The sequence below is a fragment of the Rhododendron vialii genome, chromosome 9a, assembly GCF_030253575.1.
Source record: "Rhododendron vialii isolate Sample 1 chromosome 9a, ASM3025357v1".
Classification (NCBI taxonomy): domain Eukaryota; kingdom Viridiplantae; phylum Streptophyta; class Magnoliopsida; order Ericales; family Ericaceae; genus Rhododendron; species Rhododendron vialii.
This window is the reverse complement of record NC_080565.1, coordinates 38776783-38845451: the sequence shown is the minus strand read 5'-3', so window position 1 is coordinate 38845451 and position 68669 is coordinate 38776783. Positions and strand designations below refer to the sequence as shown.

The 68669-nt window shown below is 38.5% G+C and overlaps 9 protein-coding genes, 1 long non-coding RNA gene and 1 other non-coding gene across 11 annotated transcripts in view; 6 read left to right on the top strand and 5 right to left on the bottom strand.

Annotated features, from left to right (window-relative positions):
- LOC131300235 (cytokinin hydroxylase) overlaps positions 1-2966 on the bottom strand; it is a 3818-nt gene extending 852 nt beyond the window's left edge. Inside the window, exons 1-3 of the mRNA XM_058325953.1 lie at positions 2657-2966; positions 2277-2506; positions 1538-2173 (exon numbers count right to left, since the gene is read on the bottom strand). Coding sequence (XP_058181936.1) covers positions 1538-2173; positions 2277-2506; positions 2657-2942 — 1152 coding nt within the window. The 5' untranslated portion in view covers positions 2943-2966. The remainder of the gene's footprint in view (positions 1-1537; positions 2174-2276; positions 2507-2656) is intronic.
- A 10711-nt stretch (positions 2967-13677) lies between these two features.
- LOC131300234 (uncharacterized) lies at positions 13678-20427 on the bottom strand. Its single transcript, XM_058325952.1, has 14 exons — positions 20273-20427; positions 19968-20115; positions 19328-19446; positions 19121-19214; positions 18572-18720; positions 17962-18111; positions 17773-17883; positions 17061-17172; positions 16492-16635; positions 16308-16345; positions 16132-16224; positions 15744-15827; positions 15286-15435; positions 13678-14086 (listed from the first exon to the last, which is right to left on the bottom strand). Exons 1-14 carry the CDS (start codon positions 20339-20341, stop codon positions 13973-13975), a joined length of 1575 nt encoding a protein of 524 aa, XP_058181935.1. The 5' UTR covers positions 20342-20427; the 3' UTR covers positions 13678-13972.
- Positions 20428-20481: 54 nt separating this feature from the next.
- On the top strand, positions 20482-20553 carry TRNAC-GCA (transfer RNA cysteine (anticodon GCA)). The gene has a single exon. It is a non-coding gene; the product is annotated as a tRNA-Cys (tRNA).
- Positions 20554-22550: 1997 nt separating this feature from the next.
- On the top strand, positions 22551-28776 carry LOC131299880 (uncharacterized). The gene is made up of 8 exons (XM_058325453.1): positions 22551-22997; positions 23673-23814; positions 24387-24478; positions 24690-24792; positions 25775-25973; positions 26209-26287; positions 27663-27922; positions 28389-28776. Exons 1-8 carry the CDS (start codon positions 22701-22703, stop codon positions 28537-28539), a joined length of 1323 nt encoding a protein of 440 aa, XP_058181436.1. The 5' UTR covers positions 22551-22700; the 3' UTR covers positions 28540-28776.
- A 2794-nt stretch (positions 28777-31570) lies between these two features.
- On the top strand, positions 31571-32987 carry LOC131300233 (heavy metal-associated isoprenylated plant protein 31). The gene is made up of 3 exons (XM_058325951.1): positions 31571-31798; positions 31920-31998; positions 32449-32987. Exons 1-3 carry the CDS (start codon positions 31793-31795, stop codon positions 32787-32789), a joined length of 426 nt encoding a protein of 141 aa, XP_058181934.1. The 5' UTR covers positions 31571-31792; the 3' UTR covers positions 32790-32987.
- A 2341-nt stretch (positions 32988-35328) lies between these two features.
- Positions 35329-44220, top strand: LOC131300232 (uncharacterized). Its single transcript, XR_009190897.1, has 3 exons — positions 35329-35621; positions 42165-42313; positions 44013-44220. It is a non-coding gene; the product is annotated as an uncharacterized LOC131300232 (long non-coding RNA).
- Positions 37484-42958, bottom strand: LOC131300231 (uncharacterized). The gene is made up of 8 exons (XM_058325950.1): positions 42492-42958; positions 42086-42286; positions 41865-41996; positions 41401-41438; positions 41188-41296; positions 38968-41088; positions 38057-38124; positions 37484-37924 (listed from the first exon to the last, which is right to left on the bottom strand). The coding sequence occupies exons 1-8, from the start codon at positions 42567-42569 to the stop codon at positions 37687-37689; spliced, it is 2985 nt and encodes a 994-aa protein (XP_058181933.1). The 5' UTR covers positions 42570-42958; the 3' UTR covers positions 37484-37686.
- A 3080-nt stretch (positions 44221-47300) lies between the features above and the next one.
- LOC131300230 (25.3 kDa vesicle transport protein SEC22-1) lies at positions 47301-49451 on the top strand. The gene is made up of 5 exons (XM_058325948.1): positions 47301-47813; positions 48369-48529; positions 48805-48948; positions 49053-49129; positions 49236-49451. The coding sequence occupies exons 1-5, from the start codon at positions 47617-47619 to the stop codon at positions 49341-49343; spliced, it is 687 nt and encodes a 228-aa protein (XP_058181931.1). The 5' UTR covers positions 47301-47616; the 3' UTR covers positions 49344-49451.
- A 1528-nt stretch (positions 49452-50979) lies between these two features.
- LOC131300229 (uncharacterized) lies at positions 50980-55723 on the bottom strand. Its single transcript, XM_058325947.1, has 3 exons — positions 55347-55723; positions 53214-53305; positions 50980-52973 (listed from the first exon to the last, which is right to left on the bottom strand). Exons 1-3 carry the CDS (start codon positions 55561-55563, stop codon positions 52953-52955), a joined length of 330 nt encoding a protein of 109 aa, XP_058181930.1. The 5' UTR covers positions 55564-55723; the 3' UTR covers positions 50980-52952.
- On the top strand, positions 50992-51677 carry LOC131300228 (uncharacterized). The gene has a single exon (XM_058325946.1). The coding sequence runs from the start codon at positions 50992-50994 to the stop codon at positions 51565-51567; it is 576 nt and encodes a 191-aa protein (XP_058181929.1). The 3' UTR covers positions 51568-51677.
- A 4985-nt stretch (positions 55724-60708) lies between the features above and the next one.
- Positions 60709-65174, bottom strand: LOC131300226 (leucine-rich repeat receptor protein kinase EMS1). Its single transcript, XM_058325945.1, has one exon. The coding sequence runs from the start codon at positions 64881-64883 to the stop codon at positions 60972-60974; it is 3912 nt and encodes a 1303-aa protein (XP_058181928.1). The 5' UTR covers positions 64884-65174; the 3' UTR covers positions 60709-60971.
- Positions 65175-68669: the final 3495 nt, after the last annotated feature.

Sequence of the window (68669 nt, the reverse complement as noted above, 5' to 3'; positions counted from 1 at the left end):
GATGTGGTAGATAATGACGCACACGATTCACACACTTTGCTTTAGAATTTAGACCAGATAGTAGGGCCACTTTCCTTTTCGGTAAAATGAGAGTTAAAAACGTGGAAATCAATTCACAAAGTAGAGATTTTCTTAATCTTCGTATTACCATTTACTACAAGAATCTCTTGCTATCCATGCGTGATGATGCGTGACCCCATCCACAATAAAAGCACGCACTTCATTTATACATCGTTTCAAATTAAATATTCACCGTTCTATATGCATTTTATTGTTCGGTTATTCACATTTTTTGAAATTAATTTATATATGATACTAATCTTATTTGTAGGATCTTTTTCGAAGTTAGATCATTAATTTGTAAAAATGGACGGTTCGGATCCTTGCATTATACACTAGCACTGTTTGTGGTCCTTCGATTTTGGGCGGAGTAATTGGATTGGGTTGGGTCGGGTTCCGCCACGTGTTGACGGTTTGGTCAATGATTACGATGAGGGATTTGACGGATCAAAAGAACGTTAAGCGGGTCCCATTATCCCCTGACATTCTCTTTCTGCCAGCTATGCATGCACTTGCACTTCCAACGCGTACGTGGAATGGACCTCTCTCCATGTCTTGACCATTCATTCTTTTCTTTTCTTTTCAAAGCTTCAAATCTCATAGGTCATAGTCAAGGAAAATGAGGATCTGGTCTCACTTTGCAAGGGAAAAAATAATGACCTAGAAAGAGACTACTCATCAATAAAATAAGCAACTTTGACTTTGCATGGAGCATGAGAATCTTGGTATTATCTTGCATTTTGGTTGTGTAATGTCATAAAAGCAAAATTTTAATTTAATTATTTTGTATACAATAAAGCAATTTATATACTTTTTTTTTTTTTGGAAACTATTACTCTTATAAGATTTAGAATTTTAAACTGTCAGTCAAAAGAGTAATATTGAGTATACAATTTTATAACACTATTTCAGACGCGCGCAGTTGTGGCCGAAACCTTCCGATGGACCTGGATTCGATGCACTGAACGATTCTGAATACAATTGAATTAGGAATGGTGTCTTGAGATTCGAGGACATGCATATTCTAAATCGTTAGTGCCACCATGACTAGTTTTAAATATTAGACACTTAGGTAATGTGTTTTTTTTTTTTTTTGGTTAAGCTAAAAGAGTATAGAAAGGGGTGACGGGCTACCTCCCTAAGGCGTGATCATAAAGACTCCAAACCGTAGTAGTTTTCATAAACCTACAGCTTCTTAAATTCAAACTATGCAGAAATGAGTTGTGTATGGGATAATCACCGCGTGCTTTATGTTTCTTTTTGTTTTGGCAAATACGTGCCTTATAACCGCATCTACGCATGCCTTATGATTCAAATATGACTAGTCACTCTAATTCTTAGGAACCGCGATATCGTCACAAAAATATGAATAATTGTACTAATGTTAGTAACATAGTAGAAGATATTTATTGTACTACACATATTAGTTAGTCACATAACTTGCATGGAATTGTAATAAAAAGAGACAAAATGTTACCTTCTTTAGACCAGCAAGCATGGTGGCATCAATCTCTCTATTTCCAACCACGTCTTTGATCTCTTCCCTAAGTTGATCTTGCCACTCCCTGTGCTCAGCCAAAAGCAGCATCGTCCACGTCAGCGCCAACGCCGTCGTTTCGTGCCCGGCGAAGAAGAATGTCTTGCACTCGTCCTCCAACTCCCGGGTCGTCAACGCCGTGCCCCGCCGCCCGTCCACCCGGTTTTCCGACAACAGAATCCCCAGCAAATCGCTCTGAGGGAAACCATTCCCCCTCCCGTCGTCGGCTTGGAGGGAATTCGATTTCCTCCGGGCGGTTATGATTTCGGTCAGAAGGGAATCGATTTCCCTCCCGAGTTTTCTGGCGGCTAGGGTTTGTTTGGGGGACATGAACTTGCTGAATGGGACCCCCACGAATCTGTTGGAGTTGAAGAGCATGAGTTGCATTGCTCTGAGTTTGTCGAACACTTTTCGCCCGTTTTCGTAGCCAATACCGAAGCTCGATTTCGCGATGATTTCGCCGGCGGTGCTCGTGATTTCTCTCTCTGCGTCGATTTCCGGTGCGCCGGAGGTGATGAGGGTGGTCCAGCGGTCAAGCATGTTTGTTGTGGATTCCACCATTAAGCTTGACATAGCCTGTTGGTCAAGAAATTGCTATTTAGTGATTTCAGAGAGAGAGAGAGAGAGAGAGAGAGAGAGAGAGAGAGAGAGAGAGAGAGAGAGAGAGAGAGAGAGAGACCTTCAAATTGGCAGGAGTGAATGCAGGAGTGATAACATGCCTATGGCGAACCCATTCTTCTCCTTCAACCATAACCAAACCATTACCAAACATAGGCTCTCTATCATTCTTAAACACAGTGGGCTTTCCCCAGCTCTTTCCCATCACACCTGCAGACATCTTCTTCAGGAACTCAGGGTCCGCAATATACAGAAACGGCTCCGTGCCTAACCAGTATATAAACACCTTCCCTGCACGTAACAGAAACAGCCAAACTATCATCCATTTTTCTGATTCGTAGACACTAATTATGAAAGTAATGCTGAAGTGCTTATCAAAAGTGACAACCAAAAACCATCAAAATCAACATAAAAAAGAAAATACTAGAATGGAAGACTCACCATGAGATTTCTGCCAATTAGCAAAGAAGGGAAACACGGTAGGATGGATATCATGGGAGATTTCTGAAGATGGTGATGAAGTATTTGTGGTTTTTTTCTTAGTCATCATATCTCCAATATTTCCCAGGGGAAAATTTGGGGTTGGACCACCAAACCCATTTCTCCTAAGCTTGTTATATGCCTGATTAGGCAAAATCCAACATGAATACAATACCCTCCACAATACGAAGAGAAGAAACAAGATTGTGGCTATGCCAAGAGCTTGAACCAAGTAAAGGAATCCCATCTCTCTCTCTCTCTCTCTCTCTCTCTCTCTATTTAGAAGTATGGGTGATTGATAGTATTTGGGAGAAGTGATCTGCATGGGTATCCGTATTTATAGAGACCGAGAACATGGGAACCCGATTAATTAATGTCAAAGGTTTGACCAAAGAAGTAGCCCTTCATTTAATATATATTATATATGAACACTTTTTGATGGTGTTTAACAAAGGGTTTTTTTTTTTTCAAGTTAGATTTGTCAATCTGTGTATTAATTCCAGTTTGTGGGGCTCGAACCAGTACACACAACATTGGAAGAATTCTTCACTAGTGTTTTCCGACCAAATATTTGTAGTTAAGTATTACAACACCCATATATATATATATATATGGTCAAACGGTCAAACATCAAATATGAAAGTCAAAGGTGGTCAAAGATCAATTAATTCTGATTTTTTAATTTCCTTTTTTTAAATCAACGAAAGTTAGTATAAACTCTTTTTTCCAGTCACCCAAGTACTGTATCCCTGACGCTGGCTATAGTTGGATTGTTCTTTCGGTGTTTTTGGTTTGCGCGTTTCTTTATTTTGGTTCTTGGTGTTGTTGGTCGGCGTCTTACCTTCCTTGTGCTTTGGATCTTGGGTGACATTTTGCTGATATGCTTTTGGTCTGTTTTCTCTTTGTTTTCTCTTTTTCAAAGATTAATAAATTTTTTTTGGCCGAGAAAAAAAAAGTGTATCCCTGATGCTCTTGGACCAAAGACGACTAACAACCGCCGAATATTTTTTTGGGTAAATTTCTCTCACGTTTATGAAATTGCACTTACCTCCCCTGTCAGTCTTGTCAGATAACTTATGTTAACAGAAAGTGTGAATTTCCATTTCTACCCCTTTATTTACCTCCCTTGAGGTTTATAATAATATTATATACCTCCCCCGAAAAAAAATGGTTATTTATTTATTTATTGTAATTGCTTTGACTTCAATTTTTTCCTTTCTAGTACAAGCCAAAGAAAGTTGATTGAACATTGAACTAACATGTTGTAACACCCCATATTTTCCATAGAACTTATATTAGTTGAGCCGAAAAATTATTTTTATTTTGCGCAATAGATAACAATATTTTAGAATGATTGTGGGACATAGGAATTTAGTAGAATGTTGAGGGGGGACATGATGTGGGTTGTTGGGTGGTATGATGCAATTATTAGGGTAGGTTGTGTTATGTGATTGGAAAATTCAAGGGAAAGGTTGAGCAGAAAAATTGTTTTTATTTTGCGCAATATTTTAGAATGACTGTGGGACATAGGAATTTAGTAGAATGTTGAGGCGGGACATGATGTGGGTTGCTGGGTGGTATGATGCAATTATTAGGGTAGGTTGTGTTATGTGATTGGAAAATTCAAGGGAAAGGAAGTTTAAGTTTAAAAATGCATGCATTGGCTAGTGTCCATGTAATTAGTGGCCTTTTGGCCAAGAAAAATTATGCAGCTCGGTGATGGTTTTTTGTGTGCGTAATATTGTTGCCTTAATCAAACATTGTGATGACATTCGATCAACGTGGAATTAATCTTCCATGAATTAATCATGATGTGCGTAAAGTAATCCAAAACACCCTGAATTTTAAAAAATACGTTGAACTAATATACATAACCTAATTGATAAGTGTAATTTAAAAAACTTGATAGTTAAAGTCATTCATCTATAAAGCATAGTTTTTTTAGCCAATATGCAAAAGAAAAAAAATTTAGCATAGTTTTTTTGGGTTCATTTTTGTTATAAAGTTTTTTTTATCAATGTTAATGTAAAGTGTTGGAAGGTTTATTATTCAATGAATATGTGGCTTAGAAATTCCAAAAGTTCAAGAAAAAAAATTTGATGGGAGAAAAAAGAACTTTTGGCTAAAATGTTAACATGTTTTTTTGGGGGTGTAAAAAAAGGCGTTATAGGGTTGCAAAATAAAATTATTTTAATATGAAGCTATATATTTGAGATTTTTTTATTCATTGCCAAAAAAAAAAATGTGAAGTGTCATAAAATAGGAAAGGGACTCTAATTCCTTTGTGTTTATGCCTCGTATGTATGTGGCTTAATAAAAATTCAAGATTTTTTTGAAGCTTTAAAAAGAATAAAATATTTATACATGCATGTTTAAAACCAAATGTCGACATGTGTTTAATTTAACATACAAATGTATATATGGATATGTCTCTTTTAAGAAGTTGTTATTAGGGACATTAACGTCTTTTAAATTGAGTTGGGAAGGGCATCCATGTCATACGTACCATCATTATAAGGGTAAAATGGGTAGGGAAATAGATTTAGTTGGTGATGTCAGCAATTTTCGTTAATTGGTAATGATCTTCTAATTAACGGAATGGGAGAATCTGCAACCGACAACTAAAGCAGAGGGGAGGTAAGTGCAATTTTAAAAACATGAGTGGAGGTCTCTGTCATTGTCAGAAACCTCAGGGGAGGTAAGTGAAATTTACCTTCTTCTTTTTTTCCCCTTTTCAACGATGTTCTCATTTGTTTACTCTGACTTCACGGTAAAAATCAAAAGCTAATGAAGAATAGAAATGTCGTGCACAGGAATTCAAAAGTTCCACAATTTCATTGGAAAATTTTCTCTCAGAATTTCCCCCTTTTCCTGTGTCTTTCCTTCTTGCTTTTCGCTTTGTGTGTTTTTCCTGTTACTCTTTTGCACGGCACAAGTGTGTACTTTGAATCTTTGTTATGTTTCACAATTGTGACCAACAAAAGTTGGTTAGAAAATGCTGCGCATTATCCATATATTAATCAAAACTTATTTCCAATTTTTTTTTGTATTAAATATCACGTATTTAAAATGGATTTTGGCTCGCCACCGCGGTTAATATGAAGACACCTCCAAAATAGTTATTTTTTTTTTCCATTCATTAAACCTAATCTATTCTATTTTAGAAAAAACTGAGGAGGAGAATGGGTGCTTACGAGAATCGAGCCCTGCCTAATCTAGTCTATACTCATGTTTACGTAGTGTAAACTCTTAAACCCCCTTTCATACTATCGGACGGTAATTACCAAATCACATGGAAGGGTGGTCAAGATTTCACCAAGATCATTCCCGCAAATCATTCTTCGACTGCCATATATACATGGAATCGGTCATGATTCACGAGGCAATGCTAGTAACACAACTTTAAGATAAGAGATCTGACGACATCTATGTTGGAAACATGCAGTTTTTACACACGTGCATCGGAAGGTTTTGAACACATATCTAATTGTGTCCAGAACCTGTGATCTAAATTAAAATTTGTGTCTAGGAAATTTTATTTTGATCAGAAAAGGGTGAGTAAGTTATTTCCACCGACTTTTTAAGTAGGACTTTGTTTTAGAACTAGCGGATGTCCGTGCCTAAAGGTACGTTAAAATGTAGCATAGTATCAGCTCAAATAAATTATCAGTTCTACCCAACGGCTCTAGGATAGTTGTAATCACCACAATGAGGGTAGAGACCTAACGATTGTAGAGATTTCTTTCGTTTATACGCCTAGACATTTTTAACAAAAGCCACTATGTTTTATAATATAGATATAGATAGCCAAAAATGTAAAAATTGACCGATTAGGAGAGTACGCGTACGCTTAGAAATAGATATAGATGGACGAAAGTTGTTACGATAGAACAAGGAAGAAGCTAGCAGGGAATTCATGACCAAAAAAAGTAGGAGTATTATTTTCTGACCAAAAAACTTGGACTTTGATTCTTATATATTTATTTAATTGGTTCAACGAAATCGAGAATCATATTTTTAGGATTTCCAAGTTTGAAAATCGATCCATAGGTCGTGAGTTTCGTTGGGAACGTACGGATCAGACTTCTTCTTCTTTCTGATCAAAGAGTTGAACTTTGGCAATATTACCTTGTGAATGTGCTCCTATGGGAGTGGATTCCTTTGACACTGGTGCTACGTACGTAGTACAAGCCTATACTTTAAAAAAATGTTCCAAAAAATTTACTCTCTACCATGTCATAGTAGCGTGTGGAATCTTATAAGTTACATAAATTCGCGTGTGAGCGCGAGCGTAATGAAAGCATCTTTGAATCATATCTCAAACTACTAAAATTTGCGGGACCAATATTAGGAGAGCACGAGTGTTGGGAGGAGGAGAGTGGTGTATTTTGAAGAATCATGTTATCGGGAGTATAGTGTACGTAGATTTTGTAGTGCCCGCAACATTTCGATCTGTTTATTTACTTGCATTATGCTTGGGATTTTCTTTTACCGTTACAATTGCACGCGTTTAATTACGGACGTCTCGATTCTTAGAATTTATTAAGTTCGTGAGTTTATGTAAGTATTCATCGAGATCGAGAAACAAAAAAAAAAATAATAAGGAAAAGATATGAAAATTACGTAAAAAAATTATTGTATTGCTTCATGATTAATTGTCATCCAATTGCTTCAAATACATCAAAAATATTAAATATGTTTGTTTTAATTATTGTTGGGTGGTTTCCTTGATCCATTGACAGTAGGGGTTCTTCGGGTATATATATGTGGGGGAGTGCTTGATTATGGTAATTAATTTCCTCCTTAATTTCTTGATTACACATTGGTTTTAATTAATTAGTTTAATTTAATTGATTCCATCCAAAAATGATACTGTATATACTAGCAAGCAGTTGACCTAATCGATAATTTATTATTTTTGTAAGAGAGCAATGGATTGGCTCCAAAAGGCTTCCTAGCTCTTTTGGTTCTTTTTTGCTTTGTTGACAAGAATTGATCGATCACTAGCTGTATTATTCTGGTTGTCGATCTAGCTTTCCAGTTTGCGCGCTTTGTTGACAAGAATTCACCAAAAATCATTCACATTCCAAAGGTCAATTCATTGTTTGGTTCTAAGCAATTCATAACAGTGTACTTTTTATAATAATAATTAAAAAAAAAACTTGTATTTATTTTGAGCAAAAATGATTTTTGACAGAATAATTTGGGCAGTAATTTTCACACTCCCTTTCGTTATTACCATTCGCACTCCTTTTTGTGTCCTTGTCCTAATTCATGTGAATTTATTTTATTTATTACCCTTTCAAAATAAGTTCACTTTTTTATTGGGCTCCTTTCCAATAAATTCCTAAAAAATCATTCAATTCTGAAGCACCCAAATAAAATACACAAGTTAAAAAAGACAAATAATGAAAATATTACAGTTTGGACGGAATATATTAGGAGACGACTAAATTACTGCCAAAGCCAAAAAGTGCTTAATTAATTCGTTGACATCCCACCTAATGCATATTGTGTTGACTTAAATGTCTCGTAGATTCATACCTTGTGGTTGGAGTTGTTTCCAGTGAATAACTAGGTAGGTTCTACGTTAACTAGACTACCAAGTGCACGCACACACACACATTGAGAGAGAGAGAGAGAGAGAGAGAGAGAGAGAGAGAGAGAGAGAGAGAGAGAGAGAGAGAGTGTGTGCTTGCAAAAATGGATTAATATTTAATACCAGCAGTGACCACTGAATTGAAAAAGGCTAGGATTGGGTGGCTAAACTCTAGGCTTTGTGTCCGCGTTCGCACTTGAAAGAGTTGAGTTACCGCAATTGACGGGGCGTCCACAACATTTTGTGGGTTTTAAGTGAATTTTATAACCGAGACTCCTTACGCGTACTTTTACGTGAATATATGAAGTAGGAGTAAATTAATTATAAATCAACCTAGAAAGTTAAAAAAAAAAAAACATACAGTCAAGTATATGGCATCCCCCGAAGTAGTGATTATAACAAGAACCTTTATAAGAGTATATATCATTTAAAAGTATTTAGGAGTATTTTTAATTAGTAAGAACCTTTATAAGAGTATATATCATTTAAAATCAATCTTCCATGCAATCTCATTTTAAATACATAGCACTCCTTCAACCATTTTCATGATAAAATACATCCTTACGTTGGTTAAAGATTTTAACTCGGCAAACAACAATTTGCAATTCTCAGTAACGGAGCCAGTAAATTAGGGGTGACGCTGTTTAATGGGAGTCCACCTGAATTGTTAAATATTTGCTATAAAAATATGAAGAGAAAAATTAATTAAAGTGAATATAATAATGATCTTTGTTTGTTGGTAATTAGAACAAATAAAGGCTTGATCAAATTTTCCTGCGGTCCACAAACAAAGCCATAAATCGCTTTTTTTTTTTCTTCTTCTAATGTGAAAAATCAAGTTATTTTGGTACCGATAAGTACGTTATCTATAAGTATGAAATAACACTATTTACGACTCCCCGTCAAATATATTAGCTCCGACCCTGGCAATTCTTATTGAGCAAACCGACCATTGAAAGAGACGACCGGCCGGCCAGTGACTTTAGGCATTAATACATACATATGGTCGGTCTGCATTAAATGTGCATATTAACCTGAAAACAACAGATGCCCTATACAGAATTATGTACGTAGCCGGCCAGTGACTTTGTCATTAATCTCTTAATTAATTCCCACCTTTAATGCCAAAACCCCTGAAAACTCCAAAATTTGGGGATGCTTTCCCACCAGTCATCCAATGCGGACCGAGGGATCCTGCGTGCTATAGGGCGGCGATCTCCATTTCGGCGATGGACGACTCAGATTAATAGGAGTTCGGATTAAATCCGAACCGTCGGCATCGAAATGGGTGACCAGATCGGCCACCCTATAGCCCTTGCAGTGCGGTCTACACTGCAGGTATGCTCTCAAGTCAAGAGGACGACATGGGGTACAATGTATGTCCATGGGGAACTTCGAGATTTTAGTTCAGCCATAGATAAAAATTTATCTGTACTTTTTTTTTTGGTCAAACGGAATTCAAATTTATCTGTGTTTTAATGGCAAAGAATTCTATACAAAATGTAAATCTAACTTAGAGATAAACATTGTTTAATTAGTATTTCGATCTACTAAACCATGCAATGATATATTTTTATACAAAACTTATTAGGTTAGGTTGGCTTTGATTTTGGTGGACCATACCATTTAGTTACTCTTAAACTTGGTATATCTTCTACTAAACCATGCAACCTCCTAACCAATAATCAAAGTTGGGCATTTGAATAATCAAAAGTAACAATGTGAGACTTTACATTGCTAATTTTAGCAACCCTCTAAATTAATAATCAAAACTTGACGTGGCAAGTTTTGATTATTCACTTTTGATTATTACATTGCGGATGCTCTTAGATAAAATTAGAGAAACAATTCTAATTGGAAATTAAGTTTCATTTTGATACTCTTTGGCTTCGGCTTTTACCCCAATCTAAAGTGGAAGAATGGATTGATCCAAAAAGGTGAACGGAGATCTCTAGAAGTTGTATTAACAAGAAAACGTATGGCCGGCTGCTCTTACTTTTTCTTCCTTGTACGTACATAGGCCGATCGATAGGCGTGAATGGGAGTGATCTTGAGCGTGAAACGTGAGGTTGGTTACCGTATTTGACTGGCTTTCGCCATATCTATCACTGAATGCATGCGAAATGTTGGACTTGTACGTCGAGTAACCATTCACGAGAGAAGAAAGAGGCAGTGATTCCGGAATACTGAATAATTTGATATCGTCCGTTCTTGAGGTTGTAGTACGGGTTTTTATTTTTTCTTCTTCGTTCGGTTCTTTTTTTCCCTTTCATCTTGTTTACTGCATGAAATACATGCTTGTTTCATCTCTTTGCATGGATCGACCACAGAGAGAAATAGTTTTTGACTTTGACACTTTCGCAAAAAATGCCAAGAAAGCATGCAACATGATTAACGATTGATTTTGGGCGGCTGAGACGTAGACTACTGTACGGACAGTAGGAGTACTTACGTTTCTTGTTCAAAAAAGGAAACTTAGGAAACTTGCCTGCCAGCCTCAATGGCCTGCACGCGTCGCATGGAGGATTTCGTTTTCAATTTCCCTTTTTCCCAAAACATAGGAAACTTTGCTTGTACAACAATTTTTATTTGATTATTGTGGGTGTAAAACACGTTCTAGTGGGACTGTAGTGACAAGTGTTCAGTGACAACTTTGCAAGAGCACCTCCCAATCGAACATTCCACGTACGCTAAGTATTGAAACCTATATGGTCATGCCCAAGGAAGGTCGTTACATCGGTTAACCCGTCTCACTGGCGACGCCATAGCCAAACTAGTGGGGTCAGCTGAACCCATGCACGAGAAATTAATATGCTACTACTAGTATGCCATTGGTTGGCCAGTATATGAACCTATTAACAATTCATATATTGAAACCTATATGGTCATGCCCAAGGAAGGTCGCTACATCGGTTAACCCATCTCACTGGCGACGCCATAGCCAAACTAGTGGGGTTGGCTGAACCCATGCACGAGAAATTAATATGCTACTACTGGTATGCCATTGGTTGGCCAGTATATGAACCTATTAATAATTCATATGACCCCACCCCAGCGACTAATTTAGGGTATACGCGCACATCGACTAATTCATGGGAACTCAATTTCATCGTCTACTAAGACGGGATCCAATTAAAGCCAAAACAATATCCCCTATGGTCAAACCCATAAGAGTTGATAGTGCCTGTGAACTGTGAAGTTTCGAACATGAGGCCTAACTTTTCAAACTTGAGCCTGATTAAAGCCAGGACAATGCCCGGAGGGTCTAACTAGTTGATATCACATGAGAAGTTTTGAACGTGAGGCCTTAGGAAGGGACAATACACACTTATTTTTTTAGAAAATGAGCAAGAAAATTCCATTGCCTTAAAATTGTTTATGAGATAATTTATAGTACGTTCTTTTGAAAAACATTAAAGATTGAATTGGCCAATAATTGAACAATGTTAGAGGTTGGTTGAATATTGTGGTTCAAACTTAAGAAAATTAATTTCGACCCTATGAACTAATATTCCTAAAGTCGCCACTGCCGTCCTATCCTTTTGTTTCTCTTTTGGCTGCAAACACAAATTATGTCATGGGTGACGTTCACCAAACATGATGTTTGGGCAATGCTTTTTGCAAGAACAAATTAATAGGAGTAGCATTTATCATATGGGAATAGGGACGCAATATTTTACCGGGCTCCTACTTCTACTCTTTGACAAACTTTTTACAAGTCGTAAATGATTTTGGATTTTATTCACATTTTAATTTTTTAAGACAAAATGTTGGATTTTTTTAAGACAACATGTTGGATATAATTGATTTAAAATTTCATTTGAAAACGACCAACAAAACTATTTGCCGGAAGGTTTGGTTTGAAAACGATTGCCTGAAGGTTTGGTTAAACATGCGGTGCCGAGTGGTTGATTTGACCGTTCATTCCGGCACGGATGGCTCGAATCTAATCCAAGCGCATAAAAATCTGAACCCTCCATTGCTTGGATTAAGATCCGAACCGTCAATTACCGAGATGAACGGCCTGATCAGTCGCTCAACACTGCTGCCAAGCACCCCCGCTTGGCAACATCCCCGTGTACCATCCGACTGTTAATTCTAACTGATTGGGTTTGTCTGTTTTTTTGTCAAAAGCAAAGAGTTGTATTCATGAAAAGTCTTCAGGCAATATAGATATTTTCTAGAGGTGGTAAATAGGCGAGTCTTGGCAGATTTAGAAGAATTGAAACAAATTGCGGGTCAAATATGGGTCAAATAGTAAACGGTTTGAAACATGTCGGGTCAAATATAGTCCAAGTCAAACCCAAACCCGCCCGGACCCGACTCGTTTCCCTTCATTTTCTCCCATTTTCAAATACTTCCTTTGTCCCAATTTAAATACTCCCTACGGTTTTCAATGCATTTCCGTTTCCCTTCCTTTTCTCCCATTTTCAAACTCTCACTTTGTCTCAATTTAAATACTCCCTACGTTTTCAATGCATTTTCAAACTCGAAAAAAAATACTCCTACATATTATTTTAAAAAATTTCTTACGTTAGTACTTTAATTTGGTGTAAGAAAATAAAAATAATAATATGTAAAAACATTGGAAGGAAAAAAAAAAAAAAAAAGGACACTCCGGGAGAAGTATGTGTCCGGAGAGTGTCGGTGTCTGAAAAGTATCTGACACTAGTATGTAAGCTCTGATGAAGTGTCCGTACTTCATATGGGAACCAATTCACCAGAAATATAGCAGAAACAAATTCTTCAACCCCTGCTCTAGCACACCATCCTTTTCAATTACATTTGTATTTAGATCACCGACTTCAACTTGATTTCTAGATCAAATTTGGAATACGAAATTCAATTGAACCACACCATCCTTTTTTAGATCAAATTCAATTGAAGTTAACGAAATTCAAGTCAATTTCAGATGCATTTGGCAATACAACTCAGAATATGTAGAGAGAGAGAGAGAGAGAGAGAGAGAGAGAGAGAGGGATATGAGGGGGACCAGGATAAAGTACAGTGAGGAGTGAGAAAGGTGTGTTGAGGAGAGACGAGCCAAGGCAATCATTTCCCCATGGTTTCTTCCATTTAAAGAACGAATTTTCGATTACGAGCAGTTATAAAAAGGGGCCAAGTACAATCCATATTGAATCTATTTTCAATTCACTTAAGTCCATATAAATATGAGTTGATATGGGTTCAACCCATTATATAATATGGGTAAGTTGAGTTGAATTATAAATGGACGGGTTTAAAAAAATGAGTTGAGATTATCACCTCTAATATTTTCATTCGAAAGCAAAGGCTGAGAAACTATGACACATCCATGAAGCGAATGATAAACAAATTACATCAGAAACCATAAGGCTGTTTGCGGATGATAGATTTGTTGAGGGAAAAGAAAGCAAAAGTGCTATACACAACTAACACAACGGTTGTGCAAGTAGCATTTTTGAAAAGAAAATGGGATTCATTTCATCACATAACGGGAAAGATGATGCAGTGAAATTCCTTAATATTGCATTACCTACTCCCATCAAAATAAAAAAGCAAGACTTTACTAAACAGGAAAGAAAAGCCGTTTCTTCTTTTCCCTTGACGAATTACTTCACAAATCCAACTTCCATATACACCCGAAAACTAATTCCATACCAAAAAAAAAAAAAAGACGGAGCGGTCTAGGTCTTACTTTAGAAGTCATGGAAGAGCATGATAGCATCGTCGAGCTTCATAAGGGAAGATTCTAACACAATCCTGATTTTTCTCAGTCGCGCGGATTTTTTCTGCAAGTCACCGACAAGGATCTGGTGTGGGTACAATACAAGGCATCCAAACTTATTAGGACATACAAACCCAGCGCAACAGCAAAAAACGGTTGCAACGAAATCAATAAGCATGATCGTGTAGACATGGATGTCTTAAAATCCAGAGAGAACCCTATAATACAGATGATGGACAAAAATTCGCTTCATATAGTTGACCTCACCGGTCTCAAAAACCACTTTAGGCCGAGTCAAATTGTCACTAACAATTAACACAAACATATTACACCGAATCATCATCAAAAATTCGCTTCATATAGTTGACCTCACCGGTCTCAAAAACCACTTTAGGCCGAGTCAAATTGTCACTAACAATTAACACAAACATATTACACCGAATCATCATCTTTTTCTTTTTTTATATATATTTGAAACGGCAAAAGATTTCTTAAGAAACTTGGCAATGGGTACATCAAGTCGGGGGAAGGGGGAGGGGAATCATCATTTATTACATTTACCCCAGTTGGACTCAGATTCTGATTGTGGATAGAAAATTCTGTGTTCTGGAACCCCAATTTTATGGAATAAAGATTCAAATTCATCTGTTACAATAAGACAGCTTTTTAACTGAAGTGGCAGCTGGTGCTTACATGTCCCCAGGAAAGGCCACCATGGCGTCAAACAATATATGGAAGCTAACTTGGCAGTGATACGGGACAGAGAGCGTGAATGAACCGACCAAAGAAAAGAAAGAGATGAAGTAAAAGGAAAACCTAGGTATCACAATATTCTCAACTCAATCATGATTCTCAATATCCAAATAACAAAATTAAACCCAGATCTATTCTAAATCACTTATCACCCAACCAAATTCTCTTCGTTCCACATCAGGAAGTGATTTGAAATTTTAGTGTCCCATTATCTATCTTTGTGTGTTCAAAAAATATTGATGCTATCCTGAGAGTTGATACCTAGTTCAGGTGGGGTCTTGTCTTCCTAATAGGAAATGGATGGGTGCAAAGAGGAGGAACCAACAATTAGGTATCAGTGAATTAATCAAGAACCATTTTAGTCCCACCTCTCCACATGAAATCCCTTTAAACGTATGAAGCCAAACGTCCCACACTATTCACGAAATAGAATGAGACTGGAACAATTGAACAAATAAACTGACAACTGATAAGAGAATAGGGTCAGAACAAACAGTTGAGAGTAAAAGTAGCTATCAGCATGATACAAACCTCTTTTCCTTGCTCTTGCTCTACAGCATTTCGTATTCTCAAATTTAAGGCAGCGTGGTACATCTCATCTAATGCATGTCCCCAAAGAGATTGCTTATTAACTTTCCACAAAAAGAATTGTGTCTGTCTACTTCCAGTTGCTACTATTTTCTGCAAGGAAAACAAGAAATCGTCACAATCCGGAAAAAAAGAAGCTCTGAAGTACTGATTTGTAGTTTAGGAAACGCAGATGAAATCATCAGGAGATCAGTAGTAGTTCCATAATCAGTGCAAATGTTTCTATAACAAGATAAAACCCAGATACAAAACAACAAAAAGAATAGACATCACACCGTTATCTGACAAGACAATCTTCCCCTTGGAACTTCTTTTTTACTTCATCTAGGTAAAGCAAAGTACCTACATTCCCATACCCACCAAACAAAAGAAACTCAATGAACTTCGGAAATAAAATTTACCTCCAAATGTAAATAATCATCTTTCCAGAGCTTAAACAGAATTTTTGCTGTATTTTTCTTTTCAACAAAAGTGGTATCTGAAATCTGCAAAAGAACAATTACAGGGCAAATGAATCACCTAGTCTCTTCCTCCATAACTCATTCCACCCATTCACACACTTTGCTTCACAAACCCATGGCATAAAAAGTTGACTGGGTAAGGCAGTACTATTTTGCTCAACTACATGTGTGTACGAGTTTAAAAAATCAACAATCACATTCAGCAAATCTATAGCATATGCCCATTGTAAATTTCTGATCTGATAGTCATATACACAAACAGATGCATTCACATCCGAAATTATTGGATTGCCTAGACTCTAATAAATATATTTATCACATTTCTGACCTTATCCGTCTCGAGAAGATGACCAGCCTTTGATAGTAGCCTGAACATCCTATAAGCTTCCCTGCCGTATCTCTTCAACACAATTGATTCCACCTGTGACACAGGATGTGTGGTAAGGCTTCTCCTTGAGATAGATCAGATTAAGTACTAAGTGAAAAAAACACAAATGATAAAACCTCCTCATTTTGAGCTAGTTCAATTATGTGCTTCAGATCTGTACAAGAAAAAAAGAAGTGCATTAGTTCTAAAAAATACAGAATATTTGATCTGCTATAACATGGGTAGGTAAAATGAAACTCAGACCCATACTTATATTTTCAAGGAGAATAAGCTGGGGTGAAAAGAACAACAGAAGGTTACCAATGCTATATGTTTCATCTAGGCTTATTGAAGGAAGATGACAACCCAATTCTATGAGGGCAACTCTCACGTGTTCTAACGTCATTGTACGACCATCTTCACTCTTCATGACCTCTTCAAAAATACTATTCACAGACAGAGGAACTGAAAATCACAGCATTATGGAGACAAGTAAGCAAGAAAGCATATATGGTGGCCGGATGGGACAAGAGAATGCCAAAGGAAAAAAAAAAAGTATCACTGCTACACCTTTCCAATCCCCATAACAAAGAAATAAAAGAAGTATAGCAGTAAAAGTGGCTGCATACATAAAAAGAAAAAGAAACCACTACTCATAATATCCACTCCCATAACATTGGACAAAAAGCATACGCTGATGCAAGCTAGATTAAAGCAAATCAAAAGCATCCATTTGTAATGAGAATTTCTCATTATCATCGTATACTCAGCTTGCCAAAAGTGATGTTTCCAGATAAAAACCAAGGAATTTTCCATTTTGACACATCAAGAGAATAAGTACTTCTTAAGAGGGGTGAGAGAGAGAAAATTCAAAGAGAGAGACAGTTCACCAGATTTTTCTATTTTCGCTTTCGTGTCTGAACGTTTAGTTGCCTCCAAAATTGCATTCAGAACAATGGCTGCCCCATCATCAAACCGTGTTCTTACATTTGCAATGCAAGCCTACACAGAACATGGAAAACCACACATTTCATTCACTGCATAAGTTCCTAGATATAAAGCTTTTTCATAAAGACAACGTACCAGGACAGTAAACAAAAAATAAATTACTTTAGAGTAGTAAAGAAGGAAGAGGTCATAATGTTCAACCAATTTGACAAACAGTAATCTTCTCATTCTAAACCTTTCATTTTCCTTGATCCTACATTCCTACTTTCCGTGGTTTTGATGATAACTAGCAGGGCTGAGTTATGCCCAAAAGAGAACAAATTGACTAGCGAGTTTCAACTAACTTATTTCGTTAACAACAATATTAAAAAGAAGCATATAACTCCAAATTATCAAATTTTCTTCAAACCAAAAGTCTCAGAAGGTCATAGAATTGTCAGGACAAGGGTCATAGAATTGTCAGGACAAGGGCATGCAAACATCTGCTCAAAGAGCCTCAACCTCAATATGGTGGTTAATACTCCTTTGATTGTTAAGATGGGACCCAAAGCATCTGCATGGCAATGGATTTCCACTACGGTTGAAGAACTAGAAACATAGTGTTAAAATTATCTATCGCTTAGATTAACATAATAACTACTGGAATACCCCAACCTTATTCCTAAGGCATCTCACAAATTCTTCAAAATTAGCACGCCAAAGAATTTCTTTCTTTCTCTTCTTAGTCCCGGCTTCTGTATCCAACTTGGAATCAATATGCTTGCGCTGCAAAAATAGGAAATTGAAAATCATTGCACAATTCGTAGTTCAACCAGGCAAATTGAATAAAACTGTCACACCAACCTTCTCCCCAACGGCCACGCTAGGGAGTTTTTCCTCACTCTCTTGTTCATTATCATCAGTCTCAGCATACGTTTCCACTAAAAATCTTAAAGCCTCCATAGGGGCTGCTGCTGCTAAAGCATGTTGCTCCATGGTCAATTCCTCAGTCACCTGTATAATCATTCAAACTCAAACTCAAAACTTAAATATTTGAAATTCGTATCCAACAACATGCACAAGAAACAATCACGTAAGTCGTGGACAAGCTTCAAACTTGAGGAGGTGTTCTGTCATTCAAGCGCACCCTCCTAGGAGGTTCCTATCTCACACAATAAGAGAGTGGCATGATAGCGTCAGCAGTGTTACAACTATCTTATCATATGACCTTATGGAATTGGAGTTCAGCAGTTCGCATTAAACTAAGGTGATCGCCAAATGCAGCATCAACATTTCAAACAAATACGCAACAGAGATGCTACAGAAAATTGTATTTCTTGATCAATCAATCAAACCTTGAATCCTTAGATTGTGAACAGCTTCCAATCATCCCATTGACACAGAATAACAAGCGTTTATATCTTGCGAAACTTAACAGAATCAAAAGTCACTGCCATTGGAACAGAAAAGATACCTTAGCAGACTTAGAACCTTTTTTCTTCACGCCAGTTTCTTCTTCAGGAGGGGCAAGGAATGGCTCATGCGCTGGACAGCGTTCCACATATCGGGCATGCACAAGTCTATTGAAAGAAATTTCCACAGCATCCTTAGAAGAACAATTTCCTGGGAAAAGATACAGAGTTAGGTGAATATATGACGAAAAAATGAATCCCTGGATCTCCATGTCAAGACCTGCCTCATTTATACTTGTACTCGTTTATTTTTCTACACCTTTCAGATTGCATGCATCAGAGGACTAATCTTTGCTTAACTTAAGCACAACACACACACACACAAAAAGAAGAAGAAGAAGAAGAAGAAGAAGATTCATATTAGCCTATATTTAGCCTAAGTACAGTTTTTCTCTCCCCCTCCATTGTTGGAAACAAATGACGATAGAAACTCAAATGAATCACAAGGGCTCCCAAGCTGACCGTTGCTTAGTGAACCCCATTCCCAATACTGCAAAGCTTTCTATGCTGAAAGAAGAGTTAATGGACATAAAGATAGACAAGGGACTCGCCTTCTCTTTCATTTGATGTGTCCTTATGCCTATCCAAAATCTGATTAAGTGAAAGCCTACCATGCATGAGTAAGCCTTCAAGGATTTGTAGGCACTGCAAAAAAATAATAATAATAATTGTCATCAATCAATAAGTGCACTCATTTTAATTCCAAACCCAACAAGCCAAAAACTAAAGAACAAAATATAAAGATCGAAATAACTCACTTCTTTACCAAATTCTTGAGACACAATTTCCAAAAATTTAGGAAACCTCATATGGTGGATTATGTTGTCAAACAACGCCATGTACTGAGTTACAACCTTAGGTGCCGCTCCAAAGCCGCCTACATTTACCAACATCAGTAACTACCATTGTGAGATCCATTGAGAAATCAACCAAACCAACAAACAAGCAATGTGAGGAAAGAAAAAAAAAAAGGAGAAACGAAACAAAGATCACTAGACACGTAGATTTTTACTCGTTCACATCAGTTCCCACTACGTATCGAATGAAGAACAGAGTACAAGTTACACCAGCCGGTTATATATAATACTTATATACCAGGGTTTACATCACCAGTAACCCCGAATAGTCAGTGCAGCGCAACTTGTACCGAATCCGGCTTCACAAGCGTAACAAGATCACCTGTACCAATAATGTCCGGGTGCCAAGAAAACAACGGACAAAGAAACTAACATGAAATAGTAAACTACGATAAATCGAAAAACCAGTTCCCTTAGGCTCTTTGAAATCCAAAACCCAAATAGCAGATTTTTCCCCCCTCCAGTTTTCCTCAACATCTGTGTAGGGAACAAAGACAATGAAAATTCGGAAGCATAGACTGTGAACGTAAAAAAAGGGTACCCTGTTGTTCGATTGCAAAGGCTTGGACGCAATTATGTTGGATTAAAACAAGCAGGCAGTTTGTGACTTGAAGCTTGTTGAGCTCTGTGTATAGTACGATGCTTCCAAGGGGCAGGGTTCCTCTGCGGAGAAGACACTCACACACTTTCTGTCCACAACAAAATCAAAAATTGATGATGACAAATTATAAAAAACGTAGCCATTTTAGGGTTCTAACATAGGTAAAGTTACTGAAATATGTAGACTTCAAAATCTCTCTGTTAGGGTTTCTAGAGAGAGAGAGAGAGAGGGAGAGAGATCAATACAGCTACGAGATCGCCAAAGTAAGAGGAGATGAGGTAAACGGCGAGCTTGATGCCGTGCTGAGACACCATTGTTCTTCTGCGATTTTCGTGTTTCTGTGTGGAGGGAGGCTTGCAGAGAGAGAGGATCGGCGGGAAGGAGAGAGAGGGCGAGTGATGGAAACTGGGTTAGGCCGGGTATAACCTATTATAGGGCAATGTTCAGGCAAGTTGGGTCCATAGCTCAGTGGTAGAGCATTTGACTGCAGATCAAGAGGTCACCGGTTCGAACCCGGTTGGGCCCTTTTTCAGTTTTTTTCTGCCTTCTTGTATAATTCTCTCCTTTCAACTGACTTTTCTGTCTATGATTGTTTTGAAAGTTTCATTTTTTCTTGTTTTGCAGTCATCTTGTATATTCTCACCTTAAATTGATTTGCTTTACTGTTTTCCTGGAAATATTTTTGTAAGATTTACTTTTTTTTTCCCCATAAATTCAGAATAAAAGTTGTTATGTGAGAATCATATTATTAATATGGTAGATAAAAAAAGAAAATTGATTTTGGCACTTCAAAAATTGATGCAAGTACTCTAAAATCATTGTAATTTCAAAGCCACTTTCTTTTATTTTTTTGGAGTGGCTCCATCAATTTTTGGAATATCAATATCATTTTCCTAAAAGAATTGAGAAGAACTTAGAATTACCAACACATTTGTGTAATAAATGGCTTTCACAGATATAAAGTGATTGACCATACCTTGCCAAAAGGCAATTACCTAAGCTAGGTTATACTGGAATAATAATGGTGGGAGTTATATTGACCATTAGAAGCTAATTAACAAGAGATACACCACCAACAGTCATACAAAACGAGCTGGTGAAGTCTATGATTTGACTGATAAAGTGTGGTATGTTGTGACCTGAGTCACAAAATAAGCGGCTGGGTACAAAAGCGCGATTGAAAACGTGAAAGCGTTTTTCAAATATTTTCAAAACAACTAAAAATTACGAGTGCAAGAAATGAAAGTGCGAGTATAAAACGAGAATTCAGAGCTCAAGCATAGGTATCCGAGCCCATCTTGCTATTAGTCTCCATTTTGATAAGAGGTGGGTGGGGTGATGAATATGATATATAATGCTTCGTGATGACTTACTGTATAACTTGGTATTAACCTTTTGAATCATGTGGTTAGACTAAAGGTTGACAAGCCAGCTAGTGTGAGTCATTATAGTTGGTATCAAAGCACCCTAATCTACATGGTGGGGCCTGCCTCTAGGGTCCGGTACGAACTTGATGATGTGTTGTACAGAGCTAAAAGGGACACTATGGCCACCAGAAAGAAAGATCCTGACACTGTGACTATTATTCCATTCAGAGACTATCCAAAAAGTGTCAATCTCCTATAGTTGGATACGGGTTAGGTTCCGTAACAAAATTTATATTTCAGGCTAGATTTTCCTAAAAAATTTGCGAAAATCCTATGTGTACCGACCATTTTTGGACCGAAACCGTACCGACGGCCGCGCGCGGCCGTCTCCGGCCACCGGACGGCCGATCCGAGCCGTCCAAAAATTTTAAAAAAAAAAACCGAGGGGCCCCACGCGGGAATTAACGTCATCCGATGTGTGTAGGGTGCTTGATCTAAACACCCTATTTTTCGTGTATATATATACACGAAAAATAGGGTGTTTAGATCAAGCACCCTACACACATCGGATGACGTTAATTCCCGCGTGGGGCCCCTCGGTTTTTTTTTTTAAAATTTTTGGACGGCTCGGATCGGCCGTCCGGTGGCCGGAGACGGCCGCGCGCGGCCGTCGGTACGGTTTCGGTCCAAAAATGGTCGGTACACCTAGCAGTACTCAAAAATTTGTCCATAACTCAAGGACTTTAGACAAGTTATTCCGCTAAATAAACTGTTAGTTGATGTATATGAGTAAAAATGATGTGTCAAAATCCTTTTGTGGGCTTTAGCCCGTTTAGTTTATTGCCTTAGGCTTGGATTATATGTCCAAATTCGCTCATGTATGTGTAAAAAAACTGGGAAAATGATGGTCAATGACATGTTTTGATAATTAATATCCGTCAATGGCATTTTCACCATTAATAAATGTTCATAACTTGTTATTGACGGATTTTTTAATTATCAAAACACGTCATGGGCCGTCATTTTTCCAAAAAAATTCATTGGTAGGCCCAAAGAAAAGATCCACACTAAGGGCTGGACAGAGATTTTGGTTTGGGCCGATGTCTATCGGAAGTTGAATTAAAACGGACCTAGAATGGGCTCGGATCTTCATAGCACCTCCGCTTTGTCTTCCACACAAAAACCCTTTTCCCAACACAGAGAGCTTCTTCTTCTTTCTCCATCGCCTCACTTCTTCCTCTTCGATACCTTCTTCCTTCATCCGAACAGTGAATCAGTCACCAGTTCCCTATCATTTGGCGAAAAGATGGTGAGCAAAAGACAGATATTAGCTCGGAAGCGATTCAAAGAAGCAAACCCAGAACTGTTCCCGAAGCCAGAGCCAACGCCCCCCAAAGACCCAAACAAGAAGAAGAAAAAGACGGACAAGTTCAAGCGCAAGAAATCAGACGGGAAAGAAACAGGGAAACCCAACAAAGGAAACTTTAGAAAGCACCCACTTAGAGTACCTGGGATGAAACCTGGTGAGAGCTGCTTCATATGTAAGGGCCAAGATCATATAGCTAAGCATTGCCCTGAGAAAGAACAGTGGGAAAAGCACAAGGTTGTGTTCTTTATTTGGTGATGGTGCTTTATTTATTTGGGTTTTGTTTGGCTTTCTCAAGTTGAATATTAGCTTTGTGCTTCCATATATTGCTAGAATGGGTCCGTGCTTATGTTAGAATGTGTTTGTGCTTCCATACATCATCTCATAAAATAGTCATTCCAAGCAGGGTTATAAATTGCGTTAGTGGGAACGTAGTGGTATCGGTGATATGGCCATACATCGGCCAGTATCGCCGATACATTGGTAAATAGTAATGGTACCGGAGGGCCAACACGTAACGGCCGATACTATACATAACATCTTTATTAAAAACCCTGATTCCACCTGACTATTTGGGAAGGAAATTGCAATACCATATCTCAAGTTAGTGTTGTAAGACAGATTGTGTAACAAACAGGTATCCCTTCAATCAATTGTTGCATTCATACGCCGGAAATGACCTCACATATGATTTGTAATCCAATCCCTTGCTTAATATGGCCAACCAAACAGGCCTCAAGATTAGTCTATTAAGTTATTAACTAAGTAACAGCGTATAAGTACTTGATTTTTTTGGTATCGTTATAGTTGACGATATTATTCTCATTTTCATCATCTTCTTTTTTTGAGGATTTAGTATTGGTGTGGAATCATATGATTATCTTGGTGTTTTGTGTTGATTTATTAATGTAGATATGTTTGCTATGTCGGCGACGTGGGCACAGTCTGAAGAATTGTCCTAACAAGGATGATGAAACCATGGATAAGAGATTGTGTTATAATTGTGGGGAAACTGGACATTCCCTTGATAAATGCCCACAACCTCTTCAAGAAGGTAATATTCTTAATCTGTTAGTTTATATTTTTGAACACGGTCGTCTTTAAGATTCTTAGGTTCCTTGTTCAGTTTATGTGTCCTTGTTTTTGTACAGTGTGCTAGATTGGCATATTAATATGACGAGTACATAGGTTAATGCAGTTGTTAACGTGTCCATCATTGTTCTTGTATTGTACCCTTACTTGTACTTCAATAGTTGTGTATCATGCTTAATGAGCTTTCTGCCCTTGGCTTTTAATTTGTATCAGACTTATAATTACACAGGCATGACTAAAACAAGGAGGCCCTTTTAACTGTAAACTTTGCAGACGAAGGGCTAGAAAGTACTATTTGAATCTGATAAGGTATTGGAATAGGTTATGACTTATGATAACGTACATAGGATAGGAGTTAAGCTGGTATAGTCTTTCTCAAATTTCGGAATGGTGAGTTTTGTTGTCTTTGGACGTAATATTGGTAAATAAGCAAATAAAAGAAGTCTTTTGACATAATAAAATTGCCCCTTTATTTCGGTTGCTTCCTGTGATTTGTCTTTTCATGTGTCATAGCTGATCTCTTTGGTAACGCAGGGGGAACAAAGTTTGCAAGTTGCTTCATTTGTAACGAACGTGGGCACTTAAGTAAGAATTGCCCTGAAAATACTCATGGGATCTATCCAAAGGTACAAAACAGTCAACCATCTTATCAAAAATAAAAGTTTGCTATCTTGATTTTTTGTTGTTAGTTTAGAGACCGCTTTATTCTAAGTTATTGTGTAAGATATAAATGCCCCTTCTTTAATGTTTTCAGCCATCACCAGCACATAGATTCCATGAACTTTTCTTAGCTCTTTCATTATCTGTCTGACGTCTTTCAAATGCTCTTCCCTGTAGGGTGGGTCTTGTAAGATTTGCATTGGCGTAACTCATTTAGCCAAAGATTGTCCTCATAAAGGGAATAGAGGTTCTAATGCTGCCAGTGGAGGTGGCATAACATGTAAGTAATTTCTCTCTTCTTCTTTTTATTGCGAGTAATCTCAATATTGCACGGTAATTGGATTTCGTATTTTTGTTGCCCAATTGCATTTTAAAGAATATTTGTTGTTGACCAATGTTTATAGTTTCAATTCAGTTTTAGAATAACCAGGTTCTTGGGTCAAAAAGTTTGCAGAAGTCAAAACCATGAAAATCAGTAATGTGAATGCGAGTTTTGCTGAGAACGTAAGAATGACTACAAATGGTACCCAATTACTCATTCTATGCCTCCACTAAGTAACTTAGCTAATAAACTTAAAAGCACTATTGAACTTTCCTATCCAAAGAACTAGCCTGCTGAAACTATTAGACAGGTTTGGTGCAGCTAGTACTCAACTATTAACTGAGATTTTGGTATTAAAAATGTCTCCATGGGTACCCGTGGGCCCTGTTTCTCTGTCCACTCTCTGTCTGCTTATCAGATGTAATATTTATGCTCTGGTCATTTGATGTTAATTTTTTTAGAAAATGAGTGCATCCTCTCCAGTTATCCTATCAATATCCCCGTTCTCAGTTTCTCAAGATTACCCGGCAGAGGATGATAACATACTTAATTCATATCATCAGAATGCATGAGCAACTGCTCGGTTTCTGAAGCCAACCATTTTAAGATTTGATTAGGTTTGAACGAGCATTTGATCTACTCAATATGACATTATTTTTGTTGGCGATAAATGAACACATGCAAAATGCACATGAGCTGGGAAATGCTTGGCCCATGCTGGAGTTTTGAACCCTCGGTTGGTTTAGAAATCGGGGACCCTCTGTTGGTTTAGAAATTGGGGAAACCTTTACCTTGAGCTCATAATACTTGTTATACGGGACATTTTATTTCCATGTTCCATATGCCCTTTTAAAGTTAATTCAGAACTTTATTGTAATGTGGGAGAAAACTCTTGCTTTCTTATGCTTGATGTTAGTATCTCTCATTTGTCCTATTTCAGCAGATGAAGGAATGCAAAGAGGAAAGGTGACCAAGTTTATAAGCGGGGATGATCTTGATGATGATTTTCTGATGGGGGAGGCAGATGGTAGCAAAACCAAGCCTTCCGAATCAAAAGGTGATCCTGCTTCTGATTTTAAGACAAATAATGTAAAAGCGAAGAAGAAACAGGGTCCCAAAGTCGTCAATTTTGTTGGTTGATCAGTCGGATGGCGGGATGATACACATCTATAGGTTTGTATTTACTTTGAGAGAGATAGAGAGAGGTACCAAAGCTCAAACACATGACACCACAAGGGTGCCACACTGCCACCACAACAGAATTCAGAGCTACGGATATAGATTTGTGTTTACTGATGAGTGATGACCTACATTTGCAATGTTCCATATGTATCTGATCTTTCTTATTGAGGTTTTTTTTTTTTTTTTTTAAAGTTGTATTTATCTGTTGGATGCTGTATTCAACTTCCGTGATCATGCGGTTCTGTGGGAAATAAATACTATTTCTAGTTTCGTAAATTTTTAATGGTATGGTGGGTCATATGTAATCGCATTTCTTCGATGACGCTGACTCCATGTTGGCACAATTCAACTAATAAATAGCCATACGTCTGCAACGAACACTGTTATGGAAATGTTGCAATTCTTAAGTTGAATAACGGAGTACTTCATTCGGTGTTGCAAAAATGAATGGTGATCATATATGGGATAAAGAGCGCTCATGCAAACATGCTGCAGCCATGCCCAGCTTGATAATGTGGTACACTAACACTAGTGTAAGGTTGTGGACGTGATCAATGCCTAAGAGCATCCATATTGTAATAAGCAAATTGGTATGGATAAACAAACTTAACAACAATACTAAAAAAACACCTCACATTGTAATAAGCAAAGTTACAAGTCTTTTAGCAAATAATCAAATTTCATTCATTTCATAACCAAACTTAACAACTTTTACTAATAACCAAAACTCAATAATCAAACCCAATAACCAAACTCAAAACTAAAAAATTAAAAAACACCCCACATTAGAATCGTCTCATTGAGACGAATAATTTGGTCTGGTCCGGTGCGTGATTAAAACTCGTTTGCAATTGGACATAGGTGCATTACGTATTGTGGGGTTTTTTTTTTATAGGGATGCAAAAATAACTAATGTGCAGGTAAAGTTTGTTAAATTTGATTATGAACTAAATGGATAATCAAATGCTGATGTGACACATTTTGAGTATTGAATTTTATTATTCCCATTGCGGATGCTCTAAAGGGGTAAGACAACTCGCAACCCTTGTTTCCTCCCTCGAAAATCTCTTTCTTCTCCGCATTTTTCTCTTCTCCTAAAAATGGCTTAACTGATCTCTCTTGTCTTCCTACATTCAAGGATCCATCGTCTTCCCCATAGTCCCACCATCTCTCTCTTTCTCCTCTTTCTTCTTTCTCATTTTTCAGAGCTGTCACACTTGAGAAGCCACCATGGTACCTCTCTCTCTCTCTCTCTCTCAATTTCTTCAATTCTATGGTTCAAGATTTATTAAGATCTAACATTCGTGCTGTAATAAAAAAGTTACATAAGATGGCAGCATGCATATTCTTTTTCTTAGGATGACTTTTACCGATCAATAAAGGGTCTCATTCTATGGAATGATAACTTTAATTAATGGACGTATCTCTCTATACATAACGAAAATAAAACTAAAATCTGACTTGAACGATCCTTATTACGACCCAAATTGAGAATATGAATAGAGTTTCTTTGATAACTCGATATTCATCCCGACGACAGACTAAATGAGTAGGGATTACGTAAAACTTTCATACAAGATCTTTCATGCGAAGCTTCAACAACCAGCGAAAGACCGCCTTAACAATGTTGTTGTTTTGGGTGCTAGGCGAATGCGGCATCTGGAATGGCGGTGGAAGACGAGTGTAAGCTGAAGTTTCTGGAGCTGAAAACGAAGAGGAACCACCGTTTCATCATCTTCAAGATTGAGGGCCAAGAAGTTGTCGTGGAAAAGCTCGGTGGCCCCGACGAAAACTACGACGACTTCACTGCCTCTCTCCCTGCCGATGAGTGCCGCTACGCTGTCTTTGATTTCGATTTCATCACAGATGAGAATTGCCAGAAGAGCAAGATTTTCTTCATTGCATGGTAATGTGCATTAACACCATTTAATTGGTTGATATTTCATTACAGCTTTATTAATTAGTTGATATTTTATTGTTATTTTTATTTTTTTTAAACTTATTCAGTTTTTCTTATCCTCATATGGGTTAGAGTTATCTCAACTCTATGGGATGTAGTGATTAATTAGTGTTACGCTGTTCCAAGTTCGTATTGCGCAATCAAACTTGGGATCGATGAAGGAGTCCTAGGAATCAAAAAGTGCTTAGCGAATTGCATGCTACATTGCTATTGACCTGGGGTTTAGCCCAAAGGTCATGTAGCGCTCTTTTGGAGCGTGAGATTTCAAGTTTGACTTCTATAAATATGAGGTTGACTTTTATAGTAATCTAACAAATGCTAACATAGTAACATCCTATCGTTTTGCGAAAAACAAAAAAGGATTGCACGCTACTAAGGACTAACTTAGCTTTGCCAATGATTTGATTATAAGGTCACCGGACACATCAAAGGTGAGAATGAAGATGGTGTATGCCAGCTCCAAGGACAGATTCAAGAGAGAACTGGATGGAATCCAAGTTGAATTGCAAGCAACCGATCCCAGTGAGATGAGCATGGACATTATTAAAGCCCGAGCCTTCTGAATTATTAATTCAAATCTGAGTCGTCCATTCGAGATGAAATTTGAGCCGTCCATTATCGAGCATGGACGGCCCGGATGGGGGCAACACCCTAAGGGACAGCATCGGTCACCGGGTTCATTTTAATGGGAGTAGCTCTACTATGTTTGTGTTTTTTTTTTGGTTACCTTTGGTCAATACTGCGCAACTGCTCTGCTTCGATCACTAATGTAATATGAGTACATTATGCATGTTTTTAAACCTCTTTCCACTTTTTAAATTCATCTATAAATATTCCCAGTTCGCAATATTAAATTTGGTTAATATAATAAATCTGACTGAATTGAAGGGAAAAAGTACTTAAAACAAACAAACAGTATGTCGTATTCATTAACCCTTCGTTTTCAGCTATCAAAGAAAAATTAAAATGTGGGTTCACCATATTTGTTGGAAGCTTTTTTTCTATTTTGTTTTCTTTAAAAAAAAAAAGGAGTGATTTTGACGCTCCTCAAATTGATAATCGCACTCCCCTAAGAAGTGTGATTATCAATTTGGAGAGTGCTAAAATTAATTTCCAATTGGATTGCGGAAAAGTTCAAAAAATGGATCTTTCTAAAACCTTTTTGGCAAAAATTCATATTAAGGGGCATTTTTTTAATCTAATAATGAGGCAACCACCTACTCCTATTTCCCACCCAAGAAATCTAGGGTTTGTTTGGAAAAATTAGTGGCGCCGCTTATATATAACCTTCAAAAAGTTAGGTGATGGTAGGGCTCAGACCTCAAATCCTGCTAATTGGTTGCTTGAAATTATTGAAATCCCTGCCACCTATTTCTCCTTTCAATTAATTTTTTCCCCGTTTTTTGAAATTGAGATCAGACCCATTAATGATTATTTATGTTTTCAGAACAATGATGTTCTTTATGACTCCATTACATTATTTCCTTACACATAATTAGTATACTGTCCCTTTGCTCATATTGACAGTGAGAGAATAATTGATACTCCAAATCTCACTCACACACACTCTCTCTCTCTCTCTCTCTTTGATACTCCAAATCTTACACACACACTCTCTCTCTCTCTCTCTCACTGTCACACAGACACACACCCACAAACAAACATTTTACCTTTATTTATGTTGTCATCATCATATTTTTGCAGCCTTCGAACAGAATCTCTTGAATTTTTACCGTCACCACACCCGTTGTTTGTGGGGTGCATGCAAGAATGCAAGCAATTATTACCCAGCCTGGTTAACCCAAAGGGTTGCGCTCGTGGTTAAGGCTCAAGATTTAGAAATTTGCTTCTTGACAAAATTTCATGGAAATTGACTTTTATATTTCTTTTTTTTATCACATACATTCCCTTTTTTATTTTTATTCATGCGAATTTATATTTTTACCTTTTCATAAGTTTACTTTTTCAGATATTAAAGGGGCAATAGAGTAAATTTACACCAAATAAAGACAAAAAAATGAATGTATGTGATAAAAAAGGGAGTGTAGAAGTCAATTTTCAATTTCATATTCAAAATTTTTCTGGTGTTATTAACCTCTTTGAAGTCAGTTCATACAGAGCTAAGCTCAAACCTTAATTACTTTTTCCGCAAGTGAACGGTAAAATTGGTCACAAGAATTAATCAAAATGATTGTAAACTGATCCGCAATTTTAAAAAAAATATACAGCCTCGTGGACCATGAACCCTTGGAAAGTGAACATACGGCCAAAACCAAGCCATGATCTTGGCATTATCATTTCAAGCTAAAGTTGTATCGCCCCATTGACCAAACCTCGGTAGAACTGCTTTTAGTTTTTAGGTTAAAAAAATTCTCACAGCTTTTTTATTCTTTGACAATAAAATATCCGAGCCAGCTTGCTTACAGTTCAATTAATAAGTTTTATCGCCGAACTTTAATTCTTCATTTGATTTGGATTTGTAATTTGTCTCGTTTGTGTATAATATGTCTTTTTACTAATTGTATTAGATGCATAAGGTAGGTCGTAAAATTTTATATCAATGAATTTCTTGTTGTTCCATCCTTCATAGAAGAAGAAGAAGGATGAGATCAATTTCAAAGAATTAACAAGTTTTTTTTTTTTTATTATAAAAACTTATAGTTGCATTTGGTACATCTGGATTACTCTTCATTTGTTGGTTGTGTCACAACAACTCACAACATATCTAGGCCGCGTTTCCGCTAAGCTAGAAGTTGTTGTTTTGTAGTTAAGTTGTTCTCGCAAAACTATAATTAAAAGATGGTCAAAGAAAAAAATGAGAGGAACAAAATGTGTTGAGTGTTTCTAGTTTAGTGAGAACAACTTAGTGAAGGACAATAAATTATAGAGAAAAAAGATGGTGGAAATAAGCCCCAGTTTAGTTTTTGGGTTGCAGCGTGTGTGTGTGGGGTGAAGCGAGGGAGAAGTTGGACCACAGTGCCCACATTTTAGGGCGCCTATCGACATGCATATATGTTTCTTTTTATTCCTGGGTTTTACGTCCCGTTAATTTGGACTAATTTTTTTTTATCAATATTCAATTTCAAACCGAAACCAACTAACGTTGCTTGCCTACGATTGCAAACTGAGCCTATTTATATATTTATTCAATCTAAGACGACGATCACATATTTTGATAGTAGCTTAAATTTCTTTGAATTAGTTTGCGTGTATCTCGGCTAATTTTTAGGAGACCAATGTTATAATCTACTAGCTGAGCCCAATTAAAATAGGAGCGGATTCTGAATGAACAGGCTTCATAAGAGTTGGCAGCATCTACGAAACTTTAAACCCGACACCTGATCGAGTGAAAGAAAACTCCTAATTCTCAAACACTGATTACCCGCCCAATTAATCCTTGAGTTTGAAGACGACCACATTAATATATTATTCACACCAAGTTAGTGAAATTCCGAAGGGGCATTTGGTTTTCTTTAGAAACTTTGAATTTGAAACATGGGGGAATGTAATGAGTGCAGAACAGTGAAAGAGGGATGAACTAGCTTTGGGGTGGGCATAAAACCAAAAAGGAGTCACGCTTTCCTACTCCACGCGTGAGCTCATATGTTAAACTACCTTCAATTTCAAGACCCAAGGTTCTCAAGAACCTTCATTAAAACCCAAATATAAATAGGAGTACTTCCCTAGCTAAAACAATAAGAGGGAGGCTGCAAGGGGGCTCTTTCTACACTTACTAGAGCGAGAGAGAGAGAGAGAGAGAGAAAGAAAGAACGCTCTGTTGGTATCCTCATTGGAGCTTTAGCTATCCTCTTAACGATGTCTGTAAGTCTCTCTCTCTCTCTCTCTCTCTCTCTCTCTCTCTCTCTCTCTAGATGGATACACACATTCTCCGTGTCCGGCTTGTATGCACAAATGATGGTGAAGGTGAGTATATATTTTGCAGGTGGTGGAGGTTAGAGTTCCAAATTTAGATTGCGAGGGATGTGCTTCTAAACTCAGAAGATCCATCTACAAGCTAAAAGGTACTATCTACTAACTTTGTACCTTAGTAATTAAGGTGTGTGTAGTGGATTAGAATCATACGTTTGGGTGTCGGAATGAATACCTCCCATGTTTTTTAAAAAGAAAATAGGTGTGTGCCTGAGTTGGCATTGCCATTTCGTCACAGGTTTAAACTTTATAACGGAAGGCAATTGTTGCAGAAAGTCTATCCCTACAGCTCAATATTCACTGTTTTTTCCACCGCTCTCAATTGAACTCTAACTCTTCTCTAGAAGAATTTTTAAAGCCGGACCATTAGAACGCTAAGATGTTAAGCGGCGAATGTTAAGCGGTGCGGGTAGTCTTGTTGCAATTGTTGTGTGATTAGCATTATAATTTTTTTTTATATCAGTATTAGCATTATAATTGGTTTGAGTAGATTGGTTCATCTTACAAATAGATCTGACAATGTTCCAAATATGGTTTTCTAGGGGTGGAAGAGATAGACATAGACATGGAGATACAAAAGGTAACAGTGAGAGGAGGGTTTGGGCTGGACCAGGAAAAGAAGGTGCTAAAGGCCATAAAGCGCGCAGGAAAAGCAGCCGAGCCCTGGCCCTACCCAGGAGGCCACTCCCACTTCGCTTCTTTCTACAACTACCCGGCCCACGTCGTCAACCACTACTACTCCGACGCCTCCAGAAACGTCGCTCCGAACAGCATCCACGCCTTCTTCCACACCCCGGCTGCTTACTCGGTGGCCGTGGCCTCCGACGAGGCGGTTGCTTCGCTCTTTAGTGACGAAAATCCCCATGCTTGTAGTATCATGTAGTAATTTTTCCAAATGTGTTTCTAAGGATCTTGTGTAACGTGGTCAAGGCTATTTCGTATTGGGATACTGCCATTAGTTGCTTCACTTTATTTTTCCGTCTGCTGCGAGCGTGGCTTCACTTGATAATGTAACTCGTTTGTGGCCGGCACAATCCGTTTGTCTCCCATAGGAAGAGAAATATGAGTTAGGATATTGCAATTGCCTCTTCCACCTAACCAACTCCTTAATTGGTTTAAGATAAAATAAGGAGAAATTTTTGGGTGCCGGTACCTGGGTACCACGTGGTGCCCGCTCGGTGCATCCAGGCCGTCCATTTCGATTTTGGACAGCTTGGATTTGGAGAGAGAAAGAGGAGAGAGAGTGGTGGGGTGAGAGGAGAGAGAGAGTTTCAATCTGGGCTATCTAACACACTTTTGGACACCCCGAATGGACTGCTCGGGCATTATGTGGCACTCACTCGGCACCCAAAAAAATTCTCCAAGATAATTTGACCTAAACATAGTATTCCCTTGACATGCAACATCATTAATTTGTTGGTACTTTAGGAGTGGGGATATAAACTATATATATTTCGTTAACAAGGAGTGTAATACATGTGTGACTACTTCTAACATACTCTGAGTCTTTACAACTCTTCAAAATCGCTTTAGAAAAGTTAAAGGTGAATGTTTGTGAGTTTTTTTAAAAAAATTTCTGAATTTTAGTGAAATGAACAATTTTGGCCTGGTGCACTGTGCAACTCATTCGCAGAAAGTTACTAATAAACTGATAATTGTTGATAGAGAGTTTTGTTCCTGGTGTGTCAGAAACTCAGAATGATATTTTTGGCTACAAAATCAAAGTGATGATATAGAATGCATAACGTGATTTACTGAGTATTAATTTTTGAATAATTTAGACATTTTTGTCCAATGCTGTTATTTCTTCTGTTAGATTACCTTTTGATTTATCAGAAGCAGAAGAAAAATTAGTAGCAGGTTATCAAATTGAATATATATTTGGATATCAAATTTGGTTTATTTTACCTTACTTCATATTTAAATCTATTAGTTTCTTCGGTGGTTCGTAGGAAGTTTCTCGCACTGAAAAAACAAGAAAGAAATAGTCAATGATATGATTAACCAATGAATGATAATGAAATTATTCCATCACTCAAATTCATGTTAACTAAGAACTTCAAATTGAAAATATTATTAATTCTCATAGTCGACTGTTGGGGGTAAAGTTTCTCGCACTGAAAATATTTTTCTCCCTGTTATATTGCTCACAACGTGAATTGATAAATTGGATGTTACTACTTGGTTTTTTTTTCTTATTATAATTGTCTTATTGAACTTGCAATTGCAAAATTTTATCATTGTGTTTGATTTACAGTTTTGAGATAAAAAAGTTCTATATAGGTTTATTTATTTTTCTGTCTCTAGTTAATTTTTTTAACATTTTAACAAACTCTTTTACTTTTTAAATAGATGTACGCTATATACATCCAAAAAGTATAAAATAAGTAAAAAATTTAACAAAAAATCACTAAAGACGGAAAAACACGGATGACGAAACAGTTCAAATTTTTAATGAGATTATTTTTTAGAGGAGAACCAAACAAAGTGTGTAATTTTGACATGGGTGTGCTTGCAGTGGGCAGATTATTCGATAATGGGAGGCATCGCATGTAGAACTTTATTGTTAGTAAAGGATTCGATCGAATTCATTTGTAAGTGCCTTTAGGCAAGGGCAAAACGCTAGTATATGAAGATAAGATAAGATCAAAAAATAATATTGGATTTAAAGGAATGCACCGGCACAGTACGCATTTACTGTGCATCTTAGCAGAGAATCACTGCTAGGATTGCAAATGAACCGAGCTACTCCCAAGCAGCTCATGGCTCGGCTTGGGTTCAACTCATTTTATAACAAGCCGAGCTTGAGCTCAAGTTCTCGGCTCGTTTAGTTGCCGAGCTTGACAGTCAATAGCTTGGCGTATTTATATATACTCAACTTGTTTAAAGAGATTCGTTAAGTAAATTAGCTAAGCTTGAATCGTTAAGGGCTCAACTAGTTTGACAACGAGCCGAGCTCGAGTTCAAATTTTAAACTTGTTTAATAAGCGAGTCGAGCTTAAACACGACGAGACTTGGCTCAGCTTGTTTATTTTGTTTGATCCACAAAAATGCCTTATAGCGGCTCAGTTTTTTTTTTTTTTTTTGGTCAAATATTGTATACATCAGCGGAGATTAATAAAAACGGTCTTGCTATTGTCAGCCCAATGGGCTGATGATAAACACACTATAAAACAAGAAAAACACGCATTTTTGTGTACTTTTTATACCTTTTAATACACATTCACACTCTAACTATTGTCAGTCCACTGAACTGATTTTAGAATTTTCCTAATAAAAATTGTTAGAATTAGTACATAGAAGTTTTTCCTAATAAAAATTGTTAGAATTAATACATAGAAGTCTATAGACTATCCATGACTCTGACCCAAAGAGTCCCGCCACTATAGAACTCGGACCCTGGTCACAACTAAAAAAGAGAGACCAGCGACCAACTTCACTCAGAGTGGTTCTAACTGGCGGCTCGGCTGGCACCCCCAAAATTATTCGCTGCCTGAATTAACGTACGGGATTGGAACTGGGAGCGCCAAACCAAACCAAACCAAATCAAAACTACGCCTCACTCCCGCCAGTCGACGTCGACTCCTATTCTATTCCGTCTCAATCCTAGCACTAGAAGCCCTCCACCGCCTCGCAACCCTCATTCCGATTCCTCCACTTTCGAAGACCTCTGCTTCGACTGCTTCTCTCGATTTCGCGAATTTATTCTCCGGAGGTAATAAATCGCGACTCACGTGTGCGGCTGTGTTTAATTTTCAATTATGAACAAATTTGTGTTTCTTTTGCTTTGTATACAGTATATGTAGCATAAGCGGAAGGGCTTATCGGATACGATTCGTATGACGTATTTGGTGATGGACATATATTAACTTTTTAAGGCATTGAGATTGATCAATTGTGGTTTAACGAGATTAGGACCTTCGTTTTTATAAGGTTGGCGTCTAGCAATCGACTTGTAGCAAGTGCATACTGAACTTGTACGTTTTATCGAGTTTGAAGTCACGGTTGATCCAATTGTGGATGGGAGGTTTGAAATTGTTCTTCCAATTGGATTCTTATGATCGGATGATGCTGAAGCTTGCACTGTCACTCCCAGAGTTCAACTGCAAAAAAGGTGAACCGGTTAGTGCCAACCAGCCGCATTCAAGCCGGAGGGCACTCTGATGCCTAAGCCAGATCTCGTTTAAGAAGAAAAAAGTACACAATGCTTAGGTAGCAATTAGCAGGTGACGGCGTACCTTTCGCACGTTTTCACTTTTTAGTGTACCTTTGATAGTAAGACTGTGCTTGGGCACTAAGTAAGTCTATGCCCATTTGGCGCCCAAAAGGCATGTGTCTTTGGTAATAGCCGGCACGATAGATGTGACTACAGTTCCTACCAAGCGGTGGGTAGAATTTGCAGACTACTTAACTATGCGGCAGGGGAGCACGTGCCCCCATGACATCACTAGTAACCAATGTTCTAAAATAAGGAATTAATCGGCTATTAATCGCTGGCAGGGAGCCTATCCGATTAGGTCCGACTAACGGTTAATCGCTCGAAGGTGGCCGACCGCCCAACTAGCGCCTAGCGACTTTTAGAACATTGCTAGTAACTGTTGTTCAATTAACATCATGCATGACGATTGCCGTATGCCAAAGAGGCAACCACCACGTGGCGCCGACCATTAAGGAATGTCTCGCCGGGTTGGACCTAATCTGGTCTGGCCCGACCCATTGATCGTCTGCCTGCAGTGCCACGGGCTAAGGCCCCTCAGCCGCTGGTCATGGGCTTAGCCCATTCGACCCAAGCCCAATCCGCTTCCATCTACTTGCAGTAGAGTTGGCTAACTAATCAAGTTTATGGGAAACTTTGAAATGTAAAAGATCGGTTTAATGTCACTGATCTGTATCTATCCAACGTTCTTGGAAAACGTTTTCCCCTCAGCTTATCCTTGTCCATTCAGTTGATGGTAGACAGCTGATCATGTAGTACTTTGGCCGGCTATTGAAGGGGGAAAAATCCGGTGTTTCTATTGCTGGCTTTGTCATTTCACAGGAAGGTTTGGCAGTTGGCACACTTCAGCTTCTTTCTCAAAGTTTGAGTTTTGCTTTTAGTGCGGATTTGAATGTCTTTGTCTTGCATTTTGGGATCCAACACTTCAGTCTCGGTTATTTGGATAGCCAGAGTCAAGCCACCATTATTCAGTGATGAGCTCTTGCAATCAATTCTATCATTCAATTCAGAAGGATCTCATCTTGAAATTCTTAAAGACTTCCCTGAGATTCTCTCTATCATATCAAAGTGCATCTGTAACAGTGGAAACATTGGAGACGACATTTCCATTTCCTTGAAATCACTCGTGAGGCTTGAGCCGTGATCATGAACCATGATAAAAAGGCTGCAGGAGGAAACTGCATGGATTTGACTAGTCGGTAATTTTTAAAAAATTAGTTGTCCTTCAGAGAAAAATTCTGGATTCGATTCATCGAACATGCAAAAATTTCCTATTCCTCAGCAGATCGATAGGGGTTGAAAGAATAGGTGGTTTGTATGGGCTTAGGACATGGTTTGCTGTTTGTGCATGTTCTGTTAAATGAATCAAATAATTGGGTTGTTTAGTATTTTTCCTTAGTTGAACAACAAACGCAAGAGAAAGAATTGATAAATAATGTGTTTTGATGTACATTGTATGTTAACTTTGATTGAACTATAGTCTAACCTTGACTTTGAAGTCGTCACAACCAGGCACCACACCTTTCTATGGTTTCATTTCCAGGCTTTAATCCTCTAAAAAATTCTACTTCTTTGTGTTCTTCAGGTTACGCACCGTCATTACTAGTTGTTGCCTTTCACCTTCTACTTCTGCAAATTTGAGGCTTACCTCTGAATATCTCTCTTGCATTTCTTTCAGCTCTCCTTCCATACTTTTGTTTCTTTCCTTCAGTAATTCCATTTCACCCAATAGTTGGGTAAGATAGTTGTCGTCACTTGGAGGGAAAGACGATATGTTCATCTCTGATAGAGCTTCTACATCCCTGTGAATACAGCACTGAGTTCAGTCGTAACGGACATTGCATGCACAGTGCCACAAAGATGCTTGAATGGATGCAAAGTGGGAAAAAAGCAAGATAAATAAAGTTAAGGTTGAACTAGTTGGATATTCATACCTTCTGACTGGCGTTTTGCTGTCTCCATTTTCTTTGTGAGCACCTGCCGTAGAGCCCTTCCAGGGAAGCTGTAAATTGAGCTTGAAAGTAAGTTTGATGAGGTTGTATTGAACAAGACTGGATTTCATTGAACTTGAAAGTTTCTACATTGGTGTAAGTGTAACCAACCAAACTGTTGGTATCAATTCTAATACAACTTTGGGGCTGGAGAAAGTCCCTCTTCCCATCTGATCTGTTTGTTGATGACGTGAACTATTTTGCTTCCCTCCCGCATTATATATAGGAATTAGTAGGTTAACAAATTTTCTTAATGTGAAATTTTCCACGTTAATGTGCTATTGTGCTGCTAATCATTCAACTACATTAGATTTATTTCTCTGGAGAAATCAAATAACTTGCTTTGTGAACATGTCTTTGATTTGCCCAAATGCCTGTGTGCTGTACGTATACTTTGTTGTTTTATTTGACACGCAAACCTCTTGTAAATGATCTGCATGGCAATTTCTAAGGTGATTGAGTTGGTCAATGCTGTTTTCTACTTCTTAAAACTTGTTTCCTAGATTGCTTTGCTTAACCATTAAATTGTAGTTTTTTAGCAGCTTCCGTGTGCCCTTTCCTGTTAGAATTTATGTAGTCATTACTGGTGTGAGTAACAATATCGAGAAAGCTTGTTCGGCTGACTAAAGGATCACCTTAATATTGTCATCTAGGACAAAAGTGGTTTTGAACTATGTAAATTTAGCTATGTTGTGAGGAAGATTTGAAGACATGTTTGGGAGATGCATGTTACAGTTTACAAGCATTCAGAGGATGAAGGACAAAACACTTCTTTACAGGACAGTTATGTGGCCTTATGTTTCTTTACTATTATTTATGCTACTATGGATCTTACAAAAAGAGTTGAATATTACCTCCACAAAATCGATCTTCCCCCTAGCCACATCCTTAGCAGATTTTCCACGTTTTGAAGATAGTTGTTTTGTGTCACGGTTTCTAGCTTGTTCACCGTTACTCTGGAGTTTCTTTGCTGTAGCGCTGATCGCTTCTTCCTTCTTTTGTAGGTCACCCTCTAGTTTAAAGACCACTTTCCTCAGGTTTTCTTTCTCCTGCTCTACTTCAGAGAGAGAATGTTTCAATTCATTGTACTGAACTGTGAGCTTTTCTATGTCTGATTGCAGAGTTTTAACCATCGTATCCTTTTCATCCTTCGAAGACCTCAACGTATTCAACTCCTCCTGTAGCTTTTGTGCTTCCTTTTTCACTCCATCTGATTTGTTTCTCCATTTCTCCTCTGGATGTGCTTCTGCAGAAAAGTTATTTCGTGTTTTGAGCCTTTCTATCTTGGCTTTGAGTTTCCGACTTTCCTCTTGCTTTTCAAAATTTTCAATTTTTATGTCCTTTTCCTCAAGTTCCCGTGACATCTGCTCTATTTGTTTTGCTTTCATATCTCTTTGGTTCGAAAGCTCTTGAAGTTTCTCTTCATACTGCTCTTTCATTAACCCAAGTTCTTCAGTAGCTTTCTGGAGGATTTCTTCCACAACTCTTTTCTTCATGCGCAGATCATTAGCCTCTGCAACTGCCTTCACGGCCGCCTTCTCATTCTCATCAATCTTAGAAGACATTTCCACAGAAAGCCTTTGAAATCTCTCTTGAACTCGCTCAGCTGCAACAGCATTGTTTGACTTCGTCTTTCTCAACGCCTCCTCTGCCCGGATAGCCCTCTGTTCCTGCTCAATTTTCAAAAGTGTGATACCTTCCAAATCATCTTCAAATCCTTGTGCCTGCTTCTCCAGTTTTGTCTCCAAGCTTTCTACCTGTGATTGAAGCTTATTATTTATTTCGGAAGATTCTGTTAGTTCTAGTGCCTGCTCCTTGATTTCCTTTTCTAGCCTCTCCATCTGGAGCTCAAACTCTTTTATTGTTGCTGATAATTCTGAGAACTCATTCTGCATCTTTACCTTTTCGATTTTGTGTTGTTGTAACTTCAGGGAGAAATTGTGGTTTTCCTGTTTTAGGATATCATACTCCGTGGCAAGCTGGTCCATATGCATCGCTAGCTCTTCTTTGTCTTTCCTGTAGACCTCCAATTCACCATTAAGGTCTTCAATCTCCTGCTCAAGCATGTCTACTTCCTCTGCTACATCAGTACAAACGGGAACTTCTTTGGGATCCTCTTTGTCATTCTCACCGGCTCTTATTTTGGTCGAGAGATCAGCTATTTCCCTATCCTTCTGCTCCAATATTTCATTAAGCTCTTTTATGGCATGAACCAATTCAAAGTTCGAGTCTTCAGTCTTCTGCAGTTGCACTCTCAGTGTCACTCCTAAGTCTTTCTCATGATTAAGCTCCAGCCCCATTTCCTCTAATTTATCCTTCAATTCTTCAGTCTCTATTTGCAAGTGATATGAAACTTCTCTAGACTTGAGTTGTTCATAATCTGTTCCGATTGCATTTCGCTCTTCTCTCAGGCTAGAAATTTTTCTTGACAGTTCCTGTCCCCTTTTTCTTTCCTTTACAATTTGCTTCCGAACCGTCTGTAATTCTAGCTCTGATAATTCTGCCTGCCTTTCCAACATAGAAATTTTTCTCATTAATTTTTCAACAGTTCTATGCGAAGTCTCTGGCGTCCTGTCACTTAGTATGTTCTCCTCTGAGCTGTTTGCTAAGTCAACCATACTTCCATCTGAAGTAGAACCCGTTGAACAATCTCTATTCAATCTCTGATACCTGTCACCATTTTTTGGTAAGGTATCAGATGTTCTCTTCTTGGGCACAGAGTCTTGTCTGAATGTGGTATCACCCTGAAGAATCATAGGAGCTTCCTCAAGAAAATCTTTGAAGTTCCGATTGTTTTCAGAGTTCTGATGCCTGTAACCATCTTTTGGTAAGGCATCAGATGTTCTCTTCTTGGGCTCAGAGTCTTGTCTGAATGTGGTATCACCCTGTTGAATTATAGGATCTTCCTCAAGAAAATCTCTGAAAGTTCGAATGTTTTCAGAGTTCTCTGATGAGAGTTTATTGATGCATTCATTCTGTAAACCAGTTGAGAAACATTTCATTGCAATTTTATTTTCTCAAAATTGTTCCTTTGAATTCAAAAACACGTAAAGGTGGGTAATGTTGAACCCTACCTCTGTAAAACTGAGGTTGCTGTTTTCGTTTCTGTCATTGTTCCTTAATTGATTCTTCGGGCTCCTGTCTTGTGATTTGCTCGTTGGGTTTTCACCTGCTTCAGATTCTCTGAAGATCCATCAATAAAGAAAGATTCTATCTCATTGTCTAGCGAATGTGCAGAAAAGAGAGGAAAGAAAAGTTATGAAGTCGAACTAACGGGTAATTATCACCTTAGATCAACAGACTCCTGCATGTTGTGAATTGTGACCTGTCCAATTACATGTTCATGTACGAGGCAGTGAGAAATCTTGCAAGTCGGTTGCATTCGATGACTACAATACACATATGGTTGCAGTTTTGTAGTTATCTATTTTGATTCTCAATACACAAAACGGAAGAAAATTTGTTGTGCAAGGCCATGCTTGATTGGTCTTACTAATAGTGAGAAGATATTAGTCCCCATAGGATTAGTAATTCTACCAGATTAACAATGAGGTGTCTAGAAATACCAGATCCTCCAACATCCCAAGTTTTGCAGGATTGTTTGTCCAACTGGTTTGTAATCACTTGATCAATTGTTGCAATCATATGCAGAAAATGGCCTCTAATGGGATTTGTAATCCTAGCGCATGTATAATCCGGCCAATCAAACAGGCTTTAAGAGTTGGTTTTGGAGAGAGATAGAGAGACTAACATGCAGAATTGCTCCAGTTCCCCCATGGTTTGAAGCCTTAAGGGGAAGGGAGACGGTTGAAGGTGTAGCTGCCTCCGCATAATTTGCAAAATTGATCGATACTTCTCCAAGTAGACCTGCTTTTGATGATCCCTGCAAGATTTCAATGTATCAGAAGACCTCTTGGAAATCTTAATCTGAACAAGAATTATGCAAGTTCCAAAATTCTGATCATGTCTTACACTTGACACAATGAAATGATACTTTTTCTCAATGAATCCTCTGGTCTTCGGATCCCTGATTAATTTCACTGTTTCATAGACAGGATTCTCCCAGAAACAGGTTCCATCCACAATGACAGCTTTCTCTAATCTCACCGTTGGCTTACCGACATCCGCCGGGACCAGAGATATTGTCAAGGCTTTTGCTTTCACTTGTGGCACCTGCAAACAGCCCATTACACAAACCAGGTAAATATTATCTGCTTTTAATTTTGTTCCTATACATATCAAGACCTCTATAGCTAACTATTCAAATGTAAACTGCAACTTTGCACCATTTAAAGAATGATAGAGCAAAGTAGCAAACCCATTTCAGTTTAATAGCAGAAAGTATGATGATTTGTTCTTAATTTTCGTCTTGGTATACCTGAGTTGCCTCAAACTGCAATTGGAATACAGCTTTGATTTTGCTCTTCTCGCTCCCCCGTTTGGCTGACTTGAACATCTTTTGAATCTTTTGATCAAACACTCCAATGCTTCTGAAACAGTCTCGCTCACTTCATTTACAAATCAAACAGGAATCCTGAAATGGGATTTACCTAGTTCTTTGGTAGCTCTTTAGGACAAAAATGGTCTGAGAGATGCAACCAGGCTGTCAGATGGGACAAACCCCAGATGTAGTTAAAGAATCAGATGCTTGGAGAGTTTAGAAGCTGGAAGTGTTGATTTTGATTAATATACAAGACTATGGACGTAGTGTGGCCGAGTAGTTCACATGAATCATTTATTAAGAGGCCTAATAGCTAACATGAATACTTTAATAAAGAGGAATGGCTCTAGATTGTATACCATTTTCTTTATTTGCTGGCTTTTTGGGTCCAACGTCAGATTTCAGAGCTATAAGTAAAGTAAGTCCATGCACCTGTGCTATGCTTCTATTATATTTCTTAAACTGCACGGAAAAAGAGGTCAACTTTTTTGTTGCTTGATAACCTTAGCCATTGTGTTTTTCCTTTTGAACATGGAGAAGGGATTGGGAAATTGATTTTCACACTCCCCTTTTGTTTCATTTACGTAGAATTACAAAACTACCCTTCATACATTTTTCCTTTCACACATAAAGGGTAATAATGTAATTTCCTACAAAAAAATTGAGTGCATTTGGATAGAAGGAGAGTGTGAAAATCAATTCCCAAGGATTATTGTATTCGCAAATACCAAGCAGGGACTAAATCATACAACCGACACCTCTAAAGGACTAATCTAATCTTTTAGGTTATGTTGGATAGTTGTAGTATTGAGTGAGGTTGGAAGTCCCATTCCTATGAATCAAATATTCATAATCAGATGTACGGGCAACTTATGCGCACCTCAACTAATTCTGAGGCCGTAAAGTTAACGACCGGGAAAACCTTCCCGTAACTCTTAACGTTTGGAATGTTTGGCCAAATTTACTTGGCCAAGCACTTATTATTTCCTATGCCCACTTGGCCAAGCACTTATTATTTCCTATGCCCACTTGGCCAACCCATTGGGGTTCCATATTCAATAAGTTAATGCTTGTTAGTTGTTCTATTGTTATCATATAAAGGTTTTGGTCACTTTATCAGGGATTTTGTTAATATTAAATTTATTAGACTAGTATTTCCTCTTTTATATGGACTGAGCTCGAATATGAGGTTACCGTGTGAATGATTGGAATGTGATTTTGGCTTACACAGGAAATCAGTACCTAATTAATTTTGTATTTCAGATCGTTCCTCACGTGGATCTATAGTAGTAATTCTTTGCTTTTGTTTTATTGTGAAATTATTGCTAGGCCAAATATGATCAGGCCACGGCTGGAATATGAACTAGCAAGGTAGTGCAAGAATGTTAAAAGTACAGCTATGGTTTCTTCAATTATCTGTTGGCAGGCATAATGGTGGACCAAAAATCCTTTTTGCAGATATGTCCCATGAGTAAACACAACCTCATAATGTGTCCTCCAGCAGTGCACTTGCATGCTGGCCAATGCTCTTTCCATAATTGACTACCTTGTTGGTAATCAAATCCCTGCCATAGTGCTCTGTGAGTGCGCGTTAAGACACGTGAAGGCATGTGCTCCCTCCCTCCCTCCCCCCCCCCCCCCCCCCCCCCCCCTCTCTCTCTCTCTCTCTCTCTTGCATAAGAATCTTGTGATCTTATATTAAACTTTACATGTGCGGTAGCTCACGTTTCTGACTGAGCTATTTTTAGTCCGTTGGGCATTGAGTCTTTCATGAACTGAACAGATGACCATCGATTGGGAAAATGAGAGGGGACTTAAGGCTCAAGAAATATGTTACTATTGGTGCTTATCTTATTAGTTTATATCAAGCGAAGTAGTGCTGAATTGTTGAACAATAAATAAAGCACACAAAAATAAATACTAGGGGCTTATCGTCCAAGTATAATAGAACACTTAAAACATGACTTCCAATAGTTCGGGCTAGACAAGCTCCTTTTCTTCTGTTTGTCTAATAGGAGCAATTGGTCGATCCGCACCTATGCTCTCCTCTTTAGTGGCTGCTAAATGCCCTTTATATAATTCTTGACCTCGTATCAGATTATTCGTTTTATTTTAATAGGATGTAATTCTACTTACACGGAAAGACGGATGTTTTGAAAACGCAGTTACCACCTCTGAATTGTTATGGCTTTCTTACCTACCATTTCGCTATCAATTTCTCATGCACTATGATAATGCTAGAACTTTGCACTTAGCGACAATTCCTGTGTTCCATGCTTGCTCTAAGCACAGAGCACAGAGAAGTTAACTTTCGTGACCTCAGTCGTTAGAATGATAACCATTTGGAGACAAGCGATCTCTTTCTCGATTTTAATCTCCGAACTTTAAATACAGTTAGGGGTTGAGGAAGATTGCTATACTAGTTCAAAAAATTGTTCTAAATAAAGCAGATATACATTACAAATGTACGAATACACAATATTCAAGGCAATGGTTTAGATGCTTTGTAGCATTCCACATGACAATTTGGAATATACTGAATATAGCCTATTATTAACTGTAATGCAATAGAGACAACTTGTGGGACTTTGGTTGTACATACACGTGGAGGTGAGCATGAGTGGTTTGGGATATACGTTGTGAGTGAATAGTGATGGATAATGAAGCAAAGGAGATGAGAAATTTTTCAGTGCCAAGCAGGTACCACGTGGTGCCCGCTTGGTGCATCCGGGCCGTCCATTTCTGTTTTGGACGGCTCAAATTTGAAGAGAGAAAAAGCAGAGAGATGAGAGAGTGTGGGGGTAAGAGGAGAGAGAGTGTTTCAATCTGGACCGTTCAATACATTTTTGAACGGCTTGGATGTGCCCACTCGGAAACCACGTCAACCGAGTGACATGGTACCCACCCGCGACTGAAAATTTTCTCAAAGTTTAGAGTTGGTTGCATGTATCCTCGTGGAACTCTTGGTTTGTGAGGGGTTTGTGTATGTGTCCGGTTTCAGAGTTTTACAATTGGGGAGAGTTGGGTGTTACATGCATGCTTTGGGGAAAAGCTACAACCACCGTAAGACTACAGTTTTATTTTCACTCACATTTGCTGGGAAGGGAATACGTGAAGTAAAAGTTAATTTCCCCTGTCCCAAAATATTTGTCTAGACTAAAAAAATGAGAATTTAAAAATAATAGTTATACATTTTTTCAAGAAAGATTCGGAGATCTTTTTCAGAAATTAAAAGCAAGTAATTGATATCTAGGACATTGATGAATTGTTTTTTTTGAATTTTGAGAAGTGATAATGTCAAAACTAATTTTGTTTGTGGGAAAATTAGAGTTCATAAAAGTCTTGTACCATGTGAAAAGGTGCAAGGTTTTTATTCACTACAATTTTAGCACAAGCAAAAACAGTTTTGGTATTAGCGTATATTGTACAAATATTTGGGAATGGAGGGGGTAACATGTAACGGTAGGTAATACTCTCAGTTCTCTCTCTTCGAAATTTGATCAAATTTCGTCTTAGGATTTTGTTCTGGTGCAACATTTCTCTGCGAGATGTTGAGAGGAATGTAAATGGCCAAGTGGATTACTAAACTAGCAGGGCTGATTGGGCCCAGAACTCTGGTCCAACAGGTTTTCTGGGCAAGCAATATCTAGAGAGAGATCAATTCCATAGATGAAACTCTGTTTTATTAACTGGGCCTCAACGGCCCAATAATTAGAAAAGCAGAGACCATAGGTCCATAAGCCCATGACAAATCTTAGTTGTAGGATCATTCCAAAATGGGTGCGCTCTCTAGACGGGAGCTTGAATTGGCGCTCCCAAGAGGGAAGCTTGACAGGAGCTCGCTCCTAACTAAGATGGGAGCTTATCGGGCCGTTAAGATAATTATTTTCTTACTTTTAAGGGAATTATGCCATTGTGAAAATAAGAATATGAGAATCATATTAATCAAGAAGTTTTGCAAATTGAGAAGGGAACTGATTTTCGCGCTCCAACATTTACTGCAGGCGCTCCACCTTTTTGTTTTTATACTGTGATGTTGCTGGCAACATCAGTGTATATTTTGTTTTTACACTGTGATGTTGCCAGCAACATCACAGTATAAAAACAAAAAGGTGGAACGCCTGCAGTAAATCTTGGAGCGCGAATATCAATTCCCATTGAGAATATATAACTTTCAATAATTACACTTTAAGATTGAAATTTCTTTCAGCAAGTATCACTTTTCCTTTAATGGTTAGGTATTTTATATACATATTTTTATATAATTTATATACACTCCTTAGACACTCCCAACCTTAGGAGCTCTTAGGTGCCTCCGCTCCCCCGCCCCGCTTCATTCTACTAAGGGACAAATGCCAGTTATTTCTGGTCATATATCATCCTATTATTGTCAACTTGTTGGGCATCTTATTGGTTCATCAAGTTGCTAATCTCTATCTATTTAAAAAAAATCAAGTCAATTGGACATTGGTAATCAAATGCGGATCTACAATCGATTCAATTTTTGAAAGAGAAAGATGTGTCTCAATCATGTGATTTTTTATGTCTAATTACTCTAATTTTCTGTGCGTACAATCAACTTGACGAGCTTAATAAAATGATCCATTCCTAATTACAGTGCAATAGTGATACAATACTTTAATATTTTCCTCAAACTTTCCCATCTGACCTCTTTTTCTCCCAAGCCTTGGCTAATTTGACCTTTTTTATTCCACCTTTTTTTTTTTCGACTTATTTATTCCACCGCGTATGGGCTTGTTTTGACAACCCCACTAAGGAGGAATAACTTCATCTCCAAGTCTTCCCAAAAAGCGCTTCGTCTTCTTTCTCTCTCCCTTCCAATAATCCAACCTTATAAACTGCATTCTTTCTCCACCCACTTTTATACCCATACCCAAACTCAAACTCAAACCCAAAACCTCATTTATATAGCCTTCAAGAGGACACAGAATCTATTGCCAAAGAGCCTTTTTCATTTCTCCGAACTTTTGACTCCTCATAAACGCTTCAAGCTTTCTAGGGAGAGGGAGAGATTTGTGTATATCCAGCTCAATTTGTGAGGATGGTGAAGATGACAGTAGTTGGAAGGGTGAGTGATGGGCTGCCTATTGCACAAGGTCCGAGGTACGTTAGTGAAGAAGATGACAATATCTCATCTTACATGCAACAGGCAGAGTTCATACTCGAAGAAATCTCAAGATCAGGATCATTGGCTCCTTCTAAAATGATCATCCCAGTCGATGATAACCATTGCTTCCAGTATCCTTTTCTTTTCTTTTTTGCGCTAAGGTTTTGACTGCATAGGGGTTCCAATTAATACTACGATAATTCTACAACCACAAACAAAACACACTAACAAATATGTGCAGTGTGTGGGCCCCTTGGTGAATGTGAGTGTGTGTATCTCTTTGTGTAGAGTTGGGTGTGTAGTTTGTTTGTAGTGAGTGGCACGAGTTTCTCTTTCCATGGTACTTAGAAATTAGTCTTTGTTTTGGAAATGCCTAGACGGTTATGTTTAAGATGGCAAACGGGCATGGAAAACATTACAAAAGAGTAACCTTAAAATGCTTTGCTTGCAGAAAATCAAACATCATTTAATGCCTTCTTTTTTTTCGGTAACTTGAAGTTTTGGGAACGTTCGTGCCTTCTTTTCAAATTTAATCTCATGAAAATTGGTTTGAAAATGACTTCAATTTTACTATTTTCTGGTTTGTATATAAAAATCACTATTTATTATGGGCAGAAAAGGCCAAATTTTCCTTCCTACATAGGGTGATTGTTTTCCTTAATTTCACATAATTTCCTGATGTCTAGCTATATGGTTGAGAGCGGAGTTTGCTTCATCGCATTGTGTGATCATTCATATCCAAGAAAACTAGCTTCCTATTATCTAGAAGATTTGGTGAAGGAGTTTGAGAAGTTCGACAAGAGCCTCATAAACAAAATCACAAAACCGTATAGCTTTGTCAGATTCGGTAATCTTCTTTGTTGCTAACTTGCTACTAGTTCATTTCACTCCTATCTGGCGGTTGTATCCAGATCACTTGAAACAGTTTCATCAAAAGAATGAATAGGACATGAAAATGATGAGTTCATAAACGATTTCTGGAAAAATAGCTCAAGTATTATGAGGAAATAACTTGGAAATTATGAATCTTTTCAACATAGAAAGCTACTATAAAATAATGAATTTCTAGTGGGCAAAACCAGATGACTCTGCTAATTTGATGTTTTGCTTTCATTGATGCAGATGGGATTATTGGAAATATCAGAAGGCAATACATTGATACAAGAACACAGTCTAATCTGTCGAAGCTTAATGCTCATCGTCAACAAGATTTGGATGTCATTACCCAAGCCTTGTCCACAATACTAGAAAGAAGGCAACAATTGGGTAAGCTTCATTTCCTCTGTTCTGTTCTTAGTGTTGCTTTGGTGAGCCATTGGAAATGCATATGAATTCATATACATCGGAAAAACACTTGACTTTATTATCAGATACGTTGGAAAAACTGGAAAAAGCAATTGCAGCTCCTCGTACAGTTTCCCCAATATGGTGCTCCCGCTTCCTTGAGGTATATATGTAGGCAAATAAATACTTTGTCTTCCATCTTTTAAGCACCTAGACAAAAAAAATTCACAAATTTGAAACTTTATTTGTGTTCATTTCATTTTTACCAGGAAATTGCATTGAAATGGACACCCATTGCAACCATCGCATTAGTCGGCGTGGTACTTTTTTGGAGCAGATTGTTACTCACTGATGGCTTCACAGTATTGACTTTCTAAAATCCCTTACAATGTACAGGAATTTAGAAATTCTTCTTTGGGGACACTGTATTTGTTTTGAATTGTCCTTTGTAGTCTTGTAGGTATCTGGAAAAACCCATTCTTCCATTTCGGATTTTGTCTATCATGTGAGACATGCAAGAGGTGTGCGTTGAATTCACGTTGCGAATATAATTTATTCACGTATGGCTTGAGAAGTGGCTCAAATAGTCAAAGGGTTAAAATCTTAGTAAACCTACATGAATCCCAATATTCATGTAAACTTACAGGAATCGCAAAAAATACTCTCACGACCAACGCAATTAGAATTTGGTAGGGTTACGGTTGAGCTTGGGTGAATACACAAATTTGAGGAGAATTCGGGCTGAATTTGGGATTCGTGGACCAGCGTTGCTGCCCCTGCACCAATTCACTGCTCCACTTACCGCTGTTGAAAATGGTGTGGTGGTGGCACAAGTTGGTCTGGGTATGATGATTGATAATTTTGTGGCGTCTATTTTGGATTTCAAAAAAAAATTCAAATTGCAAGTTATTCTTAAAATATTTTTGAAAATTGATATTGAAAATGATATTTGCGCTCCTTTTTTTTATGCAGGCGTTTCACTTTGTTAATGAAGTTACCAGTAACTTCACATTGAAAGTGGAGTGCCTGCATTAAAAAAAGGGAGCGCAAATATCAATTCTCATATTTTTTTTAATGGGTTCTTGTAAAAAATTATTTCAATCCGATTTTTCTAAGGGCTTTTTCAGCATTCGTAGGAGTCCAACGAAATTTGAAAAAGTCTTTACTGATATTGAATTGAGCTAATTTTTTTCCTTCCGAAACCAATGAAAAGTATTTGAAAACTATTGAGCGGTTTGAATCATTTTTGCGGGCCTTGAAATTGGTCCCATAAAAAATAATCAATCAATAATTTAAAATTGAGTGTTTGGTCTCACAATCATAGAATAACGATTTCTGCCGATAAAAAAATAGATTAAGAATTTATTGTTAATTTGTGAGACCATTTTGAGTCCCAAAATGAATGCTAAAAATGCTCTTATGTATATTGAATTGAGATAATTTTTTACAAGAACTCATATAAAAATGTTTTAAGAATAATAAAATGCGGTTTCAATTATTTTTTTAAATCCGAAATGGGCCCTAAAAATTCATCAATCATCATGTCCATTCATTGGGCACCAAACATGAACCAACTTGTGCCACGACGACGTCGTTTTGCATGAGCGGTGAATGGGCACGGTGGAAAATGCTATGCCCACCCTTTCATTCACTGCTCGCCCACGTGGTGGCCCACCTGTTCTACCCAAAATAAATAAATAAATAAAGAGAGGAAAAGGCAGAACGAGTTCACTCCCTGCAACTACTAGAAATTTTTCAGTCCCGCGTGGGCACGGGTTACGTGGTGCAGAGCATGATCTCAGCCATCCAAAATATTTTGAACGATTTAAATTTGTTTAGATAATTTTTAATTGTAAAATTACCAAAACACCCCCTCAAATCCAAACAGATTTGAACCGTCCAAAATACGTTTTGACGGGCGAAATACGTGCCGGGCAACACATGGCCCGTGCCCACCGAGCACTGAAAATTTTCCTCGTCAGGATAAGGCCTTTGTGTCTTGAACTCCACAGAGAGAGAAAAACAATGTCAACCTTAGCCTCCCAAATATGCAATCAGATAAGCTCCGTCTTCACCAACCCCACCACCACACCACCACCTCTCGACATCCTAGTTGAAGAAATCTCCTGCGCCGCCGCCCGTAACGGCAAGATCTTCGTATACGGAGTGGGCCGGGAGGGCCTCATGCTGAAAGCCCTCTGCATGAGACTGGCCCACCTGAGCCTCTCGGCCCACTGCATCTTCGACATGACCACCCCCCCAATTTCCCCCCGCGACCTCCTGATCGCCTCGGCGGGGCCCGGCGGGTTCTCCACCGTCGATGCGATCTGCGGCGTGGCTCGATCCAGCGGCGCCCGCGTGTTGTTGCTCACAGCTCAGCCCGAGTCCGGATCGTCTGTGGCGTACGCGAGCGTAGTCGGTCATGTTCCGGCGCAGACTATGGCGGACGATGAAGCGGGAGAATCCCGGCCGCTGCTTCCGATGGGGAGTCTATACGAAGGGGCTCTGTTTGTGTTGTTTGAGATGGTGGTTTTTAAGCTGGGTGAGGTTTTGGGGGAAGGGCCTGAGGCAGTTCGAGCTCGACACACCAATTTAGAGTGAGAAGATCAGCTGGTTATTTAGCAGTGATTGGAATGCTTTTGTATAATAGTAAAAGATTTGCTTCTAGTTGCCTCTCTGTTTTAACGAGTGTATAAAAATTCACTTGCTCATGGCATCATCACTTTAGTCAATTGTTGCAAACACAACTCCCGGCATAACTACATCCGGAGCGGCTCAATGTATATGAGCTCTGGATACGGTTATGTTCGGAGTTGTGTTCCCGGACTTTTTGTATGTTTTACGCGGCTAGTATTTAATTGTGGGTTTACACCCTCTTTTGGGGGTTGTAGGCACAAAATGCTAGCCCACAATGTGAACTAAGTTATTCCAAGCAACAATGGATCAAAGGAAAATAAAATGAGAGAGAAAACCGAGGGAGATCAAAATAGACAAGGGAAGGCTAAACCCCATTTCGGGCAGCTCGACGAACATCAGATGGGTGGAGTTGAGGTGGCACCACTTGCCCACTTAAACCGGCGTTACATTAGAATTCAGCGCGTCCAAACATTACACGTAAGAATGAGAATATTTCGCGTCCTATGATCAACTCATAATCAGCGAAGGCTTCAGGAGTTGGAAAAAATGGAGAAACTTGCAAGCCGAGTATAAACTCATTAAGTAGATCATCGTACCTAGAATTGAGGCAGCTCAATACCTTATTTCAACTTAGAGTTACTGGGATTACTTGACGACTAAAAAGTTGTTAGGTAACGGCAACCAATTACTGGGTAACGGCTACCAAGTTGCCGGGTAATGCTGGGTGACGGCTAAAAAGTTATTGGGTATCGGCAACCAAGTTGCTGGGTAACTTCTCTTTCGAAATATAGTGACTCGGGCATTAGAGTGCTTTCTAGCCATTCTCAATGAAAAGTGTCTCCTTGTGTTTTCTGAGTGCAAGCAGGCCAAAGAAACAACCTACATCCGCCATTCTGTTTTAGTTCTTGTCATACTCAGAGCTTCAGACCTTCCATTTCAAATGCGGTTGATCTTCACTTAAACCAATTTATGGAAGTTAATGAAATAGTTATTGGGATAGATCCAATTGTCTGTAGATTTTCGAAATTTCTTTCACAAATCACTTACCATATTGGTTTGAAGTAAAAGTACTAAACGGCATGACAAATCATTGACAAGTAAAATTGTGAAGGAGCTAGAAATCTCCATGACATCCTCCAATGTAAGCATTAATAGTTTGTCACACAAATCGCCAGTTATTTGCCTAATAGTCCAGAACTACTAGCTAGCTAGCTATTACAATGACTTCGATTAGTAGTAACAATTCAACCACTGCAACAAGCATCTCTGCCATTAGTTGTCTGCAGGCGCCACGAAAGTGATGAGGGAACACGCACATGGCCTCTCTCGCCGTTATCCACTAATCCATTTCATGCAAGTTGAGGGACCACCTGTGTAAGCAAACCTGACTATCAAGTTCGGATCATGTCAAAGAAAAATTAACGTGTGATATAAAACGTCAATCAATCAGGATATAATGAACGAGCCGAGTCAATCGAGCAACGCGGAGTCAATTGAGCAACGCGGTGTTCAAATTTGCTTTTATTTACATCCAATTCACTTCTTTTACAACTTCTACACTAGTACGTTTGACATTTATGTAAGTAGGAGTAATTGAAACGCATACGTACCTGATCTTGAGATGAACAAGTGTGGGGCTGAGATGATGGTCTTTTCGTTTTCATGTCAGTCCTTGTCTTTGGGTAGGGAATGTGAAGAATATCTATTTCAGGACAAAACCAAGAAATCAAAGAAAAGAAAAATAGCAAAGGAGCAGAAGAAGATGTAAAGTGAAATTATTGTGCTACAAATATCTTCCAGAGGAATATTCCCACATTTTCCAGATCTTTTGGAAACTGATTCGACCATTGATCAAAGGAACTAATTACGCGCTAAAACTACTAAAATACCAAATTAAGTTCTTATCATAGACGACATTATAGGAGTACATCATTGTCAGTCTTTTAAAGCTTTTATTTTTTGACATCACCAAGATATTTTGATCTCTTCTTTTGCTGCGGCATATGCTTTGTTTTCACGCAGTACCCCATTATTTAAATTCAATCTAAGGTTGGATCCTTTAAAAATAAAAAAAAAATTTAAATAACCGGATGTCCGGACCAGCTTACACATACGCACCTCGCCTAATTTTGAAGCCTGAAGGTAACGATTGACCGGAAATAATTTTCAGTAGCCCTCACGGTTTTGATCCTTTCAAAACATTAGTACACAGTATGATAGAGTTAGATTTTGGATGGTCTTTCAAATCAGTACCCGTTCCTCCACGTGCTGCGTACACATGATGAGAATTAATGTTCGAATTTTATCTCTCATCAGTTTTGATTGGTGTTTTTAATTAGTTGGATTATCTTTAAAGGAAATTTCACATTGAAAACATGCAGAAACCTAATTTCCAAACAAACACGTCAGGTCGTCTTTAAAAGAAATTTCACATTAAAAATATGATGAAACCTAATTTCCAACCAAACACGTACGTATGTCAGGTTAACATGCGCCAGTTGCAAAAAAAAAAAATTCAGTGCCGAGCGGGTACCATGTGGTGCCCGCTCGCGCATCTAAGCCGTCCATTTTATTTTTGAACGGCTACGATTTGGAGAGAGGAAAGGGGAGAGAAAGTGTTGGAGTGAGAGGAGAGAGAGAGTTTCAATCCGAACCGTCTAAGAGTGTATCAGACGACTTGAATGTGTCGAGAGGGTACCACGTGGGATATATCCGCTCGGCACTGAAAAATCTCCCACCAGTTGCAAACTCTCACGATCCTATGGCCTCTCACTTTCATTTAGACTATGTTTGGATGACCGAATTTTCAATTGATATAGGAATATGATTACTATGAATAAAATTCTTAAGAATTTTTTTGAGTAGGAATAGAGATATGATTACTACTTCTATGAACTTTGATGGAAATATGACATCACATTTTCATTCCTCGTCATGATTTCCGCCATTAAAATTGAGCCTTGGGTTAATTTGTAGTAGCCTAAATCCAACAGGAGGCGGGGGGGCTGCTGCCCCGGATTTCCGGGTCCATTCCGGTCTCGCTCCGATGATTGAAAACGCTCACTTTGTAGAGCTCGTCGAGTAGAATAACTATGCAAAAAATCAGCTTAATTGGATATCATTAAGTACTTGATCGGAACCTTTTTATCTTAAAAATAATGGATCCGAAACACTGGATTAAATCCACTGTAACCCATGGACAGAGAGTCATATGGGCTCCGATCAGACACTTAATGATATCCAATTAAGCTGATTTTTTGCATAGTTATTCTACTCGACAAGCTCTACAAAAGTGAGCGTTTCCGATCATCAGAGCGAGACCCGAGTGGGCCCGGAAACCCGGGGCAGCAGCCCCCCCGCCTCCCCAACAAGCATTACCACCGGCCGGCGCATGGCAGAGAAGTCTAATTAACAGAAAGAAAGATATTCATGTTGAATTCATAACATTTGAAGTTGTGAGTTTCAGTCTTGATGTTATGTAATTTATACAAGTACGTATTAATTAATACTAACATGAATTTAATGCAATGTCGTGAATTTTTATCGATACGAATCTTTCGGGTTTCTAAACAAATTGTCGTAGATTCAAGACGATTCAATCTACCAATTCAGCTGGTAAAGGTGTATGCTGTAACACGAAACGTTAAACGTGCAAATAAAATTTCCTGAAAACATGCTTTGGAAAACTGATTAAAAAAAAAAAAAACCAACCAAATCAATCGGATCCCCGATCAATCAATTACCTGATGAGGTAGAATGCCTCCTTCTCCTTCTCCTCTCCGATAATTTCAAGTCAAGGGTTGACTCTGAACTATCCGGCACATACCGATCGAGCCGGAGTAAGGAACCGTTGTTTTTAAGCATGGTTTGGACGAACGAATCCTCCATTGAATTCAAGTAGTCCATGTGCCTCTCGTTTGTCCACCACATACTTGGATCCCTCTCTCTCTTCTTTTCCATTTGGAATTGGTAAAAGTGTAATGATCGCCGGAGATGAACACCGCCGGTGGCTGTCGAAAAATTCCCCGAGGCGATAGATATTTTTTGGAATCGGGATATTTTATTTTATGGAGTTTGAAAACTGAGTATTTTGGCGTGCGTATTGGTTGCTTGCTGGTATTTATAGAGTGGTGCTATGATTTCGCTGGCCTTTTTTTTGACTTTTGTAGGTAGAGTATGGAAAGTGTACTCGCTGCGTCTCACGTACGTGTATTTGTTAGTTTTTCGTCAATTTTTTAGAAATTATTGCTTCGTCATGATGAAATGAATCTAAAAAGTAAAAAATTACGATTGAAACCTAATTTTTTTGAATAAAAATAAAAATAAGCCAATAAGTCAATTTTTCCATCTTTATTCAAAAAAATTAGATTTCGATTGTAATTTTTTACTTTTTAGATTCCTCTTATTATGAAGAAGCAATAATTCCTAAAAAATTGACAAAAAACTAACAAATACAAAAAAAAATTTGAATAAAGACAAAAAAAATAAACCAAGTGACTTATTTAGCCGAACGGCTCCTTATGCGAACCCCGTAGGTTGTATTAGTTGTTGGGAATATTGCGTGAAAAATGTATTTTCAGTAAAAATGAAGTGCAGAAAGTAAAAAGATACGAGTAGCTTCTTTTTTTTTTCAAGTGTATTCTGTTGACAGAAAATTAAGTTCGTACAAAAACTAAAATTCTTTCTTTGTGGTATCCATTCAAGAGAGTTAAAGTTGTGAGTGATCGAATGCGACGAAAGTTACGAGGCAAGTTAATTTTCTCATCCTTTCCATAACCGGGTTCTATCCCAAACTCAAAATTTTGATTTGCATGGTTCAATCTGCAAAGATCGACAAGTATATGATTTGTGAAAAAAATTATGGTTATTGAGTACCAATAACCCGGTAACAGAAGAAAACTGCTTTTAATAAAGAGTTAAAATTCTTTCCACCTGCGGAGGGAACCTTGGATTTTCCACCATGGCCCGTTAAGGGTCCCACAAGACATATTTTGTTATAATCTGAATCGTTCATGTTGTAGGGTCCGCAGAATAGTATATCCACGCAAAAAATGAGATTTATCGGACATCAATAGGTATATAAAAAATCTACTTTCGATTTAGGAAATGGACAATCATGGATAGTTTAACTTCAAAATTTAAGATCGTCCATTCTATAAACTAAAGTTCAAGTTTTGATATATCTATCGATATCCAATCAAGCTGATTTCTTTCATGGATATACTACTCTATATACGTATTCTACAAGATGAACGGTTTAAATTAGAACAAAAAAAAAATCTTATGGGGCCCACTGAGAGGGGTGGAAACCCCATACTCTCTTCAATAAAAAAAACAGCGAATATGGTTTTGAAAATACATTTGAAAATGATTTCATTTGATCTTATCCTTATCGTTATGCCTATCTAATTGAGTTGATTTTAATACATAGAATTTTTGACTCGTCAACTTCTTCACAATAATGCAGATTAAAATCGTTGAACTTGAAATGAGCCTATACTAATCGCGTTATGAAAACTTGTCTCACTTCCATTCAATCACTCAGTAGTTTGAACCGTTCATCCCATAAATTTTATAATGAAAACCGAATATTGATTAGAGATTGATATCAACCTAAAAAGTTAGTGGACGATAAAAGATGACAACTTTGGTTTCAATATCAAGACGTCCATTTGTGAACTAAAATATGGTACTTTATTCATGCAATTATCGATTAAGATTATTTTCAAATTAGGTGAAAATATCGGAGGCTTTTACCTGATTAAATTTGTGGGCGGCGGAGAGATATTTTTTATGTGGAGATATTTCTTCCCAAACTCTGGAAATAATTAAATACATCTTGGCAAATAAAAATCTTCACGAACCCATTAGTAGTAGTATGACTGTATGAGATTGCGACTAGTATTACAGTGCTGTGGGGTCCCTGCAGCAGAAGTAAGATGTTTTTTTTTTTCTTCCAAAACATAACTGATAATATTATAAATTTAAGAAATAATACATCAAGAGAAAATTTCATTTTTAAAATTGAAGGGGACTCAGTCCAAAAATTATACCCAATTTCAACTAAACCCATTGCTCCAAACAGTCGAAGCACTACAGAAAATAACCTCAAATACCCACACAGGGGTGATAGAAGCCCCACAAACGAGAAGAAATCACACACAGTGGACACCAAAGAAAGAACAAAAAAGAGAAAAACCAGTAACGGAATCAGACAGAGTTTGCCATACCGGAGCAGACTTTATTCACTAACCTAGATCTCCCACTCCGGCAAGGAGGACGCAAGGCATTACCTTCGAAAACCGTCGGACTGCACAATGGAATATGTGGATTAGAGGAAGGGCGGTGGATGGTGGTTTGGGGAGGAAGATGAGGTGAAAGGGGAAAGAGAAAAAACCTCCAAGATCTAAGATAGGGAAATGGAAAAACCCCACGAGGCGGAGAAATCCCTCCCCTCCCATCACCCGTTAGGGCGTAAAACCCTGGGGGAGCAAGGTCGGCCCAAGTGTTTTTAGTGCCCAAGGCTTAATAAAAAAAAAAAGTGTCCTTAAAAAGTTAATACTTAACAATTTTTACAGTAACCATCACAATACGAGAAAGTCAAATCAATATAAAGTTCTATTAATCATTAAATACGAACACAAACCCAAGTAGTAAAAATATGAAAAAATGACTGCCAATGACGTATTTTGATAATTAATACCCGCCAAAAACATTTTCAGCATTAACAAATGTTCTCAGCATGTCCTTGGTGGGTATTAATTATTAAAACACGTCATAGGCCGTCATTTTACCTAAAAATATTTTATTCTATTGGGCTAACTCATTACCTCCAATTGAACATTTTTTTCTACTTAAAAAGATTCCCACTCAAACCCATGTAGTAAAAATATTGGAGTGTCGTTCCGCGCCTCTTCCCCTTCTCTGATTCCCTCTCCTCCTCTCCCTCCCTGAATTCTTTCTTTCCGCTTTCTCCTCCTCATCCATCCTTCGATTTATGATCTTGGCTTTTTTCTTTTATTCACAAAACGATGGACATTTGTAAGGAGATAGCGTGAGGCGGCGGAGCTGGTGGTTTTGGCCGGGATTATAGTTCTCGACATCCGCTTTCCTTCTGATCGTTTGTGGGTACCGAATTGATAGCTACTCGGCGGTTGTTTCGAGGGCTTTCGGTTGGTGACGAGGGCGGCACTGGTAAGGATCTTTGGTTTCTTCAGGTCTCTCTTTCTCTCACTCTCTTTTTTCCGACCCCTTAGTTACTAACAGCTTGCGGTGGTGTTGATGGATGGCGTGGTCGTCCGCCATATCACTATTGGGTGGTTTGGTTTTTGTTTAATGGCTGTGATGCTTCCGCAGAAGTGTGGGGGGGGGGTGACTGATCTGTCTGTTTCCATGGGGTTTATTGGTGGTGGTGTGGCAGAGCGTGGTGGCAGGGATCTATTGGCTAGTGGTTGTTGTCTGATGCGGTGGGCGGCAGAGGGTGGCGGTGTATGGATGTGCTCAAATTAGTGATTTAGGTTTAGGGTTATCTTTGGTTTGGGCTTAATTGTTTTGATCTGGGTTTGTGGCCCATTTGAGGTTTTGTGCTTGTAAAGCCCCTCGAGTGTTCTGGGCTTTGTCCCTATGAGGTTAGACTTTGTCTCATTTGGATGTATTTGTCCAACTTTTTGTTAGATTCCCCTCCCCTATCCCCTTAATAAAATATTATTTTTGCCTATTAGTAAAAAAAAATATTGGAGCGTCCCTAAAATTTGAAATTTTTGGAATACCTAGGGCTCGGGCCTCTTGGGCCTTAGGGGTGGGCTGACTCTGGGGGAGGGGAAGGAGGAGATGCGGGGCAGTGGCTTCTTTAGGGCGAGAGAGAGAGAGAGAGAGAGAGAGAGAGAGGGGGGATGAAAATCAGTTTAGCCCTCAGTTTAATTGGTATTTGAACTCACTAAGTACAAGATGTTTTGGAAAAAAGTGAACAAAGATTAAGCCAAACCAGGCTTCATATATTTAAATTTCTCGATGAACTCAACAAAGTAAACCAAAGTAAACGGTTTCGTTTGTTGATGTGATCGTATGAGCCTACACAAGCACAAATTGCTCCGTGGAATTTGGTCGGCAAACTGTAGAGCCAAGTCCTAATTGATTTTTTTTTTTCTTTTTTGGGTAAATCGTCCTACTTGAATTTAATTTCCTACACAAGCACTAATTGCTCCGTGGAATTTCGTCGGCAAACTGTAGAGGAGCCAAGTCCTAATTGTATTTTTTTTTTTGAATTTAATTTCCTGACTATTCACTAATACGTTGCTTTTCCCCGACATGCTAATTTATAAATCTTCTGAAGAAAGAGTTTCAGTATATGAATTAGCATGCCATTGCTTCTGAGTAAGAAACAAGTGTTCTTCTATGAGATCACCAGTTTTATTCTCACAGAGGCCATAATATTTCAAATTTTAGGACCACTGGAGGTTATGTCTGGCTCGTTTATCCGATCGTTACTTTCAGGACCCCGAAATTAGTTGAGGTGTGCGCAAATTGACCTAGACATCCGGTTATAAAAAAATTAGCATGCCATTAGTATATAGAGTGACTTGTTCCCAAAGTAATACAGTATATAACTTCTGCAAGTTAAATGCCTACAATATTATAGGCAATGCTCTAATCAATCGTGGCTTGCATGTGCAAACCCATGAAAAAATCAAAAAACAAAAAGGATTCATGACAATAATATGGTAAAAAAATGATCAAGAACACCTCCGAATCATTGGTAGATTCTCTCCCAACCACTTTTAAGAATGATGATTTGCTTGCATTTGTTTGAAAACATCCCACAGACTTCAGTATTTATTAATCTCTATTTTTTGGTTGAAAAAAATCAGACATTAAGTTTATTGTAACTTCCACACATCCATTGACCCTCTCTGAGCTTCTGGGCAGGTAATAAGAAAGAGATGGGGGTGGAGTATGGACTATATCAAATCTCAGATCAAGAAATAGGGTTCTATAACTTCAGCGGTTACACACCAAGTAGCGTCACGATATGGGACGATAACATTTTTAATTTCAGAGATCTAAAATCTAGATACGTATCGCTTATCAAAGTATGAACATCCCATATTGAAGTATGTTAAAACCTTCGCGCCTATTTCTTTTCCATTCATACGACTTAACAAAACAATTTCGATCTCTTCCCTCTACTCAGGAACGACAAATTACAAATGCGACATGGGCGAGGGAAAGTGCTAAGGTTTCTGCACTTGAAACAATTCATTAATTACCTAGATCCGCAAACTGAGACTACTACAACAGCAACTTCAACTTAAGCCCTAACCATAAAACTGTGTTACTACTTGCATAAAACCTAAACAAGGGATACACATTTACTCCCCTTTTATTGCTTTCAGCAGCTTAAGTACATGTAGCATCGTAGGTCGATTAACTGGGTTATCACACAAGCAAATAGCGGCAATCTGAAGTGTTTGAAGCATCATCTGCTTCGAATCCGCATTCAGCAGCGCGGGATCAAGAACATCAACAGCCCTCCCTTTCTTGATCTTCTCAAACACCCAACCCACCAAATTCCCACCTTCGATCTCCTTGAATTCCGGTCCAGTCGGCTCCTTTCCAGTCACCAATTCCAGCAAAATCACCCCAAAACTGTAAACATCTCCCTTAGTAGTAGCCCTCCAACTCTGCCCATACTCTGGCGGGATATACCCGAATGTCCCAGCAATATCAGTGCTCACATGGGTCTCACAAGCACTAATCAGTCTAGCCAACCCGAAGTCTGCGACTTTCGGCTCAAAATCCTCGTTGAGCAAAATATTGCTCGCTTTGATATCTCTATGAATTATGTGAGGAATGAACCCGTGGTGGAGAAACGCTAGCCCTCGAGCAGCACCAGTTGCGATTTTGAGCCTTTTGATCCAGTCTAAAACCTCAAGAGCTCCAGTTCTGTTTCTCAACCAAAGATCCAAACTCCCATTCACCATGTATTCATACACAAGGACCTTCTCATCGCCAAAAGAGCAGTACCCAAGAAGTGGGACCAGATTCGGGTGCTTGACCTTACCTAGCGTTTCCATTTCGGCTAGGAATTCGCGGTGGCCCTGTGTCTTGGCTTGGTTTAACTTCTTGACCGCCACGGTTTTCCCACCGGGCAACTGGGCTTTATAAACAGTTCCGAATCCTCCATCTCCGATTATGTTGGTTTTGCAGAAGTTGTTGGTGGCTTCCAGAATGTTGGCCAAAGTCAGCTTGAGGAGTGGCCGCTCGAACATAGCTATGTTGATGCTTAAGGGCTCCTTTGATCTGCTGCTACTCAAGAAATAGAGGTTTTGATCAGTTGAACTGTTGACCTTGCTTTCATCAGTGTCTTGGGGACCAATTCCCCTGCTCCTCCTTGTACTCACCCATATGCGAATCACGATAGCAATCGACAGGGTAATCAAAGCAGTTCCGAGTAGAATTGAAGCCACTCCCCAAAAGTTGAAAAATCGTCTTCTTCTATCGAACCTCTTGATAGGGCATGATGCCAAACCCAAAATCCCCCCACAGAGATCTTTGTTTCCATCCAATGCAATCTTTGAGTAGTTTTGGCAAATTCCATTTCTAGGCACCGGCCCTTCCAACCCATTGTCTGACAAATTGAGGGAAAGCAAATTCCGAAGGCAGCAAATTTCCTCAGGAATCTGCCCTGAAAGACGGTTCCCAGAAACATCCAAGTATTCAAGCTGCATTAGGTTTCCAAGCTCAGGAGGAATCTCTCCTGTAAACATGTTTCGATGAAGATCCAACGAGGTCAAATAAGACATGTTTCCTAACGAATGTGGCAGGTTCCCGTTGAAGAAGTTATTGCTCAAATTTGCAGATTCAATCCTCCACACCATGGAATTCAAGAAAAGCTGGTCTATATGGCCAGAAAGCCGGTTGTCCTGTACATATATACCAACAAGGTTCACCATTCTTGAAAGAGATGAAGGGAGCTCACCGCTAAGGCAATTAGAGCTCAAATCCAAGTGGGTAAGCTCATTCAAGTTCCCAATACTAGATGGGATTGGCCCAGAGAGGATATTTCCAGTCAAATTCAGTTTCACCAAGCCACTCAATTGACCTAGGCTTTCCGGTATAATCCCATTGAGCTGGTTTTTCCCCAAGTACAACCCTTGAAGCTTGATAGAGTTTCCAAACTCAGGTGGAACACCACCAGATAGGAAATTTCCGGAAAGGTCTAAAGTCGTAAGGTTCACCAAATGAGAAAGAGACACTGGAATCTCACCAGACAGCATGTTGTTGCTCAGAATAAGATCCACCATCACTAAACAACTTCCCAACTCTTCTGGTATGGAACCAGATAGTCTGTTATAAGAAAGATCATATACTCCATGGTGCTGAATGAAACTAGAATCCGGGATATTGACTTGGCGAAAATACTTTGATGGCTTGGAGGTGATATACCCAGACAGGTTATTATGAGAAAGAACCAAGCATTGTAACTGAGCAAGATGGGATAGTTTCTCTGGAATCGACCCGTTGAACAGGTTGTTTCCAATGTCCAATGTGGTTAGCCCAATGCAGTTTCCAACCTCAACTGGAATAGTTCCTTCAAGGAAATTGGAATTCAAATTCAGGACAGAAAGTGATAAGAGTTTCCCAATTTCCTTAGGAATTGTGCCCCTCAACCGATTGTTACTAAGATCAAGCCTTTCTAGCAACACAGCATTACCAATCTCCACAGGTAATGTCCCCTCTAGAAGATTGTCAGCAGCCGAAAACTCCATCAAGTTCGTCGAATTCCACAAACTTTTAGGAATTGAACCCGTGAAATTGTTGGAGTCAATATCAAGAACCGTCAAGGGAAGCTCCAATAAGTACTCCGGAATCAAACCCACAATCTGGTTATTAACCAAAACCAACTGAGTAAGATTACCACACTTCACAAACGTGTCCTCGATCGAACCCAAAAGAAAGTTATTGTCAAGATCAAGCTCTGCCAACGCCACCGCGTTGCATATTTCCTTTGGAATCTCACCACTCAACAAGTTGTTGCTGAGACTCACCTGGTTTAAATTCGTACAGTTTCCGATTTCCGGAGGAATTTTCCCCGAAATTTGGTTACTTGAAAGCAAGAGCGCATCCATGTGATCCCATTTTCCAATCCAAGAAGGCAACGAACCAGAAATCTGGTTCTGCTCGGCTGAAAATGAAAACATGGGAAGTTTTGCCAGCTCTTTTGGTAATGACCCAGAAAGGGAGTTGAAAGAAAGCATCAGTGTCCTCAAATTACTACAGTTTCCAAGCTCACCAGGAATAGAACCGTTAAGCTCCGAATAAACCAGGTTCAATATGCTCAAATTTTGAAGTTTCCCAAATGACTTGGGGATTGAACACCTCAATGGATTGTAAGAAAGGTCAAGTTTGTTAAGTGATTTGAGCAATGAGATTGTTTCTGGCAGAGGGCCTGTGATTGAACAAGAAGGGGAAAAGAAATTCTCAAGATTTTCAAGATTTCCGATTTCCGCCGGAAGCTCGCCGGAAAACCGGTTGAGTCCAATGTAAAGGTCGGTTAGGTTCCTCAAGTTTCCTATTCCAGGTGGAATAGGGCCACAGAGAGAGTTGTTTGACACGTCCAATGCAGTTAAAGATTGAAGCTTTACAATAGGACAGAGAGAACCTGTGAGTAGATTGTTGCCCAGGGCAAGAAAACTGAGAGTTTTCAGATTTCCAATCTGGGTAGGAATGTTTCCGGTGAGGCCGTTGCCGGAGAGGTCTAAAGAGTGGAGCTTTGGCAGATTTCCCAGCTCCAGAGGGATGTTCCCTGTGAAGGAATTGAGCCCGAGTTTGAGGGTTTTAAGCTGAGTCAACTCACCGAGTTGGCTCGGTAACTCGCCGGAAAGCTGGTTGTTGCTAAAATCCAGCTCTTGGAGGCGTTGGAGTTGGGATATTTTCTCTGGGATTTGGCCGTAGAGGAGGTTGGAATAGAGGTCTAGGACAATGAGGGCGGAGAGGGAGAAGATGGAGGGGGAGAGAGGGCCTTTGAGAGAGTGAGTTCGGAGAACGAGTGAGGTGACTCGGTTTTTGAGACAGGTTACGCCGGTCCAGTTGCAGTGGGGGGTGTTTGGGGTCCATGAGGGGAGGGTTTGGGGATTTTCAAGGGAGTTTTTGAAAGAAAGCAGAAGCTTTGCTTCATTTCCATCCAATGCTTTCTGGTCTGTTTGGGCATTGGAGGCTGAAATGAGAAATGCTTGAGAAAAGAAGAGAATGAGAAACAAAGGCCTAAACGCCATACCCATTTCAGAGAGAGAGAATGAGCGAGCTTTGAAAGTGGTCTTCAAACTAATGTGATCTCACTTTACCTATGTGATATTTGATATGGAGACGAAAGGGTGGTGTTGAGAATTGAAAGTTCGAAGCTTTTATGGGATTGTGGAAGTTTTGGGAACATGAGAGAGAGAGAGAGAGAGAGAGAGAGAGAGGAAAATGTATCGGTTGAACGCTACGGTTTCGATTTGGGGACCCCCACCGGAACTGAGAACGAAGTGATTCGGATTTCGGTCACAAAAACAAGTCGAAGTTGTCCTGGAAGAGGTTTATACGGGTTTTTCGGGTTGACAAAAACACCCTTGAAATTACGAAAGAATGCCTAGAAGGTGTGGGGAAAGGCAGGGGTTTATTCAAGGTTGTTCTAGTCATTTTGATGTCTACGCCTGTTCACAGGAGGAGAGATTTTGTACAGGAGATGAGGGAGAATAATATGTGTGGGGCCCTTGATTAGGGCTTTTGGGAGAGAGAGTGTGGCTCTTGGGGAGAAACAAACAAACATATTATTAGGAATTCAATTTTTTGTACTTATGCAGGGTGCACTTTTTGGGTTCTCATACTGTTTTTGTGTTTTGTTTTGGGAAATGTTTCCCCTCTTTTCCTATGCTATGTTCTTGGAAATGTGTCCAGTTGTTAAGTACACTCTTCTCGTGCAATGAGTTCTTGGCATTCTTGCCGATACAAATTCCATCACCCCGAAAATATCCGAATTGAATCTACACAATCGATTTCTCTTTTCGGGATAATTTGTTAGGATTTGTAAACGATTATCGTAAATCGATGTGTAGATCCTGAATAAATATGTGATTTTAAAATGGTTCGAAAAACTATATAACGGTGCTCCCGAACTACTGAATAGTAGTAACATTTTACTTGCATTGTTAACGAATAAATAGGATCAAGATTCTGTGATTAATATCGCATTTTCATTGATTTCTGTCAATTTACTAATGCCATTTATTTTTTTGCATGATGTAGTGTTGTGCTAATATTTTCAATGATTTTGAGCTCTAGATTCATTGAATAGTTTGACGCAACAACTCATCTTTCATCGTGTTGTCAAAAGCATTAATGGTTAATAATAATAATAATAATGATATTACCGATAGAAGTGATATATATTTCTAAATTTTGGCAAGAGGGTTGCCTCATAAATGGAGCTTCCCTTTTCGTTGATCCAGAATCAAATTTTGAAGCTGAAAGCGATTGTTTTTTTCCTTTGGAGCTCTTTTAACCACTTCGTGAGCTTTCAATCCAATGTTATTTGGATGCTGATGAGCAAAACATGGGCACAATTAGTTGATCAAGAGCATTTTCATTTGGCCTATAACAAAAAAACCAATCATCCTCTTAGGAACCCCATGTAAAATTTGTGATGGAGTCATATTCCAGTTTCATGATCTATATATGTACTTTTGCCACCAATTGTAACAAATACTCAAACGAGTGAATTGAATTGTAACAAGATACTTCGGCCGGTGAGGACTGTATGGATTCTCGAGAAGAGAGGAGCCACGGTGGCCTCCCCGACCGCCTGGATCCCACGAGTGAATTGAAAGTTGGATCTCACCTGAATCGCCCCATCTATCCTCTTGAGGATGAGTTTGGTTTCATACCCCGGTTCGAACAAAAGGATTATGCCATGCTAATGTGTAAACGAGTTTGCATCTAATGATACAAGTCTACCATAACAATTATTTTAGAGCCCATTTTTATCTGTATAGAGGGGTGTGTGTCATTTCTTGTACACCCTAATCTCCCTACTGTAAGAGGTTCATATTAAGGGAAAAAAAAGTACGAATCGAGTTTGTTTATGTTGAGAACATAATGAGATAAAAGGAAAAGTGCTTCCACCGCACTTATGTTCGAATTCGTATGACGCAAAAGTACAATTTGCACACATTAAAATTTGAACACATCGGAGACTCTTTTGTTTTACAAACGGAGGCCTTTTTTTCTTGCACTCCATTATTTTATAAGTGCATTCTACATTTTGTCTTCTAATATTTTAATCGTGTGTGATTTGAAACACTAGAAGACAATTTTCGAAGTGCATTTATAAACGAAAAATACTAAGATAGCCCATTGTTAAATTTTAAAAAGTATGTATGAAATGTGTGATGAGTGTATTTATAATTGTATTGAAAAGTATAAAAAGTGTATATATATATATATATATATATATATATATACACACACACACACACTCCGGATCCCTTGAGGGATCTCGGAGGCCTGGTTGGTGCGGGACTCGTTTAGCAGCCGTTGGATTTAATCCAACGGCCAGGAAAAGAGAAGCTAGTAAAAAAAATTACACTTTTCCCCCTAACCACTCACACTTCCCCCCTTCGTTCACAGTTCACGCGGACCACAGAGAGAGAGAGGGAGAAGAAACTCAGACGAACGAAGAACACAAGAACGACGAACATTAGAATCGAGCGGCTGAAGCTGAAGGTCTCTCTGTCTGGTTCGATTCTCTAATCTCTCTCTTTCTCGAAAAATCTGGTTAGGGCTTTTTTTGCCAATTCTGGTTCAGCAAAAATTAAGGCTTTTTTTGCCGATTGGAACCTAGCTCTCTCTCTCTGCATTTTCTGCAAAAACCAGAACAGGTTTTAGGGTTTTTGGAACTCGAACCCAAAAAAGATTATTTGGCTTCTTTATCCTGTCTTTGATGTACTTCTCTAGTTCATTGTAGTCATGTTGTGCAAATTAGACATCTCTTGCTCTTATGCTTATTATTTGTCAAATTTATGATCGATCATAAGTTTAGGTTTTGTGGCTTTGCCAAAGCATGATCTTTGGTCGTAGTCATTAGTTTATTAGTGTTGCTTGTGAACTGATTTTACAGGTCATTGTATTCTTTTGATGGTCAATTGTAGTAAGATCTTCAAGTAGTCCGTCCGAAGAAGTATATATTCGCGAAAAATACCAAATACCACATATATTTGGCTTGGAAAAATATGCAATATTTCTAGTGGCAGCTCCAAGAATTTGAATTAAGGTGTTTAGAAATAAATATATTATATTTTTAAACGAAAAATTCAATATGTTTTGGAAGTTGTCGTATTACGTAGTAGACAAGAATAGAGGGAGTTAAATTTTGTAGCTTCAGCTGATTCTAATGTTCGTAGTTCTTGTGTTCTTCGTTCGTCTGAGTTTCTTCTCCCTCTCTCTCTCTCTCTGTGTGGTCCGCGTGAACTGCGAACGAAGGGGGAAGTGTGAGTGGTTAGGGGGAATAGTGTAATTTTTGCGTTTTTATTGGCTTCTCTTTTCTTGGCCGTTGGATTAAATCCAACGGCTGCTAAACGAGTCCCGCACCAACTAGCCCTCCGGGATCCCTCAAGGGATCCGGAGTGTGTGTGTGTGTGTGTATATATATATATATATTCCATTTTCTTTATCTTCAAACGAATGGTCCTTTAATCAAGAGCAATGATTTTCACACTCCCATTTTAATATATGCATTCCTTTTTTTGCCTTTTAATGAAACTTTCATATATTGCACTGTACAATTTTATACTAAAACACAATAAAAGAAGTGCATGCATAAAAAAAAAAAAAAGCGTGAAAATCATTTCCTTTAGTCAGGTAAAAAAATTATTCTCCTTTCTCAAAAAAAAAGAAAAGGGCAAATTTCACTGACCTCCCCTGAGGTTTCTGACACGAACAGAAACCTCCCCTGAGGTTTCTGAAATGACACTGCCCTCCCCTCTTTTACCCGACAATACCAAGGAACCCCCCTGCCGTTACCTTTCCGT

Bases quoted from the DNA above. Each gene is read 5' to 3' on its own strand.
- LOC131300234 (XM_058325952.1), bottom strand. From the start codon at position 20,341: ATGGTGTCTCAGCACGGCATCAAGCTCGCCGTTTACCTCATCTCCTCT. The intron at 16,636-17,060 runs GTGAACTGTCTC...TGTGATTTTCAG, and splicing joins AGCGAAAATAGAAAAATCTG to TTCCTCTGTCTGTGAATAGT. The intron at 16,225-16,307 runs GTTTTATCATTT...CCTGTGTCACAG, and splicing joins AACTAGCTCAAAATGAGGAG to GTGGAATCAATTGTGTTGAA.
- LOC131299880 (XM_058325453.1), top strand. From the start codon at position 22,701: ATGGTGAGCAAAAGACAGATATTAGCTCGGAAGCGATTCAAAGAAGCA. The intron at 23,815-24,386 runs GTAATATTCTTA...TTGGTAACGCAG, and splicing joins CCCACAACCTCTTCAAGAAG to GGGGAACAAAGTTTGCAAGT. The intron at 24,793-25,774 runs GTAAGTAATTTC...GTCCTATTTCAG, and splicing joins CAGTGGAGGTGGCATAACAT to CAGATGAAGGAATGCAAAGA.
- LOC131300233 (XM_058325951.1), top strand. The intron at 31,999-32,448 runs GTACTATCTACT...ATGGTTTTCTAG, and splicing joins ATCCATCTACAAGCTAAAAG to GGGTGGAAGAGATAGACATA.
- LOC131300231 (XM_058325950.1), bottom strand. From the start codon at position 42,569: ATGTTCAAGTCAGCCAAACGGGGGAGCGAGAAGAGCAAAATCAAAGCT. The intron at 41,297-41,400 runs GTGATAATTACC...ATGGATCTTCAG, and splicing joins CAGGAGTCTGTTGATCTAAG to AGAATCTGAAGCAGGTGAAA. The intron at 41,089-41,187 runs GTAGGGTTCAAC...ACTGGTTTACAG, and splicing joins GCAACCTCAGTTTTACAGAG to AATGAATGCATCAATAAACT.
- LOC131300230 (XM_058325948.1), top strand. From the start codon at position 47,617: ATGGTGAAGATGACAGTAGTTGGAAGGGTGAGTGATGGGCTGCCTATT. The intron at 47,814-48,368 runs GTATCCTTTTCT...CCTGATGTCTAG, and splicing joins GATGATAACCATTGCTTCCA to CTATATGGTTGAGAGCGGAG. The intron at 48,530-48,804 runs GTAATCTTCTTT...TCATTGATGCAG, and splicing joins GTATAGCTTTGTCAGATTCG to ATGGGATTATTGGAAATATC.
- LOC131300228 (XM_058325946.1), top strand. From the start codon at position 50,992: ATGTCAACCTTAGCCTCCCAAATATGCAATCAGATAAGCTCCGTCTTC.
- LOC131300229 (XM_058325947.1), bottom strand. From the start codon at position 55,563: ATGGAAAAGAAGAGAGAGAGGGATCCAAGTATGTGGTGGACAAACGAG. The intron at 53,306-55,346 runs GTAATTGATTGA...GTCCTGAAATAG, and splicing joins GAGGCATTCTACCTCATCAG to ATATTCTTCACATTCCCTAC. The intron at 52,974-53,213 runs GTACGTATGCGT...TTGCTTACACAG, and splicing joins CTTGTTCATCTCAAGATCAG to GTGGTCCCTCAACTTGCATG.
- LOC131300226 (XM_058325945.1), bottom strand. From the start codon at position 64,883: ATGGGTATGGCGTTTAGGCCTTTGTTTCTCATTCTCTTCTTTTCTCAA.